Below are 71,233 nucleotides of genomic sequence, written 5' to 3'. Positions count from 1 at the left end.
CTCGCGAGCCGACGCCGGAGTGGGGCTCGTTGGTGGCGCACGACATTCTCGCCCCAACGACGTGGGACAAGGAGGAACACGATTCCTCCGTCTGGTCCGAGGATGACAAATCCTTGACCGACGGAGAGGGCGACCTTCAATTCCTCGTCGAAGGGGAAGAGGAGGTGGAGAGCGAGGACGACCGCTTCTCCTGGGACGATTTCACCTCCTCCGAGGAAGAGGCGGAGGAGGACGACGACGACTCCCTCGAAGGTTACCCACCAGCGAAGCGCCTCTGCACCTGGTGGGATGACGACAGCGATGACGATGATGAGGAAGATGAGGCACCCGTAGAAGGCTACGGGAGCTCCGATGAGGAGCCTGTCAGCAGCTGCGCCGGCGGCAGCGACGACGAGGGCAGCAACGGCCCTTAGATTAGGGACTAGTAGTAGTAGTCGGCTTTTGTCCTCTTCTTCTCTGAGCAATCGGCTCTTTCTTTGTAAGAAATCCCTCTATTAATGAAGAAAATATTCCTCAATTAATTTCGCTTCCTTGTCAACTTTGCCGATCGTCGAACGAAGTCGCCGTATAGAGAGCCGATAGCAGGACATCAGCTCGCATTATAAACGCGATCTGAGGCCAAGCCATTGCCTAATCACGCGGTCCAACAGGTCTAACTCACGTCCAAACCATCAGATTGAACTCCTCAGCAACCCACTAGGAGATTCATCCCAAATATCATGATTTCTGGTCTGAACCGATTCCGTTAACCTGCTAATTTGAGCTTATTCCTCTAGAGTCGATAGCAATGTATCGGCTTTATTATTCTGAAGTCGATGCCCGTGCATCGGCTGTACTCGCATACTATTGTCTCCGTATGTTTTCTCAAGTCGATGTCTGCGCATCGGCTGTGATTTGATTTTTTTTTACTGGCTGATTTAAAATCGGCCTCCATACCTTACTGCCCATCATCCCACATGCTTGGGAAATACTTCTTGAGGTGTTGACCATTGACGGCTACTGGGAACTTAACGCCGTCCAACTATTCCAGCATGTATGCATTACCCTTCAAGGCCTGGACGACTTTGTACGGACCGTGCCAATTAGGAGACCATTTGCCATATGCCTTGTCCCTAGTTCCTAACGGCAACACAGCTTCCCATACTAGATCACCAACTTGAAACTCCTTTGGTCTAACCTTCTTATTGTAGGCACGAGCTACCCTGGCTTTGTTCTCCTTAATCTTCTCCAACGACCAAAGCCTAAGTTCTGTTGCGTCCTCAATAGTGTCACTCATCAAAGCTGCATATTCTTCAGCTGTTAGATCATTCTGAAACGTGACACGTCTTGATCCAGCCATAATTTCCCACGGTAATACGGCTTCCTGTCCATAGACGAGCTGGTACGGCGAAGTTTTTATAGCTCCATGGCACGACATGCGGTAGGCCCACAAAGCTTCTGATAACTTTTCATGCCAATCCCTAGGGTTCTCGTCAATTTTTCTCTTGATCAGCTTGATCAAGCTCTGATTGGACGCTTCAGCTTGCCCATTGGCTTGAGCATAGTATGGAGATGATCGGATCAGCTTAATCCCCATGTCATCGCAGAACTTTCTGAATTCTTTAGAAATAAAGACCGAACCTCCATCGGTCGTGATAGTTTGGGGAATCCCGAACCTATGAATGACGTGTTCTTTCACAAACTTGATCACATCTTCTGATTTCACCTTCTTCATAGGGACGGCCTCCACCCACTTGGTGAAGTAATCTGTGATAACCAAAATCCATTCATGTTTTTTACTCGACGCCGGATGGATTTTGCCGATCATATCCATGCCCCACCCTCGAAACGGCCAAGGCTTGATGATAGGGTTCATTGCCGATGCGGGTACCATCTGAATCTTCCTGAACATCTGGCACGCTTGGCACCCCTTGTAGTACTTGAAGCAATCTTCAAGCATGGTGGGCCAATAAAACCCTGATCGCCTAATTAGCCACTTCATCTTATGAGCCGACTGATGAGTTCCACAGGCGCCTTCATGCACTTCATGTAAGAGCCGATTAGACTCAGTTGGTCCCAGGCACTTGAGTAGTAACCCTTCCAACGTCCTGTAGAACATGTCGTCTCCTATGAGGACATACTTCATGGCTTTGTATCTTATCCGTTTAGGTGCCCCCCGAGCCGAATCTTTTAAGTAATTGAAGATTTTGGCTCTCCAATCATCCTGTTCCAGGAACTGCACCTGAACTTCTGACCCGTAAGGTATGTCTATATAGCCTGACGCCATTTGTGCGAGATTGTTGGCCTCGGTGTTTTGGGATCTTGGGACCCAATTAAAGTTAATGTACCGAAACTGTGTCATCAACTCACGGCATTCCATCCAATATGGGAAAAGCGATTCACTCTCGCACTTATATTCATCCGTGAGCTGGTTAATCACCAACTTGGAGTCTCCAAAAAGCTCTACTGCTTCTGCCCCGGCTTCCAGTAACAACTCCATTCCCTTACGCACTGCCTCATATTCCGCGACATTGTTGGTGCAAGGGGTAGATAGTCTGATGGAAAAGGAGTACGCTGCCCCCCGAGGCAACACGAGCAGAATGCCGATGCCACAACCATCGTCGCAAGCCGATCCATCGAAGAACATAGCCCATGCACGTATAGACAGTGCTGCTATGTTGGTACTGATCCGTTCAGCTATAAGATCGGCCAACGCTTGCCCCTTGACTGCTTTCGCAGGCTGATACCGAAGATCGAACTCTGACAACACAAACATCCACTTACCAAGTCGGCCTTTCAAAACAGGGGCCGACAGCATGTGCTTGACAACGTCTGACTTGCATATGACGATGATCTCTGCCGTCAAAAGGATGTGATGAAGCTTGGTGCAGGTGAAGAACAGGCAGAGGCAAAGCTTCTCGACCTCAGGATACCTTGTCTCCGCGTCCAACATCCTTCTGCTGAGGTAGAAAACGACCTTTTCAACACCCTCGTAGAGTTGTACCACCACCGAAGCGATGGACGTGTCAGCTACTGACAAGTAGATGTAGAATGGCATGTCTTGTTGGGGCGGAACTAGCACAGGCGGCGTCGTTAGATACCTCTTAATCTCATCAAACGCCTGCTGCTGTTCTGCCCCCCAGTGAAACTCGTCGTCAGATTTAGTTTTCACCAGTGCCATGAACGGCTCGATTCGTCCTGACAGATTAGAGATGAATCGTCGGACAAAATTGATCTTGCCGATGAGACGTTGGAGTTCCTTCTTCGTGGTGGGCGGCTGCATGGTACGCACCGCCTCTTGACTTTTCAGGCCGATCTCAATTCCCCGTTCATGAACCAGAAAACCTAGGAACTGACCAGCCGTCACACCAAAAGCACACTTCTTCGGATTCATTCTCAGTCTGAACTTCCGAGTTCGGTCTAGGATGCGCCGTAAATCATCCAAGTGTCCCTCCATGGAGACAGATTTGACTACCACGTCGTCGATGTAGATTTCCACCAACTTGCCGATCAGATCGTGAAATATATAATTCATGGCTCGTTGGTACGTTGCACCAGCATTCTTCAACCCAAAGGTCATGACTACATATTCAAACAAGCTTACTGCCCCTGGTACTCTGAATGCGGTCTTGTGTATATCTTCTGGAGCCATGAAGATTTGGTTATAGCCGGCGTTGCCATCCATGAAGCTCAACACCTTGTGGCCAGCAGCTGCATTGATCAATGTTTCTGCCACAGGCATCGGATATTCATCTTTTGGAGTGGCTCTGTTGAGATCTCGGAAATCGATGGCCACACGCCATCGGCCGTCCTTCTTCTCTACAGGAACGATACTAGAGATCCACTCAGCATACCTGCATGGCCTGATGAACCCGGCGGCCAACATCTTCTCGATCTCTTTCTTGACTTCTTCTAGAATTTCGGCCCTCATCTGACGTGCTCGTTGTTGGAACGGCCGAAATCCTTTCTTAAGGGGGAGCCGATGTTCAATGATGCTCCTGTCTAACCCAGGCATCTCTGTGTAATCCCATGCAAAGCAATCTGGGTATTCTTTCAACAGAGCTATCATCTGGCCCCTGAGTTGTGGATCTAACTTCCTGCTGATAAAAGTTGGTCGTGGCTTATCCCCAGGACCGATGTCGACTTCCTCTAGCTCATCGGCCGATGTAAACCCATACCCTAACTTCCCGTCACCTGTGAGGTCGACACCAAATGCAGGGAGAGCGTGTGGCACAGATAGTACGGGCTGATTGCTGGAATCGGCCTTCCTCTTGATCGTAACAAGGATTTTTTGGAAGTGTCGGGACCGGTCGCGTGGAACGGCTTCCTCCTTGTCCTCGCTATGAGAGCAGCTGCCCTCGTCTCCGTCCTTACCAGGGTGACGCCCAAGTCCTACCATGTTGATGTTGAATGAGAATCTTGGCTGGTACCTCCCGGGGTATGTGCACTCCACCATGTCGACGGCGTATGCCGGCGAATCCGGCACTTCCGGTGTTGTCAATGGGAATGGTAGCGGTGGACGGGATTGGAGTGGCATCTCTCCTTGGTAAGCCCCGAGAACTAGTCCTGACGGAGAGTACTGATGCCTCATGATTTCCTGGATCATCCGAAAAGCGACACGCTCCAAAGTGTTCACCAGGCTCTCAGAGTGGCGGTGCAGGGAGTGAGCCACCATGTAGCTAATCTCTTGACGCAGGGACCTGGTGCGTTCTTCTGATGGGGCGGACAGGTCCACTCCATCGAGTGCGCCCTCAGGTGAGAACCCTTTCCACCTGACGCCATGGGAACGGGTTCTGTGAAAAGAGCCGATGAGGTCGGCTTCGAGGATCGCTTTGACCTCGTCATACTTCTTCTTGAGCTCCTCGGTCAGATCCTCGTACGTGACTGGAGTGCCGTCCGCCATCTCAGATGTAGATGGCGATGTGGTTGATGTCGAAGATTGTCCCACCGGGCGTGCCAGAATGTGTTGCGGTCAGAAACCCACCGGCGAGCAACGACGGGCAACACAGGAGAGCCGGGAGCAACTTAGGGCTGCGGCTGGCCCTGGTCCCTCCGAGCGACGGCCCGCAAAGACTCCGGCACGCACGTCCGATGCTGGTGCAAGGGCGTGCCACCTGACCTATACCTGGTCAGGAAGGTGATGGAGATGCCTCGCTTAGTTTCCTGCATGGCATACACGTAAACATTAAATACGAGCCTCGATCGGCTCTCAGGTTGTCCTGTGAATCGGCTCAAAGAGCCGATCCACCCATGATTCGCACGAGGTGTACGAATATATGGTGGTCCTGCTTGATCAAGATGAAGCTAAAACGACCTACGATGATTAAGGGTTTTCACCGCATAATCGGAACATCCTACTCGTGATTGGGCCTCGCGGCCGCGCACGGTGATCGTAAGCCGATCCTAGACAAGGCCTAAAAACCAACACGAGGTTGATCCTCGGAACATCCTGTCTAGGGCTAGCAAACTACACCCTACGCGCCGCTGGATCCTCCAACCCTTTGTAAGGCCTAACTATGCAGATATTAAACTAATCCTTGAAGAACAAGGAGCAATCATAACAGATCGGATCTACTAAATAATGATCAAGCGGGGTGCCGCCCCTACGCCTAAGATAGGCGTAAGGGCGGCTAGATGTCTAAGGGTTGCACTACGATAGCATATGATACGAAGAACAATGCTAACCCTAACACATCTAAGATAACTACGTTGCTCGCCATCAAAAAGGCTTCAGTACGAGCAACGCATGAACAGCGAATAAACTTGTACTGCCTAGATCGCAAGATGCGATCTAGGCAGCATGATGCTTACCCGGAAGAAACCCTCGAGACAAGGGAGTTGGCGATGCGCCTAGATTGGTTTGTGGTGAACGTGATTGTTGTTTATTTCATAAACCCTAGATACATATTTATAGTCCGTAGACTTTCTAACGTGGGAATAATCCCAACCGTGCACGAGGCAAACTCTAACTAACCGACACGTAATCTACTATATTATAGATACACGGGCAAACTAGCCCAAACTTTGCATATAAGGCCGATTCATGTATATTCTTCCAGGTATAATCTTCAAGCCCATCTTGATCGCGGCCCACCTCTGACTCGGTCAAATTCTGGTGATAACAGTGGTGCAAAATCTGCAGCAACAATCTGATTTTCACTCTTATGTTTCTCCTCATTTTTTACTCTACTAGCTCTAGCAAGATCATCTTTTAATAGTTGTTCAGGAGTCATCGGTTTGAGACCAATTTTCTTTCCATCATGCATAAGAGAATACTGATTAGTTTTACCATTATGAACAGATTCTCTATCAAATTGCCAAGGTCTACCAAGTAACAAAGAACAAGCTTGCATAGGCACAACATCACAATCAACAAAATCAGAATATGTACCAATAGTAAAATGCACACGTGTAGTTCTTGTTACCTTGAGCTTCCGAGAGCTCTAAAACCATTGAATGTAATATGGATGTGTGCGCTGTCTCGTAGGTAGAGAAAGCATCTCCACCATGTCAACGTTGGGCAGGTTATTGCAGCTCCCTCCATCAATGATGATCCTTATAGCTCGCTCTTTTACAACGCCTCTTGTTTGAAACAGATTGTGGCGTTGATCATGCTCAGAGTTGCTCAATTGCACGCTTAACACACGTTGTGCAACTAAGCTCCTGTACTGGTCAGCAGTGTCAGGTTCCATTACATCCATCTCTCTCTCTCAGAATCAGAATTGGCGCCATCACGTGCAGCAATAAAGGCCAATGTATCTTCATCAAAGTCACTTGCAGAATCATATTCGCCATCTTCACGCACCAACATCACATGCTTGGTTCCGCATTCTCTCTCTATGTGTCCAAATCCCAAGCATTTGCGACATTGAATGTCGTGCGTCTTCCCCGTGGAGACCATCGAAGATGAACTCTGAGGAGGACCAGCAGATGGTGGTGGAGTAGCAACCTTTGGTGCTCGTGATGCAGGCACGGTGTACTTGGAGGTAGTAGGCGCTGGAGCAGCCCCACGAGATGGTGGTGCTGATTGTCGTGGAGACCACGACGATGTACGACCTGTAGAAACATTAGCTCTTCTCCATGGTGGTTGACGATCCTGCACTTCACGTTCAGCTTTGCAAGCAAGATGAAACAAGCAAGTAATAGTGTTGTACTCCTTATAATCTAAAATATGCTGAATCTATTTATTCAAACCACCAAAGAAACGTGCAAGCATAGCGTCATTATCCTCTACAATACCACAGTGAATCATGCCAGTTTGCAATTCTTGATAATAGTCTTCTACATAATTTTTTCCCTGTTCTAAGCGAGACAATTTCTTAAGCAAATCACGGGGCTGATAATGTGGAGGAACAAAACGAGTACGCATAGCAAGTTTTAAACCAACCTAAGTAGTAGGAATATTAGCATGATGTGCTCTACAATGTTCAGACCACCAAATAGAAGCAAAATCTTTGAACTCACAAGTAGCAGCACTAACACACAAGTGATCAGGGTATTTTAAACATGCAAAGCGTTGTTCTACTTCCAATTCCCATGTACGATATGCATCAGGATTATATCTACCCTCAAATGGCAGAATATTCAGTTTCAGTTTAGTAACATGATCATCATCACATACCGGTCGTAGAGGTGGGCGAGCGTTGCGGTTCGGTTGTTGTGGACGACCCGGTGCAGGTTGTTTGACTTCCTCGCCGTCCACTATGTTCTCATCTACCCGCTCGTCGGTATCCCCTTCATAGTCTTTGTATCCTTCATCAGAAGGCGCGTCATGTGCGGCTGCTGCAGCAGGGGCGGTACCCGCAGGCACCTCCGCACAAGGAACGCGGCGCGCGTGTCGTCGCACGTTGTTGCGAGGTGGCGGCAACCGAGTCAAGAGCTCCTGGAAATTGGCATCGAGCTTGGAGGTGAAAGTTGTCTCGAGGCCATCCAGCTTGTCCAGCGCGTCGCTGAGTTTGGCGTCCACATCACCAATGTGTGCGTCGACGTCACGTGCATGCCCGCCCAAAAGGTGGGTGAAGTGAGCATGCAACTCCTCACTCGTCATCTTGGCCGCATCAACAGTGGCCGGTTTAGGTCCTGACATGGTTAGTACACAAAATGCACAAATGTATATGCCTACAAACTACGGAATATGGTGGTTCACGCGCAATTCGTCAAGCAAAATACAAATCTCTTACAAGTTCTTACCAAACAGGAGGAATGTGATACAGCAACGAACAAGGATCAGCGTCTCCAAAGATTGCCAAAGCGATTACCATATGTCGATATAGTGCACGTGGAGACAATATGTAGAACTGTAGGAAGGCTAATATGGTAGCAAAACAACAATTTTCAAAAGATCAATGCAATATTGAAAGTATGCTCAACAACGGTACTGTACTGGTCCTAGGCTAGACCGTACTAGAGACGCGAGCCTAGAACACTAATAAGGTCACGGCGCGGCACACAAGCAACTAGCAACGATGAGGTGGCGATGAGGTGGCGAAACGAGGTGCGAAAAATCACTATGATGGCAAGTGTCTCAAACTGATCCCCGAGGTCTAAAAACAGTATAGCCTCAGAAAAAAATTGTCGAAATTTCGGGAGTGCTCCGGAAAGCGCGCAAGTGCCAAAAAAAATGTCGCTATAATGCCAGTGGAAAAAAGTGATCGCCAAGGTGAAAAACCAATGTAGTTTTTTTCTCTCTCCTTCCAATTCTTTATTGGCGATCGAAACTTATCTCATGAAAAATTTTCTACAGCACAGGATGAAATTAGAAAGCAATAACTATTAAGGGAAAACAGGAAAACCTTAGTCTACACGGACTCTACCGCGGCAGAGGAACAACACCAATCTGTGTCATGGTAGGAAACAGGGTCTATGGCAGATGATATGACGGTGGTGAAAACAATATGGTAGGCGTATATGGAAGTGGCAGAAGTGTATAGGATGGAGTATATGGCGTTGGCGGAAGTATGTGGTAGGTGTATATGGCAGTGGCAGAAAAATATGGCAGGTGTATATGGCGATGACGGCGGTGATCTACGTATGGTGCGAGTGGCGGCAGCAGCGTGACTAATATGACCAGAACTCGAAACTCTAAAGGAACTAAACGCTAAGACCAGCAACTTGACACGAAGATGCATACACAAATTCAATTATGCAAAACTGAAAAGACAATGCAAGGCGTGGCAGGGATTTATGGGACGATGATCTAAAACCCTAACAATATTTTTGGCTTTTTCGTGGTTTATGGGTATGATGGCAGATGCAATCTACAGTAGGAAAACAGTATAATATCACCGATCAACCTGAAAGCTGATACCACTTGATAGGGCAAAGGAGGCCGATCTTTCGATGACAGTATGATAACGTCTATTTTTTGCTGGAGTTCGTGCTTGACGATCCGACTACACGTGCAAAGCTCGTGCGCCAATGCAATCGCTAGGAAAATCTCCAGGAGTTACTGATCTTGCGGATGCACGATCAGCCTGACCAGCGAGGGTCTTAATTCCTACCTGAAATCGAGAACAAGTAAGAACTAATGATGCAATCAGAATATTGCGGATATAGATGAAACTTTTATTGAAAAGGTGGGATTCCAAATAGTCGGTCTTGTTCTGGGTGTTGGCCTCAAAAGAAGTGCACGAGAGTTACAGCAATGGCTAACTTTTAGTCTAATCAAAATTTGAGTCTAAACGTGACGGCTATGGGGGTATTTAAAGGAGAAAAATGTGGGGTTTCGGCCAGCCATACGTATGGTGGCCGAACCAAACCCTAGAAGGCATTTTCCCCTTCAATACGGAATCTAAAAAGTGGGTGACTTAATTTCTGTGAAAATGACATGGGCCTAGCCCAAAACTAAAGGTGACGCAGCACCATATTATGCTATGGACGAAATTATGAAGTGTAATCTTGTATATTTCGTCCAAGTCTTCAATCATCATTATGGTGGCTTGAAAGTTCTGAAATCTCTACTTGGGGCGTCATCTTCAATCCTCAAATACTTGCTACCATCTCCTCCATGCGTGATCATGCTCCAATGCTTGTCCTCCTAATCCATGCTAGGTACATCATTCCTAAGAGTAACAAACATATCTGATTTAGGCAGCATCATATTCTCATGTATGTGACGAATAGTTCCAAGAAACGAAAGTACCTGATAGTTAAGTTTTTTGGCACGAGCTCGAGTGATTGGTCCTTATATTTGTGTGGCTGTATGTACAACGGTTGTATCAACAGATGAGATGTCCTCATCATCGTGTCTTCTCTCGCTCCCGGAACTTCCATCGTCGTCTTTCTCTAAACCCTAAGCCCCTCATGGTAGGCATTGATGAGGAACCACCTCGTCATCGCTTGTGGAGAGCCTGGATTTTAGGTATTGTCTTGGTGTGGTGGATGTACCGTTGTTGCTATGGCTAGAATACCGTAGCGAGACTTCTCTTTTCTTAGTTTTCTTTTTCTTTTTTTTAACTACGTGCAACCGTTCTACCATTAGGGTATTGCGTTGTTGCAGAGGCTGGGTGTAATTGATATCTTTCGATATTAGTATATTTCCTTTATCGAAAAAACTTGTAAACTCTTTTTGTTTTTCCAAACATAGTACAAACACATATGCTCATAAAAACATACACCGACTTCTATGAACGCACGCACACCATACCTCTATGATCACTTCTAAGAGACTGAGTTCAAGAAACTGATCCAGCAGGTCTTGAGATTGATAAAGTCACCACAATCATCTCGTCATCGATGGAAACGCCGCGTCACACTGGAGAATATTTCATCTTTATAAAACAGCAAAATATTAAACCTGAGATTTAAACTCTGGTAGGCTAGGGCTGTCACTTTCCTCCTAACAATTCAAGCACATGTTAGTTCTCGCCACTTGTAAACTTTGCATGGTAGTTTTCGTTAGTTATTGTAAAGCAAACATGCTTTATGGGACAACAGTTTACTTGCTAATCAGGGTGACGATTCCCCGATGTGTGGCTGTTTCCTCGCTAGCGAAGTATCCTAAATATATCTTGTGTGATAATTACCTGTTTTGGAGGTGACATGCTTCTATCATGTTTCGATCAAAAGCGAGGGTTCGACCATTTCCAGGCCAGCCAGCTAGCAAGCCGGCACTCAACATCCACTGAGGCCCAATTATTTTGTGTTTTAACTAATTTTCACACACACACTCTTCATGCACAAGTACATATAACCACGCACAGACGAGCTCACTTCCCATTTGTAATATGGTTTTTGATTTTGTTATGAACATCTAGAAGGCTAGCTAGGCTACTCCTATATTGGGGTAAGCTTGACACGGGGCTTCTAATCTAGACAGTGCAGAGTGACAATTTTGAGAAATAGAAGTGTCCAACACTAGGAAAACATAAGGGTGGATATTCTTAATACCAGAAGAGACATTTTAAGGTACACTTTTTACTACATATATATAGTAATATAGTACATAAACAAATTCTAGACCCTTATCATTTTGGACACTGAGCAACTTACCTTAATTATGATTATACTAAATTTTTGTACTTCTTTTATGATTTTTTATCTTGATGCGGTATAAACCGACGCATATTTTATATTACATAGTAATTAACATTCTTAACCACACTACAATGTTGTGAAACATTAACCATTATGTTTTTGTTATACATTTACAATATATATGGAGATATATATATAAGTTGGGTTAAGTTTAAGACACAGTTTGTAATACAACTTTCATTATTTTCTCTTCCTGAGACATTGCCTTTTAACAACATACTAAAGTAGAATCACCTTAAATATGAAAAAGGAAAAATATACTTATCTCTAAATTATTAATTTAACATTTGGTGAACTATACCCCCTCTGCTCACTATTATATGATGTTTTAAGTTTTCTCAAAAATTGCATGTATTTTGATGCGTTTCAGTGTGTATGTTCACTCATTTAAGTCTATATCTAGTTCATACTGAAATATCCAAAACATCTTATAATAGTAGATCACGTGGAGTATAATTTATATTTATATTTTGGTGTGAGTTGTCTTCTCTATTTTAATTTTATTAAAACTATTGATGGAGTTTCAATGCATACGCACCCAACAAATATCTTCATAGAGGTTTGTAGTATTATTTACTAGTTAAAAGCAAGATACTTCTTAAGTATAAATTAAAAGTTATTTTCTTTTGGACAAATGTGCTGCAATTTGGGGCATTTGGCCTTTGGCCCATGGCCCATTATCAAATTCTGAAACTCACATGGCCCATTCCAAAAATCAGTGGCAGCACTCATGGGGGCTGAAGTTTAGTCCCACATTGCTAGTTGGGAGAGAGTTGGAGTGGTATATAAGGTGGGTTGTTCTAGTCCTAGTAAGTGAGTGAGAAGATAGAGAGCCCTCGCGCACTCCTCCTCCTCCACCGCCCGCCTCGCCTCGTCACGACACTTCACGACGCGGGTTGCGGGAATCTCGCCGAGCCGAGCTTATCTTTTTGCTGGTTGGGAAATTAATTGTGTAATCAATTTTGAGTCATTAACGGACGCGTTACTCAGCCGTTTTGCCTTCCGGTTTTTATGGATCGTGGCTGTGCCGACTCGAACGTGGGCTGCACCCCACGACCTTCCCGAATCGCACTACATAAGACTCCGCGCAACCCTAGCCGCCGGGACGAGACGCATACGCGACTACCTGTTTCCAGTTCATTGCACCGCCGCCTTTGTCTTCCTCATTCCGTCCGTCGGCGTGCACCGACTGCCGGGACAGTAGGCCTCCGGAACCCTGCCTCTCGTGAACCTGTACGGGTAGGGGCAATCAGGTTTTTGGAGAGCGCTCCGGCGCGACTACTGGCATCACGACGTCGTCATCGGACGATGAGTTCCTCCACAACGACAACTTCTTCCCGGACCTCAGCGACTTCTTCGACAACCTCAACATGGGCGACAACGACGCTGTTGCGAAGTATGTGATCTTGTCGTTTCTCTTTCAGTCTCTATTAGAGTTTCTTCTTCTAGTTTCTATGGTAGATGCGATCGATTTGTTTTGTCTAAATGTGATCTGTTCATCTACCTTACTAGTCTACATGATTAGTTTATTTGTTATGTTTGTATTCATGATTTATCAATTACTCGTACGGATTATTTCATATGGATATTAGCTTATATTTCCAACAATCCAAAAACCTGATTATAGGCAAATCAATTCAAGCAGCGTTGCTGCCGCTACTCGACCTCCCCTCTTTGATGGTATGCATTACAAGAGGTGGCGCACAAAGGCAGTTCTATGGTTTACAAACCTAGGCTGTTTTAGCGCCACAGATGCTAGACCTGAGGGGCCTCTCTCTGCATAGGAGCTGGAAAAGTTTGAGAAGGTCGACGCCATGTTTAAGGCGGCCTTGTTCAGCATTCTTGGGGATAACATTGTTGAACCGTACATGGCTTTCAACCATGGTAAAGATGTGTGGGATGCGCTCGAGGCCAAATTTGGGGTCTCGGACGCTGGCACTGAACTGTATGTCATGGAGCAATTCTATGACTACAGGATGACTGATGAGCGCTCCGTGGTTGAGCAGGCTCATGAGATTTAGTCCCTTGCCAAAGAACTCGAGCAGTTTAAGTGTACCTTACCGGACAAATTTGTGGCCGGCGGCATTATTGCCAAGCTTCCTCCCTCGTGGAGGAACTTTGCTACTTCTCTGAAACATAAGAGACAAGAGTTTTCCGTTTCGGATCTCATTGGCTCGCTTCATGTGGAAGAGAAGGCGAGAGCAAAGGACACACGTGCTCGTAGTTTTGAGGGAGGTTCTAGTGCCAATATAGTACAGAAGAAGAACTTCCAATCTCACAAGTCTAACAATAAGAACAATGGAAAAGGCAAGTTTGACGTGAAGAACAAAGCCTCCAACTCAACCAACTTCAAGAGGAAGACTCCTTATAAGAAGAAAGGGAACTGTCATGTTTGTGGCACTCCTGGACATTGGGCTCCTGATTGCCCAGAACGCCATGATCGGCGTGAGAACAGCGGCAAGTCCGCAAATGTTGTTATTGGTGTTGATACTGAGATGAAGGACGTTGGGTATGGTACTTCTCCTACTGTCCTTTCAGTATGTAATTCTTCTGATTGGTGGATAGACACCGGAGCCAATACACATGTATGTTCTGATGTCTCTATGTTTTCTTCTTATCAGGTCGCAAGGACTTCTTCCGTGTTGATGGGAAACGGCTCACGTGCTTCTGTTCGTGGTGTTGGTACGGTGGATCTGAAGTTTACTTCGGGAAAGACCATCCAGCTGAAGAATGTGCAGCACGTTCCTTCCATTAATAAGAATCTCGTTAGCGGATCGCTTTTATGTCGAGATGGTTTTAAGTTGGTTTTTGAGTCCAATAAAGTTGTAATTTCCAAGTGTGGACAATTTGTTGGAAAGGGTTATGTGTGCGGAGGCTTGTTCCGCTTATCTTTGTCAGACTTATGTATTCAAATTATTAATCACGTTTGCAATGATAGTGAGTCCGATATTTGGCATTCACGACTTTGTCACATTAATTTTGGGTGCAGACGCGGCTAGCGAATATGAATATAATTCCGAAATTTGCTATTGTCAAGAAATCCAAGTGCCAAGTATGTGTGCAAGCTAAGCAACCACGTAAGTCTCACAAGACTGCGGAGGCAAGAGACTTGGCACCGCTGGAGCTTATACATTCAGATCTTTGTGAAATGAATGGTGAATTGACAAAAGGAGGAAAAAGATACTTCATGAATTTTATTGATGACTCTACTCGATATTGTTATGTGTACCTCCTGAAATCTAAAGATGAAGCTCTTAATCACTTCAAAATCTTTAAAGCTAAAGCAGAAAACCAACTTGATCGAAAGATCAAGCGGCTAAGGTCTGATCGTGGTGGAGAGTATTTTTCCAACGAGTTTGATTCTTTTTGTGCGGAGCATGGTATTATCCATGAGAGGACGCCTCCCTACTCACCTCAGTCAAATGGGGTGGCCGAAAGAAAGAACCGTACTCTAACTGATTTGGTTAACGCCATGTTAGATACATCGGGTCTCTCCAAGGCATGGTGGGGGGAGGCGATATTGACTGCATGTCATGTCCTAAACCGTGTCCCCACAAAGAATAAAACCATTACCCCGTTTGAGGAATGGGAAAGGAAAAGGCTGAAACTCTTTTACCTACGAACTTGGGGCTGTATGGCGAAAGTTAATGTGCCGATACCCAAGAAGCGCAAGCTTGGACCAAAAACAGTGGATTGTGTTCTTCTAGGATATGCATTTCATAGCATTGGCTACAGATTTTTGATAGTAAAATCTGAGGTATCCGACATGCATGTTGGTACAATTATGGAGTCGAATGATGCAACTTTCTTTGAGGACATCTTTCCTATGAAAGAAACGTCTAGCTCATCAATTCAGGAGATGCCTAGTTCATCTACTCAGAAATTAGGTCCTGAACCTACCATGGCTATAGAACACTTTGATAATCCTGTGGAGGATGACAATGAAGCTCCCAAAAGGAGCAAGAGACAGAGGACTGCAAAGTCCTTTGGTCATGATTTCATTGTGTACCTCGTGGATGATACTCCCACTTCTATTTCAGAAGCCTATGCATCTCAAGATGCTGACTACTGGAAGGAAGCTGTCCGTAGCGAGATGGATTCCATCTTAGCTAATGAAACTTGGGAGGTTACTGATCGTCCTTATGGGTGCAAACCTGTAGGATGCAAGTGGGTGTTCAAGAAAAAGCTTAGGCCCGATGGTACTATTGAAAAGTACAAGGCACGACTTGTGGCCAAGGGTTATACTCAGAAAGAAGGCGAAGACTTCTTTGATACATACTCACCTGTAGCTCGACTGACCACTATTCGAGTACTACTTTCCTTGGCTGCCTCACATGGTCTTCTCGTTCATCAAATGGATGTTAAGACTGCTTTCCTAAATGGAGAGCTTGAAAAGGAAATTTATATGGAGCAGCCTGATGGATTTGTAGTAGATGGTCAAGAAGGAAAGGTGTGTAAATTACCGAAGTCTTTGTATGGGCTTAAGCAAGCGCCTAAGCAATGGCATGAGAAGTTTGAAAGAACTTTAACCGCTGAAGGCTTTGTTGTAAACGAAGCTGACAAGTGTGTATACTATCGCCATGGTGGGGGCGAGGGAGTTATTCTTTGTCTCTATGTCGATGACATATTGATATTTGGGACCAACCTTACTGTGATTAAGGAGGTCAAGGAGTTCCTATCTCATTGTTTTGAGATGAAGGACTTGGGAGTAGCTGATGTGATCTTAAACATCAAGCTGCTGAAGGATGACGATGATGGGATTACATTGCTTCAGTCCCACTATGTGGAAAAGATCCTGAGTCGACTGCAAATCTTCTCCAACGCCTTATGATCCTAGCGTTATAATTCGTAAGAATAAAAGAATTGCTAGAGATCAATTGCGATATTCGCAAATCATTGGCTAGCTTATGTATTTAGCCAGCGCCACTAGGCCTGACATCTCCTTTGCTGTAAATAAACTCAGCCGTTTTGTGTCTAGACCTGGAGATGTTCATTGGCATGCTCTTGAGAGAGTTTTGCGCTATTTGAAAGGCACTGCGAGTTATGGAATTCACTATACTGGATATCCAAGGGTACTTGAGGGTTATAGTGATGCAAATTGGATATCTGATGCTGATGAGACTAAGGCCACAAGTGGTTATTTGTTTACACTTGGAGGTGGCGCTGTTTCCTGGAAGTCTTGCAAGCAGACCATCATTACGAGGTCAACTATGGAAGCAGAACTCACAGCATTAGACATAGCCACTATTGAAGCAGAGTGGCTTCGTGAGCTCTTGATGGACTTGCCTGTGGTTGAGAAACCAATACCCGCTATTCCTATGAACTGTGATAATCAAACTGTGACCGTCAAAGTAAACAGTTCTAAGGATAATATGAAGTCATCAAGGCATGTGAAGAGGAGACTGAAAACTGTCAGGAAAATGAGAAACTCCGGAGTTATAGCGTTGGATTATATCCATACGTCTAGAAACCTGGCAGACCCCTTCACAAAGGGACTATCACGAAATGTGATAGAAAATGCATCGAGGGAGATGGGGATGAGACCCACATTATGAGCTGCCCATGGTGGTAACCCACTCTATGTGATCGGAGATCCCGTGAATTAGAGCTGGGAGACAAGCTGTTGGTCAGCTGGGAGGAGAGTATATATCCCTATAGCAATTTTACCACTCCGTAAGATGCAATACTCTCCTAATCTGCATGGCAGGTTGATAATTATCTTAATGTGTTCTAAGTGGCTTATTTTAGCAAAGATGTTGTGCAGAACATCCTTTGAAGAACACACCTATATGAGTCTGATTGTTAAACGTCGCAATCTATGAGAGTTGGGTGCTCTCTAGTAAACTCATGAAAGGCCCTGGAGTATGACGTATAAGCTCCAAACCGCGAGGAAGCCTCACGGCAGCCTAGTATTGGTCTAGGCTTTGTATGAAGCTAGTGCGCAGAAAACTTGTAGTTCAAGGCATAGTCCACTATCCAAGTTGTAATCTAGTGTAATATGAAGCTTTAAGTGGAAGTTCAACTTAACAGTCCTCCACGACATAACGGTATATAAAACAATGTTCTGAAAACTTATTGATGAGATGTGCCAATGAGAGTTTGTGGGGGATTGCTGGAATTTGGGGCATTTGGCCTTTGGCCCATGGCCCATTATCGAATTGTGAAACTCACATGGCCCATTCCAAAAATCAGTGGCAGCACTAGTGGGGGCTAAAGTTTGGTCCCACATTGCTAGTTGGGAGAGAGTTGGAGTGGTATATAAGGTGGGTTGTTCTAGTCCTAGTAAGTGAGTGAGAAGAGAGAGAGCCCTCGCACACTCCTCCTCCTCCGCCGCCCGCCTCGTCTCGCCACGCCTCGCCTCGGCACGACACGTCACGACGCGCCGCGGGTTGCGGGAATCTCGCCGAGCCGAGCTTATCTTTTTGCTGTTTGGGAAATTAATTGTGTAATCAATTTTGAGTCATTAATGGACGCGTTACTCAGCCGTTTTGCCTTCCGGTTTTTCTGGATCGTGGCTGTGCCGACTCGAACGTGGGCTGCGCCCCACGACCTTCCCGAACCGCACTACATAAGACTTCGCGCAACCCTAGCTGCCGGGACGAGACGCATACGCGACTACCTGTTTCCAGTTCATTGCGCCGCCGCCTTTGTCTTCCTCATTCTGTCCGTCGGCGTGCACCGACTGCCGGGACAGTAGGCCTCCAGAACCCTGCCTTTCGTGAACCTGTACGGGTGAGGGGCAATCAGGTTTTTGGGGAGCGCTCCGGCGCGACTACTGGCATCACGACGTCGTCATCGGACGACGAGTTCCTCCACAACGACAACTTCTTCCCGGACCTCAGCGACTTCTTCGACAACATCAACATGGGCGACAACGACGCTGCTGCGAAGTATGTGATCTTGTCATTTCTCTTTCAGTCTCTGTTAGAGTTTCTTCTTCTAGTTTCTATGGTAGATGCGATCGATTTGTTTTGTCTAAATGTGATCTGTTCATCTACCTTACTAGTCTACATGATTAGTTTATTTGTTATGTTTGTATTCATGATTTATCAATTACTCGTACGGATTATTTCATATGGATATTTGCTTATATTTCCAACAAAATGTGTATGCACACTCATGCCTGTAAGCACAAATATATTTCTCATTACAAGTTAGATGATTCATTAATAAGTTGACAACATTTTAATTCTCTATATTTTTCTTTAAATAGAATCGCTTATAGTAAGCCCCTAGAACATATAAATATTATGGGTTCCTATAATTTTCTGTACATAAAATTGTTTGTTTCTTATGCTCCCCGAAATAGGCTATGTATAATGTGGTTTATACAAGAGCTCCAGCTAGTTTTGCATTGGTTGTGCCCAAAATTAAATATCAATATATATGTATATATCTAATTAAAAAACTTCTAATATATTATGTAATGCATTCACATGGCACACTAGAACTAGTACAAAAAAAAACATTCACACACGGCTGAAATCGCCTGTCACACACGGTAAATCTTACCGCACTATGCAAGGGTGGGCGGTGCTCCTCTAGAGTGCACAGGATTTAATAAACCGTATGCGATGGGGTCTCCGATCACACACGTTTTATTTTCGCAAATTGTTTGCGATGCGAAGGCCAATCACAAACGTTATTTCATAGCCTAGCATCTGCGTTTTTGCTGATCGCAAACAACGAATGAAGCCCGGTGACCAGGGGGTACGTGAGCATGCCCTAGCTGCTCAACACGTGTCTAACGGCGTTAGATTACCCGTGAGTGATAACACAACTGGTGGTCCTTATAAAAAAAAGATGTCTGTCTTGGTCCTTGCAAAAAAAAGCTGTCTGTCTTAGAAAAGGGAGTACAACCTCATCCTCTTCATTGTCCATCGATTCGACCTCCTCCTCCGCCGCCGCTCTTGGCGCTGCTGCACGTCCGGCGACCTTCCCCTACTCACGTGGAGCGACGCGGTCGCGTGCACCTCATCACCATCACCGGCGCCGGGGAGCACCGCCTGGGCCTTCCCCTCATCTCCGCCCTCCGCTCCACCGTGGCCCCCGTTCGTGCCTCACTAGGGGCCGGCGCCGGCGCCCTGGTCCTGGCCGCTGAGGGGCAAGTGCTTCTCCAACGGCTTCGACCACGCCTGGGCGCGCACGGTCCCGCGCCACCTGCACGCCTCCATGAGCGAGAGCTTCCGGGGCCTTCTCGCCGACCTCCTCGCGCTGCCCATGCCGACCGTCGCAGCCATCACGGGCCACGCCGCCACCGGGTGCGCGCAGGGCTGCTCGCTTCCCGCCGCCGCTGCAAGCCGCGCCGGCCACCTCCATCGCCGCTGCGGAGAAAGGGCGGGAGCCGCGGGAACCTCGACGCCCCCAACCTCCGGCTGCTCGAGCGCGATGTTCCATCGCCAGCAGTTAGAGGAGGCCGAGCAATTGCTAACGGTTCTTCCACAAATTTTTTTGGTACTAATTAATGTGTGATGAACTGGCTGATTTACTAATTCCCAAAAAAGTACTATGAAAATCGCCGGTCTGGAAATCGCCTTGGCTGCCCCGCGAGCAGCCGCCGTCGCGGGTATCGTCCGGGTCATGCTCGTGGTGGAGCTCGTCGGTCCACAGAGGGCGGTGTCGCAGGCCGGTCCTAGGAGAGAGAGAGGCATTGGGGGAGAGCGATGCAGTGGTCAAGGAAGATGATTTTTGGGGAAGGAGTGAAGGATGAGCGGAGTAAGAGGATAAGGCACGTGGTGGGGCAGCTTTTAGCAGCGTTTTCCGTGAGAGAAAGGTACTCACGCCGTATGGTGGCCATTTGTGAGAAAGTGAATCTCAACGTTGATCCAACGGCAGTTAGAGCGTGCTCACGTACCCCCTGAACACCAAATCCACTCTCTCGCAAACAATGTGTATTATTACGTCGTATGTTGGCACATGTTTTTTTTTGTTTAAAGTGGCAGTATGCCGATTGTTTATATATCATAATTTTTACCCGTAGAACCATGATACAACTAGATGTATACCCAACTGAATAATATATACAAATATAATAGAAAATCTGCATCATATTTGACTAGACATCTGATGCATCTATGTATACATACATTTGTGGCATAATTTCAGTTGGGAGCTATGAAAAAATAAAGCTACACAAAAGAAGAGAATATGTAGGTGTTTTGGAACATGGGAGCATATGCTCCCTCTATTTTGAAATTTGTCTTACACATATTTTGAATTTCAAAAAAGTTGAAACGAAAAATTTGCACGTACATCTTCACGTGCTACGCGCTCACAAAGTTGTTTCATAAAAAATGAACTTTTCATGTGACGTGTGTAAAAAAGACAAAATTCAGTGCTAAAAATAATACTTTTTACAAGATAAAATTTCTCTTTTTTACATAGACTACGAAAAATATTAATTTTTTTGTGAAACTTGATGAATGCACATATATTATGGAGATGTACAAGTAGAATTTTTTGTCAAAATTTTTTGACAACCCAAAATATATTTTTTTGGTATAGGGAGCATATGCACCTGGAGCCGAATTGAATTTCCGAGAATATGTAGATTTTCTTGGTCACGTCTTTGTCTTCTCTATGATATTAAATTTCTCCATCTATCTTTAAAAGGACATGACTCAAAATAAGTCACGTCTCCGACAGGATCTAGTCATGTCTTCGTAAGATTGGAGGTTTCTTCACTTGTTCTTGTGAATACATGACAGATAAAGGAAAGTCGTGATACAATTCAGCCCTCACTACAAGAGGAGAACCTCTTTATTTTGCGATGGTGAGGCATAAACTTGAACATCATGTAGCATACTATTCCTTCCCTTCATCTTATGAAGTGTTGCCTAAATCAGATCCCTATTCGTAGTATAGAATAAAGGGATTTCTATTTCCGTGCCCTCGGTTCCTTAGTTGTGTTCAGTTTTCCCCAGCTTTTTAGTTTTTCCTCAGTTTTCCCCAAGTCCTTGTTTGAAACCCGCAGAAACAGCTCAGACGGCAGGGTTCCCGTTTAGTTGTCCGTTCCTGGCTGACGTGTGGGGTTGCGTCGTGTGGGCCCATGTCGCGTGGAGCTGGTAGAAAGGGACCGCGTGGGACAGGACGAGATAGCGTTTGGTTGCACGTGAGCAGGAGCTGGGTTTTATCTCTCTCGGCCCAAATTGGCATTTTTAAGGGCACATTTTTCCGTCTTTCTCTCTCTGTCTTTTTCACCAAATTAGTATCAAATCTAGAGAAGCTTCTATTTCTGCATTTTGGCCCTCGTTTTTTGCCCAATATGGCAGCAAATCTAGAAGCTAGTATATGATAAATTCACAGCAGCATAATCAGAAAACTAAGTATAATACATAAACTGCATACAACAGCCAAAACAGCCAATAACGTTGTTAATGTTCACGACAAACTAAGCTGAAAAAAAATACAAGACGCACGCAATGTATGGCCAACAAGAAGATTCCTCATTGCTCATATATTTCTTCGTCGCCCCATTCGTGCATTATCCCAAGGAAATATTCATTGAACTCCTTCCGTCTGCAGTGTGCGGCCAATACATCCTCCAGACGGTATGGCCTGTGTTCATTTCTCAGACCGTCGTTTCCCATTCTATCCACATATCGTGGCCACTCATCCCAGGCCTTTGTATCATGAATGTACTCTCTGATATAACCCAAATCGGCGTAGTAGATGCAGCCAGGTCGAAGTGTCGGGTGCACTCTGGTGTCGACGGAGATACACCGGATATAATGCATGAAGAAGGCATGACTGCCAATGTTACTGACCGGATGGAGAGAGCGGCTCTGAGTGTCCACACGGTACACCAATGGTTGGTCCTCCAAAAGCATGTTGTCCAACAACACAAGCAGCAGATCACCATCCGACTTCACAAGATAGAACTTGTCATTTCCAAGTTGTGGAAATGAAATTAGTGTCTCCATCTTGACAGTGCTCGCGTGCTGCTGCAACTGTACATTGGTACACACTATTCTTCCGGACTCAAAATTGTCCACAATTATTGCATACAGTTCACCATTGAACGGGGTAATGCAACGCAAACCATGGTTCTCGATCGAAAAACTTCCATCTCCCCAATCTTCATATATATATCCTTAGTTGGAGTGCTCTCATCAACCCAACTAATTTCGTTCGGGTAATGTGAGCAAACGAAGACCATAGTCGGGTATTTGATTACATCGACTGAATCTAGAAAAACAGATGGCATCTGCGCCTCAAACATATTGTTCGATGCCTTTGTGAGTGGGTTCAGAAGCCGTATCTTGTGCGGCGGGTTCTTCTGGGCAAGCACGATGACGCCACGGCAAGAGCCGACGAAGTAGTATCTAAAATATATTGATGAAGATAACATTCAGCACTAAGATTGAAAATAAGAATAGATTGACCCTATAGATATGGAGAAATTTGGAGGAATTTGAACCTTGCACGGACTTCCATTAGATCTATGGTGACGTAGCGGGATGTGCCGAGTTGGAGGAAGGTGAACTCAGCGGCGCGTGGAAAGGCGTGGTCTACCATGATCCATTCGTGCAGGTGCACGTCGGGCTCAGGTAAACCTGAGCGCCAATTTCTGCAGACTTGCCACATAGCAGAGTAGGCGTCCACGTACTCCTCATCGCCATTAAGCATTCGTCGATCTTGTGAAGTGGTCCGTCACCCATGAGAGAGGCCCAGCTCACGGAGGCGCCGCGCTTGGATGCGCCGCCCTCGGAGGCGACGGGCTCGGCGGCGACGGGCTCGGAGGCGACGGGATCTGAGGCGACGGGCTCGGCGGCGACTGGCTCGGCGGCGACGGGCTCGGAGGCGACGGGCTCGGAGGCGATGGGCTTGGAGGCAACGGGCTCGGAGGCGACGGGCTCGGCGGCGATGGGCTTGGCGGTGATGGGCTCAGATGCGATGAGCTCGGAGGCGACGGGCTCGGAGGCGATGGCCGCCGGCGCATTCTTCTTCTCCATCGCCGGCAGGGCTCATACGGCGGTTGGTGTTTTTCTTTCGATTTGGAGAAGTTGATGGGACGTGAGAGGCGTGGTTTCGTGCGTGAGCGAGAATGAGACGTACTGTGTGCAGAGGGAGGGAGAGAGGGGCTTACGCGTCCTAAATGCGACCCGCGTCCTACGCGTCCACTAGTGCACGTTTGCACCGCGACACGCGTCAACAATGGCATGTCTTCCACTTCTGCACCGCAACACGCGTCCTCGAGTCTAACCCTGGAAATTTAGATATACTCAGGTATACCCTTGAGTCATATACTAGCATTTTTTGTGTGCTGAGTATTCCCCTTGAGTGCTAATACTGGCTAGTGCAATATACTCAATTTTACCCTCAAGTGACTGGTCAACAGAGAGTCAACAAATGAGATTAACCAGTTAAATGAGTTATTTAATGTGCAAAAAATTCCGAAAAAAGTGACACTTACTCATGGAGTCTTTATCACAAATTGCCACTTCTCAAATCATAGATAAATCAAGTTTCACCACGAATTGCCACTTCTCAAATCACCTAGTAGCTATGAAGGTGCATGGTTTTCTGATACGTCTCCGACGTATCGATAATTTCTTATGTTCCATGCCACATTATTGATGATATCTACATGTTTTATGCATACTTTATTCTCGGAAATTGGACGAAATCAACGCCCAGGGGCCTATTTTGCCACGAAGCTTCCAGAAGACCGAGGGAGAGACGAAGTGGGGCCACGGGGCGCCGCCACACTAGGGCGGCGCGGCCCAAGGGGGGCCCGCGCGGCCCTAGCGTGTGGGGCCCCCGTGATGCCTCCTGACCTGCCCTTCCGGCTACATATAGTCTTCGTCGCGAAACCCCCGGTACCGAGAGCCACGATACGGAAAACCTTCCAGAGACGCCGCCGCCGCCAATCCCATCTCGGGGGATTCAGGAGATCGCCTCTGGCACCCTGCCGGAGAGGGGAATCATCTCCCGGAGGACTCTTCACCGCCATGGTCGCCTCCGGAGTGATGAGTGAGTAGTTCACCCCTGGACTATGGGTCCATAGCAGTAGCTAGATGGTCGTCTTCTCCTCATTATGCTTCATTGTCGGGTCTTGTCAGCTGCCTAACATGATCAAGATCATCTATCTGTAATGCTATATGTTGTGTTTGTTGGGATCCGATGGATAGAGAATACTATGTTATGTTGATTATCAATCTATTACCTATGTGTTGTTTATGATCTTGCATGCTCTCCGTTATTAGTAGAGGCTCTGACCAAGTTTTTACTCTTAACTCCAAGAGGGAGTATTTATGCTCGATAGTGGGTTCATGCCTCCATTAAATCTGGGACAGTGACAGAAAGTTCTAAGGTTGTGGATGTGTTGTTGCCACTAGGGATAAAATATTGATGCTATGTCCGAGGATGTAGTTATTGATTACATTACGCACCATACTTAATGCAATTGTCTGTTGTTTGCAACTTAATACTGGAAGGGGTTCGGATGATAACCTGAAGGTGGACTTTTTAGGCATAGATGCATGCTGGATAGCGGTCTATGTACTTTGTCGTAATGCCCAATTAAATCTCACAATACTCATCATATCATGTATGTGCATTGTCATGCCCTCTCTATTTGTCAATTGGCCAACTGTAATTTGTTCACCCAACATGCTATTTATCTTATGGGAGAGACACCTCTAGTGAACTGTGGACCCCGGTCCATTCTTTTAATCGAATACAATCTACTGCAATACTTGTTCTACTGTTTTCTGCAAACAATCATCATCCACACTATACATCTAATCCTTTGTTACAGCAAGCCGGTGAGATTGACAACCTCACTGTTTCGTTGGGGCAAAGTACTTTGGTTGTGTTGTGCAGGTTCCACATTGGCGCCGGAATCCCTGGTGTTGCGCAGCACTACATCTCGCCGCCATCAACCTTCAACATGCTTCTTGGTTCCTACTGGTTCGATAAACCTTGGTTTCTTACTGAGGGAAAACTTGCCGCTATACGCATCACACCTTCCTCTTGGGGTTCCCAACGGACGCATGCTGTACGCGTATCAAGCTTTTTTTCTGGCGCCGTTGCCGGGGAGATCAAGACACGCTGCAAGGGGAGTCTCCACATCCCAATCTCTTTACTTTGTTTTTGTCTTGCTTTATTTTATTTACTACTTTGTTTGCTGCACTAAATCAAAATACAAAAAAATTAGTTGCTAGTTTTACTTTATTTATTATCTTGTTTGCTATATTAAAAACACAAAAAAATTAGTTACTTGCATTTACTTTACTTGCTTCATCATGTTTCCTCCTAAGTTTATTCTTAAGGATGTACCGGTAGGCCGAGGGTCTATCCTCGGGAAAGATAATATAGAAGATTTTTTCACTCATATTAGTACGGTTGAAGATTTTGAAGATAGACACCTGGTAGAACTTGCTCCTACTTATGAAATTGCTGCTGCTTCCTTAGTACACATGTTAGAAGCTAGATTTGTTAACCTCAACCCTGTAATGCAGCATATGTTCCTTACACTAAGTGATATGGAAGAAGGAGAAAAAAAAGATTTTGTCCTAGAAACCCTTCTTAAAGAATTTGGTGATGTAGCAAGAGAAGCTAGAAAGGTCTTTACTAAATATAATATGCTTGGCTCTTATACAAACTTTGCTAGCACCCTTGAAAAGATGGAAAAAGATAGACAAAAATACACTAATAAAGTTAATTATGAGGGGGATATTAAAACATCAATACCTTGCAAGCTCTTGGAAATGTGCGAGGCACTAGAAAAGAATTTTGATTGGATTGTTCCTGAAGATTTGTTTGATGAGAGTAGCAAGCCTAAGGGTAGTAGAAAGGGAGCCTCTGAAACTTACATAGATAAGATACAATGCATAGTTGAGAAAACTCCACACCCCGCTGTAGATGCACCATCTCTTGATAATACTTGATACACACTTTCTGCGCCTAGCTGAAAGGCGTTAAAGAAAAGCGCTTATGGGAGACAACTCATGTTTTTACTACAGTACCTTTATTTTATATTTGAGTCTTGGAAGTTGTTACTACTTTAGCAACCTCTCCTTATCTTAGTTTTGTGCATTGTTGTGCCAAGTAAAGTCGTTGATAGTAAGGTTCATACTAGATTTGGATTACTGTGCAGAAACAGATTTCTTTGCTGTTACGAATCTGGGTCTAATTCTCTGTAGGTAACTCAGAAAATTATGCCAATTTACGTGAGTGATCCTAAGATATGTACCCAACTTTCATTCAATTTGAGAATTTTCATTTGAGCAAGTCTGTTGCCTCAATAAAATTCGTCTTTACGAACTGTTCTGTTTTGACAGATTCTGCCTTTTATTTCGCATTGCCTGTTTTGCTATGCTTGATGGATTTTTCGATTCCATTAACTTTCAATAGCTTTGTGCAATGTCCAGAAGTGTTAAGAATGATTGTGTCACCTCTGAACATGTAAATTTTGATTGTGCACTAACCCTCTAATGAGTTGTTTTGAGTTTGGTGTGGAGGAAGTTTTCAAGGATCAAGAGAGGGAGATGATACAATATGATCAAGGAGAGTGAAAGCTCTAAGCTTGGGGATGCCCCGGTGGTTCACCCCTGCATATTTCAAGAAGACTCAAGTGTCTAAGCTTGGGGATGCCCAAGGCATCCCCTTCTTCATCGACAACATTATCAGGTTCCTCGAGTGAAACTATATTTTTATTCCATCACATCTTATGTACTTTGCTTGGAGCGTCTGTTTGTTTTTGTTTTTGTTTTGTTTGAATAAAATGGATCCTAGCATTCATTGTGTGGGAGAGAGACACGCTCCGCTGTTGCATATGGACAAATATGACCTTAGGCTTTACTCATAATATTCATGGCGAAGGTTGAATTTTCTTCGTTAAATTGTTATATGGTTGGAAACGGAAAATGATACATGTAGTAATTGATAAAATGTCTTGGATAATTTGATACTTGGCAATTTTTGTGCTCATGTTTTAGCTCTTGCATCATATACTTTGCACCTATTAATGAAGAAATACATAGAGCTTGCTAAAAATTGGTTTGCATAATTGGTCTCTCTAAGGTCTAGATAATTTCTAGTATTGAGTTTGAACAACAAGGAAGACGGTGTAGAGTCTTATAATTTTTACAATATGTCTTTTATGTGAGTTTTGCTGCACCGCTTCATCCTTGTGTTTGTTTCAAATAAACCTTGCTAGCCTAAGCCTTGTATCGAGATGGAATACTTCTCATGCATCCAAAATACTTGAGCCAACCACTATGCCATTTGTGTCCACCATACCTATCTACTACATGGTATTTCTCTGCCATTCCAAAGTAAATTGCTTGAGTGCTACCTTTAAATTTATATCCTCTACCTTTGCAATATATAGCTCATGGTACAAATAGCCTAAAAACTATTGTGGTATTGAATATGTACTTATGCACTTTATCTCTTATTAAGTTGCTTGTTGTGCGATAACCATGTTCCTGGGGACGCCATCAACTACTCTTTGTTGAATATCATGTGTGTTGCTATGCATGTCCGTCTTGTCTGAAGTAAGGGAGATTTACCGCTAGAATGGTTAGAGCATGCATAATGTTAGAGAAGAACATTGGGCCGCTAACTAAAGCCATGATCCATGGTGGAAGTTTCAGTTTTGGACAAATATCCTCAATCTCATATGAGAAAATTAATAATTGTTGAATGCTTATGCATAAAAGAGGAGTCCATTATCTGTTGTCTATGTTATCCCGGTATGGATGTCTAAGTTGAGAATAATCAATAGCGAGAAATCTGATGCGAGCTTTCTCCTTAGACCTTTGTACATGCGGCATAGAGGTACCCCTTTGTGACACTTGGTTAAAACATATGCATTGCGATGATAATCCAGGTAATCCGAGATAATTAGGACAAGGTGCGGGCACTATTAGTATACTATACATGAGGCTTGTAACTTGTAGGATATAATCTACATAACACATATGCTTTATTACTACCATTGACAAAATTGTTTCTTGTTTTAAAAACCAAATCTCTAGCACAAATATAGCAATCAATGCTTCCCTCTGCGAAGGGCCTTTCTTTTACTTTTATTGTTGAGTCAGTTCACCTATTTCTCTCCACCTCAAGAAGCAAACACTTGTGTGAACTGTGCATTGATTTCTACATATTTGCATATTGCACTTGTTATATTACTTTGCATTGACAACTATCCATGAGATATACATGTTACAAGTTGAAAGCAACCGCTGAAACTTAATCTTCCTTTGTGTTGCCTCAATACCTCTACTATGAATTTATTGCTTTATGAGTTAACTCTTATGCAAGACTTATTGATGCTTGTCTTGAAATATTATTCATGAAAAGTCTTTGCTATATGATTCATTTGTTTACTCATGTCATTTACATTGTTTGGATCGCTGCATTCATTACATATGCCTACAATAGTATGATCAAGGTTATGATGGCATGTCACTCCAGAAATTATCTTTGTTATCGTTTACCTGCTCGGGACGAGCAGAAACTAAGCTTGGGGATGCTGATACGTCTCCGACGTATCGATAATTTCTTATGTTCCATGCCACATTATTGATGATATCTACATGTTTTATGCATACTTTATGTCATATTTATGCATTTTCCGGCACTAACCTATTAACGAGATGCCGAAGAGCCAGTTGCTGTTTTCTGCTGTTTTTGGTTTCAGAAATCCTAGTAAGGAAATATTCTCGGAATTGGACGAAATCAACACCCAGGGGCCTATTTTGCCACGAAGCTTCCAGAAGACCGAGGGAGAGACGAAGTGGGGCCACGGGGCACCGCCACACTAGGGCGGCGCGGCCCTAGCGTGTGGGGCCCCCGTGACGCCTCCTGACCCGCCCTTCCGCCTACATATAGTCTTCGTCGTGAAACCCCCAGTACCGAGAGCCACGATACGGAAAACCTTCCAGAGACGCCACCGCCGCCAATCCCATCTCGGGGGATTCAGGAGATCGCCTCCGGCACCCTGCCGGAGAGGGGAATCATCTCCCGGAGGACTCTTCACCGCCATGGTCGCCTCCGGAGTGATGAGTGAGTAGTTCACCCCTGGACTATGGGTCCATAGCAGTAGCTAGATGGTCGTCTTCTCCTCATTATGCTTCATTGTCGGGTCTTGTGAGCTGCCTAACATGATCAAGATCATCTATCTGTAATGCTATATGTTGTGTTTGTTGGGATCCGATGGATAGAGAATACTATGTTATGTTGATTATCAATCTATTACCTATGTGTTGTTTATGATCTTGCATGCTCTCCGTTATTAGTAGAGGCTCTGGCCAAGTTTTTACTCTTAACTCCAAGAGGGAGTATTTATGCTCGATAGTGGGTTCATGTCTCCATTAAATCTGGGACAGTGACAGAAAGTTCTAAGGTTGTGGATGTGCTGTTGCCACTAGGGATAAAATATTGATGCTATCTCCGAGGATGTAGTTATTGATTACATTATGCACCATACTTAATGCAATTGTCTATTGTTTGCAACTTAATACTAGAAGGGGTTCGGATGATAACCTGAAGGTGGACTTTTTAGGCATAGATGCATGCTGGATAGCGGTCTATGTACTTTGTCGTAATGCCCAATTAAATCTCACAATACTCATCATATCATGTATGTGCATTGTCATGCCCTCTCTATTTGTCAATTGCCCAACTGTAATTTGTTCACCCAACATGCTATTTATCATATGGGAGAGACACCTCTAGTGAACTGTGGACCCCGGTCCATTCTTTTAATCGAATACAATCTACTGCAATACTTGTTCTACTGTTTTCTGCAAACAATCATCATCCACACTATACATCTAATCCTTTGTTACAGCAAGCCGGTGAGATTGACAACCTCACTGTTTCGTTGGGGCAAAGTACTTTGGTTGTGTTGTGCAGGTTCCACGTTGGCGCCGGAATCCCTGGTGTTGCGCCGCACTACATCTCGCTGCCATCAACCTTCAACGTGCTTCTTGGCTCCTACTGGTTCGATAAACCTTGGTTTCTTACTGAGGGAAAACTTGCCGCTGTACGCATCACACCTTCCTCTTGGGGTTCCCAACGGACGCGTGTTGTACGCGTATCATTTTCCACAATAAGACCTACCCAAAACAGTTTTCCCCAAAACATACTTTGTCTGAATGAGGCCATAATTTTCACACTCATGTATATTTGTATTGCAAATAGTTTGAGGTAGGCCAAGATGGGTTTCATTGTACAAAACACGCATTTTTCAATTTTTAAATCTCATATTTGAATCCCTTAGTCTGTTTACTACTCACTTGCCCTTGGTTTCTTGATACTACTCAGTTTTGCCCTCTTCCTTCACAAATTCTCACAGACGCCCAACATTGCCCTGATTGGTCTAGCCCATGTCACGCGGATCGTGCCCGCTTACCGTTGATCGTATGATTTAACGGGCAGGATAACCCCTATCTCTCTCTGGTCGGGGCCACCACCCTCTCTCTCTATCGGCGGTTAGCTTCCACTCTCTATGTTTGCTAAAGGGCGGTTACCCAGTATGCTAAAGTTTGGTTTTCCGCATTATTTTTCACGAGCTAAATTATAAACTCTTTTAGGCATTATTTTTCACGCAAAAAATGATAAACCATCACCGATTTGTACTTTTCACGCAAAAAATGATACACCATCACCCATTTATTGTAGCCACTATTTTTCACGCAAAAAATGATACACCATCACCAATTTGTTGTAGCCATTACTTTCCACGCAAAAAATGATACACCATCATCCATTTCTTGTAGCCATTACTTTCCACGCAAAAAATGATGAACAATCACCGATTTCTTGTAGCCATTACGGTAAAATGATAAACTATCATAAATTACCATTTCTTTTAGGCATTACTTTTCACGGTAAAATGATAAACTATATCACAAAGTTCCATTTCTGTCAAGATAGTCCGCATTACTTTTTTGTTGAGATATACTCCCTCCGTCCACAAATAAGTGTACTTTTAGCTTTTGTACTAAGTCAAATATTTTAAGTTTTGACCAATCGTAAATAAAAAAGTAGCAACATATATGATGAGATTTTGGTATAATTTGAAACTACATTTCAAAACGAATCTCGGGATGAGTACCCCCACAATGGTCATGTCCTCCTTAATTTATTGTGTAAACCCCCACAACGGCCACCTCCTCCTTAATTTATTGTGTAAACCCCTACGACGGTCATCTCTCCCTTATAAACACCCACAACGGCCACCTTGTGTCAATAGGTTCTGCCTCTCTCTTCTTCGTTCAAATACACTTGATCCATTGTCATGGCTTCCACGTCTCGGACGCGGACCGGAAGGGGAAGGGGAAGGGGCGGCTGGGGTGGTGGATCATCATCATTGCCACCACCACCGTCAACACTGTCATTGATCATAGAGGAGTTCTTCATCGTCGTCTATGAAGACCCTTTAGTCAAGAAGGTACGTAAGCGTTCCCACATATATGATGCATGTGATTAATTATGGGCATGTTCTAAAAAACCTTTAATTTCAAACGATCGGCGCTCGATCTCTTTGCAGGCACTCCCGAAAAAGTTTGCGGATTATCTTGACAGCCAGGAGCCAGCTAAGGTGTATCTGCGAGCAGCTGACTGTGGTCCTCGTCTCTGGACCGTGGAGGTCCTATTTGACGGTCAAGGCCGGATGTACCTCGACAAGGGCTGGGAGAATTTCGCCATCGCGCACGGTGTGGATTTTGGCTGCTTCGTACACTTCAAATATGTAGGCGATGATGTGCTCACAGTGAAGGTGTTCGACGGAACAATGTGCAGGAAGTACTACTACTCGGACGACGAAGATACTGACGATGAAAGCGACGACGACGTGAAGCCATGCATCCATCCCCTTTAGATAAGGGGATTATGACAAAGAATATATATATAGCTTCATATGCATCGATTTAGAGATCTAGCTATTTTCCTATATATTATGCATTTAAAAAATTATATCGCAATTTTCACCATGATTCGAGCACCACAGCCTCCAAACGATGCCGATATCGGTATAGTCAGAACGGCTATGCTCGCCGCCACTGCTAGGTCACCGTCGGGAAGCACCATGTTTAGCATAAGACTCACTTTAGATTAAGCTGCGAAAATAGTCACCTGCCATTGGCTGAGGCGGCCCCACAGAGCGGCTCTATATGATATTCTCTAAATAAATAGACGACCCCAGCGGTCATTGGCTGCAGAGGCCCCACAGAGCGGGAATATATGATTTTCTCTAAATAAATAGAAGACCCCACTGGTCATTGGCTGCGGCAGCCCCACAGATCAGCAATATATGTTTTTTCCTGAAAAATAGACGACCCCACTGGTCATTGGCTACGGCAGCCCCACAGAGCGGTTATATATGTCTTTTCCTGAAAAATAGACGACCCCACTGGTCATTGGCTGCGGCAGCCCTATAGAGCGGCCCCATTTATCATTGGCAGCACCGCGTATACAATCAGGAAATAAAACGGCCCACGCGTCAGTGACAGATGGATGGCTACCCGTCAGCACGAGACGGTTAGAGAGGAACTGCCCTCTGTGCAGCCCCACCCGTCAGATTAACGGTAACGGTAAGGCCTCTGACCTGACGGCAACCCTCCCGTCCGAGCGTCTACGAGGGAGGGAGGAGAAAACTGAGGAAAAATTAAGAGGCTGGAGAAAACTGAGCACAACTAACGAACCAGGGCACGAAAATAGAAATCCCTAGAATAAAAAGCATTAGTAGACATGGAGTTAAATATGCTTACACATCAGATCTTGCCACATACTGTAATATATACACAATACTATATAGATCAAGCTAGCTAAAAGTTCTTACACAACAGATTGATCTTGACACACACAAATAACATATATGCAATAATATATAGATGAAACTAGCTATAATACAAAAATAACATATACACAATACTATGTAGTAGAAGCTTGAGCTAACTATGCTAACAAAGCAGACCTAGTCATACACAAATAACATATATACAATAATTATACACAAATAACATGTATACAATAATGTATAGATCTTGTCATACACGACAAGTTATCCAATGTTGCCACCAAAAACATTGGCCTCATCAACATTTATATTACTAGAGCGTTCTCAAGGATGTAACAAGCGAATAGAGTAAAACATGCATCGGGGCTATAAAGAGAAGGTAAACATGCAAAAGCTAACAATGTAAACCCGTATAAGGGCGAGGGTGCATCTCGCACCGTCGTGGACATGGTGGTGACCATAGATGGGTCGGCTTGAACGAAGGTACATCGGTAGATCTGGCCTCCAAACGCGTGGATCGGGGCGACTCCACGATCAACATGCCGCATGGGATTTCATCATCATTCCAATGAGGAAGATCTCCGGCCAGAAGCTTGTCACAGTGGTTTTGAAGAATGGGCGGTTGTGGTGTGTGGAGTGAAGTGAGACTGAATAGGGAAGATGGTGGTCATTATTTATGCAAGATAGTGGCAAGGGTTTTGACTGTCCAACAATAAAGCACACTTTGAGGGAGAAGTCAATGTTTGCGTTGTAGGATGATTGCACATGAAGAAGGAATCAGAAATCGTGTGCGAAATATGTTACAGAATAAATCTTTTTAGCTATCTCTCTTCCAGTGGAAGCTTCTTATAGCTACCTGGCTTCGCGAGCGTGTACTCGCAATCCAGCCCAACACATTTGGTCAGAGCGACGTCGAGGTACTGCTCCTTCACCCGACGGATCCACCTCTCCAGCTTCGCTGCATGGAGGCTCACGTAGAAGGTCATGCCTTGCTCGTAGAAATTGTACTCCCTGGAGGGGGTGGCACGAACGCCATTGGAACCGAGGCCTGGTGTGTTCTTGGATTTTCGTGCGCATGGAATTGTAGAAGAGATCGATCGATCAAGAGGAGAGAGAGGTTGAGAGGCTCATCTTACCGTAATCTTAGGATTTTATAGTAGGATCCAATGTGAAAATAATTACATTTAAACAGTGTGATCGAAGGAAAAGAGGTTCCACGAACGCGTCAATGGAATACTAGGAGGCAACCTCGGAAAAATTCTACAAATTTATTACCGTTAGGGATGGTTGGAAGAAAACAAACATGTACATTAAAAGAACTGTCGCAAAAAGTTTATACACGGTGGACCATCGTCCAACCGTTTGTGACAGTGGACGTATACGCTGACGCTTTATCCCAAATTCATCGTGTACGAATATAATGCAACAATGCATAAAGCATTTTCCTATGCGCTGTACCCACGCAGAAAGCTACCCGAACAATGCTCAGATGGTTCAATATATTAGGCGTAAGTGTTGTTCTACCACACACGCAAAATACCTTCCGTGTACCATGGTGGCTTTAAAGAGGCCAGATCTATCGAAGTGTAGCAGCAAAACTAAACTTGCCACCACATATCTAATTGTTTACTACACACTATTGGTCCAGTCATGTGTAATTGTTTCTGTAAATCGATGCCGCTTTTTTTTCCTAGATAATCAGGCTTATACGTGACGAGTAATAGTACTCCCTCCGTCTCAGTTTACTAGTCTTCCCCGTATCCCTAGATCGTCAATTTAACCTATATATTTTAAATTATATAATGCAAAAATTATATCATGAGAAAATAGAACATTTAATTTTTTTAATGATATAGTTTTTATGACATGTAACTAACACTAATTTGATCAAATTTACGACCTAAAGGTACGCGCACGGCTAATAAATTGTGAGAGAGGGAGTACATGGGTTACTGCTATACTAAGGCCGTCCTCCTCTCCTCTTGATTGTTTGGGGAAGGTCGCATGTTTGCCCGAGCTATGGACCAGCTCTGCTCGAATTATAACATTCCAATGTGTAGCCACGAACTAGATGGCACCGGGATTATCCTACCCGATATAAAGATGGCGTGAATTTGTTTTGTTTTGATAATATGCAGGGATGTAACTATTCATTCACTAAGAGACTACATATGCAAAAAAGAAATGCAGAAAAAAAAGATCCAGGCAAGAGAGACCTTAATCGGGTGGGCGACATAGTAGGGCTCGTAATTATGGTTTATGTAGGTTTCTTAAGATGAAACCGGCGTAGTTCATCCTCAAGTTAGACCATTTAGTGACATCGGTTTGCAACCTCGAAATGGTAGAATGACATGACTCTCCGAGACTCCAACCACGCCTCCCCTCGACCCCACGCACACCGAGAGGCCACGCCAGCCATATAAATAAATTTAAATTGCTGAATTTACTACCATAAATATTTTGTTTATTCTAATTAACTTAGCTTTATCTAGATGGGCACTAAAATTGAGTCAATTATTTAGGAGGAAGGAAATAATATCAATGCCATTTTCCATGGTCCATTTAGGCGTGCGGGGCGCTGGGAGCATCGGTGAACCCTAGGCGGCCGCTAGTAAAAGAAACCTTTGCGCGCCTCCAAATTTTACTACTCGTACGGCGCGTGTACGAGTCCCGATCGGAAAATTTTCTCCGGGACGACGGTGCCGAAGAACGTCACCCTCGTGGCAATGAAACCACCGCGCCCGCAACGGCCAGTCCACGCGGCCACACGTCACGCGTCTCTCCTCCCGGATTCCGCCCCCACCCCACGCGGCGTCCCTATCCACCACCACTTCCTCTTCCTCTGCTCCATTATAAATTCCCGGCCACCTCCTTCATTTCACCAACTCACAGCTCAACAGCCCTCAACCCCTCTTCATCTCTCTTTCACCTAGCCCGAAGCAACCCCTCAGAGCGAAGCAAGCGGCCGAGCAAATCAATGGCGATGACTTCATCAGCTGCAGCAGCCGTCTCCTTCTCCGCCCGCCCGTCAGTGGCAACCACGACATTCCGGCCGCGCGCCACCGTCCTGGCATCCGCCTCCGCGGGCGCCAAGCGTCTGCGCACGAAAGCCCCCAAGGGAGGCAAGTGGTGGGCGCCGCTGGTCGGATGGTCCGGGCGAGCAGACTACATCGAGACCGCGGCGCCGGTGGTGGAGGAGGAAGAGGAGAAGGCGGCGAGGCCGTTCGCCGGCGGCCTGACGGAGGAGAAGGCGCGGCAGCTGCGCGCGCGGATGGCGGAGATGGACAGCTTCCACGACGCCATGTATCACTCCGCTATCGCATCCCGCCTCGCGCGCACAGCCTAGGAACGCCGGCCGCCATGAGCGCGCGCAGAAAACCTACTAGCCAACTCGCCGGCACTACCGCGCGCTTACTCGTCGTTGGTGTGCCCGTGCGTCTGTGCATAGCTGTTTCTTCTTCTTCTTCTTGTAAATTACAAAGCTCCCCCGCTTCGTGTGCGTCCTCATGGAGGAGAGGTTGAAGATGAAGAAGGGAGGGATCTGGTTTATTTGGGTTGATCCCCCTCCCCCTTCGTCCACAACGCGACGCTCCCCGATCTGTATAGTTTAATTTTCTCTTTTTTCTTTTTGTAAATTATTACAAAGCTCAGATGTATGTATAAATGAATCAATTACAAGCTCGGATCTTTCGACTTCATTCTACTCTTTGCTGCAACATTGTCGAGATGTCTACTTATCATTCCGCTCAAATTGAGGTCACAGCTGGTACAGTCGATTGATTAACTAATTAATTTGGTGCACCGACCTCTTCTCTGATAAGCATATCGTCAGAATTTTAAAAACGAAGCATGCAAAAAATGTAAGTGTGTGTTCAAGGAATAGAACCATTTCGCACCCAAGCCAACTCTTGTGTTCGGTTGTGGAATGGAACACCTAGAGCCAATTCTTGTGTTTGGTTATTGAATGAAACGAAGCCAACTCTTGTGTTCGGTTGTGGAATGGAACACCCAGAGCCAATTCTTGTGTTTGCTTATTGAATGAAACGAAACCGAGTGGTTTCTCAAAAGGAATATTCTTCCTATATGCAAAATGTATCCATTCCACCGATTCGATGGAATGTAGTGAAACGGTTGTTAATTAGCCGATGTTAATCTAGTCAAAAAATAATTACCCGTTGTTAATTATGATTTTGAGACTAAAAAGGCTATTAGTCAATGTTAATTGCGATTTTGAGATAAAAGATAAAAGTTTAAGGAGGCGGCGTTTTGGCTCGTACGCCCAGATGATCATACTATCTGGTCCGTCCGTTTGTGCCTCGCGATTTGTGCTGTGGGGAAATTTGACTGATAGGAAATGGTGAATACGCGGGTGGTGCGCGTACTGTTCTGGTGTACTGAACGGCATTTATTGGTGGTCCAGCTAGTGTCCGTCGGCTAGATGACGGCGAAATTCTTGAGCCGCCCGACCTGGAAAGTTGATGAAATCTTGGGCTGCCGGTCCAAGATTTTTTCTCCATCGCAACAGATACGATTAGCACCAGGTTGACCATCTAGCGACGATCCCGGGCTGGCAACCTACTGGAGACGACGGCGCACCTAGTGAGATCTGGGCGGCCTAGGAGGCGGCGCCGCTGGCGAAGAAACTCCGGCGAAATCTGCAGTCGCGCGCAGACATGGAGTTCCCTGTAGGACAGGTCGACAGGTAAGGACGTCGATTCTCCCTTGCCCCTAGCCTGTTTGGTCTGTGCTTTCTGGATCTGGCGGTTTCTGTAAATCTGTCTGATCCGCCGGAGTCTTGTGTCTCTGTGCAGGTTGTTTTTCGGCGACTCGTCGGAGCTTGCTGGCATCATGGGGCCGGCGTACGGCGTGCGCATTGAGGAAGAAGGGGCAGTCAGCGTGGTGGCGGAGGCGCACGATACCGGCCGAGACGACGAAGCAGACAGCGTTGCAGCAGTGAGGCGAATACATGTACAGGGGCCGCAGCCTGAAGAGAGCGCCGGTGAAGTCGGGGAAGAAACTAGAGCGGCAGCGTCAATGCATTCAGGGGGCGCCATGAATGGGAAGAGGAAGATTGTTGGTGGTGTTGGGCCATCAGAATCAGAGCAGTCTACTCTGAAGGTGAATCCAGAAGCGCCGGGTTGGATCAAAAGGTGAGGGCACTAGTCTGTTTCCTCCTTAACTCATCTTTTCGTGCCAAATTGAGCTGTGACTCAACGATATATGTAGATTCTTAGCTTTTTGTCAGAACCTAAGAACCCCTTTGGCATCAGCAATATAGACCTTTCTCTTAATTTATTTTTACTGCTGGTAACTTTAATTTGATGTGCTATTGGTATGGCGCTGATTAGGCCTGTTTGTTAAGTATAGGCGCCTAAGATTCAAAGTCATTTAAAATGTATAAGGTGGTATGCGAATCAATTACCTATGGAGTTGTCACTGCATCATTTTTTTTTTAATTGCTAGCGAGTACTGAGAATCGGTTTCGAATTGTAGATTTTCTAACAAACCTTGGGGACATGGCTTGTAGGGTGCGAGTTGGAGGACATGCAACTGAACGAAGTCCTTGCCCAAACCGGGTTGGTACGTTAGAGAAGATGATCAGAAGTTACCCTGAGAGACGAGGAGATTATGTCCTTGAGCCATCACTGGGCATGACATTTGATTCGCTCGGCGAGGCATATGACTTCTACAACCTATATTCGTGGGAACACGGTTTTGGCGTTAGATATGGGAAGAGCCGGCTGAACCCACAGCGGACGAAGACAATGCAAGAAATAGTCTGCGGCTGTTCTGTAAGCAAGTATAGCAATTTTTTTCTTCCAGTCAGTAAAGAGAACGCTCGATTGGAGCTCTAAAATTATGCAGTACACGCTCAAAAAAATTCCTTTCTTTCCAGGGGAAGCCTGCAGGTGAGAACACACGATCCTGCCGCTGTGAGTGCCCAGCGCTCATACGCTTGCTTCGGACAGAAGATAAAGGCTGGTACATAACCGAGCAGCGAGCGACTCACAACCACTCTCTTTCCAAAACTTGCGCAGAAAAAGTTTACTGGCCATCGCATAAGCACATAGATGTGTACACAAAGGATTTGGTGAAACAGCTAAGGGAGAACAACGTAAACATAGGCAAAGTGTACAGCATAATAGGGAGTTTCTTTGGGGGTGTTGGCAATGTGCCGTTCACCAAGCGGACATTGAAGAATCTGTGTGGACGGATAAGCAAGGAGCAAGCAGATGACGATGTGAGGAAGACAATGGAGGTTTTTGCAGAGATAGGATCAAAGGATCCTGAGTTCACATACAGAGTGCTAGCTGATTCGGACAGCCGGATTAAGAATTTGATGTGGGCAAACGGATCAAGCCGTATGCAATACAAATATTTCGGCGATGTAATTACATTTGACACAACATACAGGACAAATTTATATGATATGCCGTTTGGGTTATTTGTTGGGGTGAACAACCACTTCCAAAGTATCATTCTTGGGGGAGTGTTGCTGCGGGATGAGCAGACAGAAAGCTTTGAATGGGTGTTCGAGGAATTTGTCCGGATGATGGGTGGTGTGCCACCAAAGACAATCCTGACAGGTATGAGTTCCGATTGTTCATGCTTTTTGCTTAAAAATAAACCGGTGTTATGTGCGACGGTCTACTGACAATCTTTTTGTGTGGAAAAAATATGGCAGACCAGTGCAGAGCAATGGAGGTGGCCATAAGCAAAGTGCTGCCAGGAACAGTTCACAGGTGGTGCAAATGGCACGTGCTGAAGAAGGCGAAGGAATGCTTGGGTCCTCTATACAGTAAGAAGAGCGAGTTCAGGTCAGAGTTCCACAAAGTTGTGAACCATATGCTGACAGAAGAAGAGTTCGAGACAGCTTGGGCAATGCTGCTAGAGAAATACAGTCTGAAGACACACCCGTTCCTGACGCAGATTTATGAGGTCAGGCACAAGTGGGCGAAGCCATATTTTCGGGGTGTTTTTTGTGCGAAGATGACTAGCACACAGCGGAGCGAGAGCGCAAACATGATGTTGAAGAGCTACGTGCCGCCTGGATGTGCAATGAATTTGTTTGTGAGGCACTACATGCGTCTCCAGCATGACCGCGAGAAGGACGAGGGTTATCAGGAGAAACGAACAAAAGTGGTGAGTCGGAAGTGCTCTGGTTACTATTGTCTTGCATAACTTCAAAAAAAATAACCATTTGCACGGATAGAGCAAGTCTCAGGACAAAAACTTGTTTTTTTGCATTGCTGATTGGAGGCTTTGATCTGAAAAACTGTTTTGTTGTCTTGTTCATGCCAGGCAAGTGCTGTACTTCATGCTAACTTGTCAATAGAGGAACATGCTAGCAAGGTGTACACTAGAGCAATGTTCGAGCAGTTCGGGCATAACCTATACATGGCTGGGGCTTACCGTATTGAGGAGGTTGAGAAATACAAATTGTACTTGGCGAAGCACACGAAGGCCCACAAGAGAGAGAAATGGAGCCGGGTCGAATTTCAGGTGAAGGTTGCTGATGGCGGTGAATTTTTTGAGTGTGAGTGTGGCCTGTTTGAGCACATGGGAATTGTCTGCAGCCATACTATAAAGGTAAAGGTCGGAAAGAATGATTTTATGTACTTTGCTGTTTTTTGCACTTGTGTCTGTGTGGAGATTCGAATTTGGCCCCATTTGTCATGACTCCTTCTTTTTTGCAAAGGTTATGGACTACCTGGGTGTGGAGGAAATACCGAAGCGGCACATCCTGAAGCGGTGGACAAGGGATGCAAGGGATGTGCTGCCAGTGCACCTTGAGGTATACCAGAACGACCACGCCTCTAGCAGGTCTTTCACGTACAGACATTCTTTGCTGTATAGGAAAGCGCTTGAGCTGGTCAGGCTGGGTGATGCAAGTGCGGAGGCATACGAGAAGCTTGATAGCTTGTTCGATAGCAACCTATCGATAATGACACCGTACGATAGTATGAGGGATGGGCTTGGGCTAGAGGACAGGCCGGCGGATCAACCATATGAAGTGGAAGCAGAGAGAGTGGTGGTGGACGACGGATTGATTATGGCCGAGGAGCCGAATCCTCTACTAGGGTTGGGAGCCCCAATAAAAAATCGCGGGGCTGGGAGGCCAACCACGAGCAGAGACAGGGCTCCTTACGAGGGGACCGGTGGACTGAGCAAGCGCACGCGTTTCTGCACAATTTGCAGGTGTAGCGGGCACAAGAGGACGACATGCCCACAGCGGGGAGACGCACCGAAACAGCCACGAAAAGTGGCGAAGTGCACGAGGTGTGGGTTGCCTGGGCATCGTAGGACGACCTGCACAAAGCAATGTGCTGCATTGCTTTCCTGAATGCGATATGATTACAGAGGCAAAAAGAATCCCATCCATCCCTACCCAATCTAACAAGATGATGGTTGTAGGAGCTGTCTCATTTGTAAACGAATTATTCATTTTGTATTTGAAGGATGTTCCTGGAGATTATTTGGTTTATATTTGTTAAAGATGTTTAATGATAATATTGGGTGCAACTGTTTGGCACATAGTAGTTCAGTTCTACCTGATGTAGTTCTGCGGGCTTGACTGAATTTATCCACCTTTACTTGTTGTTCTTGATTCATTTGTCTTAGGCCCCGCATTTTACTGGTAATCAAGTGAGGTAATGAAAATATGTGTTTTGGTAGTGGTAGAGAACTAGACAGAATCTAATATTCCTGGGTTTTTTGGAGAACCAGTGAATGTGTATTTTTACTTTGAGCCATTTTCAGAACAGTTTTTGAGGCAGTTTAGTGGTGCTGGAAAATATATAGCTGAAAAATGCATTGAATGCCTGTGTGGTGGTGGGCCGTGGACTGTTGACAATGGATCAGGTACTGGAATTCAAATTTTGAATTTGAAATCCACTGGAGGGAAAGTGGAGCTGGAGACAGCTATATATATGGGAGCTTGGGACTTATAGTTCATAGACACAGCAAGTTCAGAATCGAGGAAAGCTAGGTTCCCACTGATCCTCGCCGTAGGTAGAAGAAGGCATGGCAGCAACCCTTGGCAGCAGCACCTTTGCGATGCTGGGTTCCTTCAGCCATTGGACTGCAGGTGAAGCCTGGGATGGAGAGGTACTTCTTGTAGTTTGTTTTATCAAATCTGTGGTGATATGTTGCGTTTTTCCAACTCCTGGTTGATCCTAAGCAACTGTGGTTGATACAATTTTTCAGTTTACTGAACCGAAAAGCCGGAGCGTGGAGGTGGCGTCGGATGAGGCAGGTGGTAAGCGGAAGCTGATGTGCCTGGATGACTCCAAAGCAGCACCGGCATCCGGGTCACACCCCCATGGTGGTGACTGTGGTGAGGTGAGACAGCATCGCGAATACAGAACCAGAGCTTGTTTTTTTTGCCTCCAATGGTGGACACTAATTACCTTTGAATATCCAACTGCAGAAGGGCAACGTCGTGTGCAAGTTGGAGGTGGAGGCCGAAGCCGGTGACGGAGAGGAGGAACAGGTCGGGGATTACGATCCGCTCGGTCCTGCCATTGTCGGCGGAGCTGTGGACGCTCAGCTTGAGGAGGGAGAGAGCTCCGGCATATGGACTGAACCGATTTGGTACTACGAGGAGGATGACGAGGTCTCCAGCGCCAAGCGCGTCCGCCTGGACTAGATTAGGACCCTGCATGGCCTGATTAATGCCACTAGGGCTGCGTGTGTTGGTAATGATAGTTTTACCAGTTGGTTAATTAGTGGTTACCATGAGTCCACCAGTAGGCACTGTATCCCGCAGTCCGCTGTTTTATGCGAATAAATCTGTGCCAGTCGCTGATAATCAAGCGGAGAAGATCTTTGTTTATGTCTAAACGCGCTGGCGTGGTCTTTTTAAACAGCAAAATCCATGTGGTCCACCTCCCGTTGAATGCAGCGCTAAACACAGGGAGAAACATCCACTGGCCTTGTTTTCTAGCTGCTTTCCATCTCTTTGGTTGCAGTGCTCGAACTGTACCAGGTGTGCTCAGATGTACCGATGTGCTGGGCCAAAACAAGGAAAAAGAGGGCTGTTACTGTAGCTTCCTGGAGCATCCAAAAAGATTTGTTTCTACCCCTATCAGTGGTCGCCGGTGGGGCCCATAAAATGTGGGGTCGCCGAGATCATGTGGGCACTGGAAGCCATTGTTGACGCCGAAGAAAAATGGTGTGAGCATATGCCCCTGGTCACCGTTTTAATTTGGTGGCACACTGGGTTTTAATTCTGGAGAAACTTCTTAATTGGGAAAATTGTGGTGGGTTAGCGTTGGGCGGGAGAATTCCCGCCATAGCGGTGCAAAAATCTGTGGTGGGTAGCTACAGGGGATGCTATATTTACTGTCTAAGAGATATGGAAAATCTACTTAGATGCCACGTGTGACGGTGGAGGAAGGGAGGTGGTCTCTTTAAGTCAAGGAATGGGCGTCTCCCACTGCGGGCTCGTGGAACAGTGGTTCACTACCTAGGTACCTGAGCTCGAGAGAGAGAAAGAAAGAACCCAGGAAGAAAATCCAGGAGACGAAGTAGCTGGTGAGTGCGTCAATGGCCTTCACATCCGGGCATTTTTACCTCAAAGAACAGCTGATATATCTTTGCTACGTGCCGAAAAGGTAGATTTCTTAGCCTTTTTTGCATGCAGGATTCGTCGGATTGAGGCCGATGGACCAAACGGCTGCGACGCCGAAGGGGAGAAGGAAGAAGGGGAGGAGTCCGGATGAGTTGCAGGCGTCGACTTCGACCAGATCTACGCGGGCATGGGGCGCATCGACACCAATGCTAGCTGCCGCTTCATCTGCAAGGGAGAAGAAGCCGCCGACCACCCGCACCGGCTTCTCCGTCGCACCTGTCCTAGGGGTAGGTCCGATCTACTATCCAGTTGTGAAAGAAACTGGTTTGGCTAGCCTGTTGGCCACCAGGTTGGTAGGGCTTGTAGATAGGAGGTTCTACGTCTCTTGCCTCAGTAATCTTGACCCTGAAACTATGGATATGAGTTTCAAGGACGGCGAGGTGCGGCGTGTAACTAAGGAAGAAATAGTTAGGGTTCTAGGTGTACGGTCTGGGGGAAGGACCATACACGGTCGTAAGTCTAGGCTTAGCTCGAAGATGCGGGGTGCCCAGATCGAGAAAATCCAGGCGCTGCTGCAGATGAAAGTTGACAGATCTGCTGGTATAAGCATGGATGATCTGAAGAAGGTTTTCCAGAGCTGCGACGTGGCCTGCTTGACTCCAAGCCAGGTCGTCGCTGCTCAGGTTGCCTACACATTGCTGGTGTGCAGCACATACATCGCACCGCGACAGGCAGTCCCGACAATACCTGAAGAGATTCTTGGGATTGTGATTTCGCCGGAGAAGCTGCATGAGTACGACTGGGCTGGCTATGTGCTGAGGCAGATGCAGACGGCTGCATCGCGGCTGAAGATGGACAAGGATACACATTCACCCATATACGTCCTAGGTGCATGCCCACTAGCAGCTGCGGTGAGTTCTGTCCCCTTTTTTTGTTTGTATTTGTCTTGGATCTGCAGCCACTCCTTTTTTTGCATGGATGGTGAGCTTTTCTGATTGATTAAAGTACATTTGCCTTTTGCTGAACAGTTGTTCTGCATCGAATGGATTGATTTTGGTGATGCTGGGCTTGACACAACCATGGCGCCGAAAATCGCAGTTTACACAACGGAGAAGCTGAAAGAACTGATTAATCTGGTGATGGAGGACGGTGTCGGTGGTGAAGTGAAATACAAGGTTTGACAGCGATTTTATGTTGTCGCATTTACTTATAGCTGGGCAAAGTGGTAGTGTTACGTGTAGCTCTTATAATTCATTGTTAGTGCAGAAGTGTCTGATGCTAAGTCTAACCAAAAACATGGTCTGTACATATACACTGTTGCAGACTAAGCCGATTACTGCCAGGCAGGGAGAAGTACTGCGAATGCACCCTCTTATTGAAAATGGAGGGATAGGTGTGAGGAAAGAGGATGAGAAAACCTTCAGAAATCTGAATAAGGAAGAGGTGGGTAATTTGTTTTGTGTGAGTACGGCTGCAGGTTTTTTAGCTGTGTGCGTCTGTACTGCTGAAATTATTGATTTTTTTTTGGATTATCAATTTCAGGGCGTTGCGAAGGTACGATCACTGGTTGACGGCTCAGTAATTCCTCTCATCCGAAATGCTGTTGCGCGGGTTGCATCTGAGCTTGCAATCCCTGGAGAGATGAATCACGTGTTGGTAGACGAGATATTCAGAGGTGTGGAGAGTGCCAGGGATGCACTAGCTACTATATTTGCAGATGCCCTCTTCGAGGGAGAAGAGTCGGTTGGAGCAGGTACTTGTAGAAAGAAGCGAATGGTCATTTTTTTTATTCCATTTGGTTTAAAAATTGTTTAACTGAATTGTGTGGAACTTAATTATTTGTCAAACATGTAGGAGTGTTTGATGGGCGGGCAGCTGCTACATCGGGTGATTTGCAAAGTGGAGCAGAAACACATCCTAAGATGGTCAGAGGTTAGAAAATTGTCCTGCCGCGCTAGCGTACTGTAGAAAAACCGGTGAACTTTAGATGTTCGCGCAATCTATTAGTCATTTCTGGTAACTAAGTTTTTTCCGAAAAAAATTATGTAACACAGGTGATGATGTTGACGAACAATGGGGGAAAGGGTGTATGGTCATGGTGGTATGTAATGATCCAGGTAAGTGGGATCTGAATAAAAGGGAATGTGTGGTAATGCTGCCTGTTTTTGTCGTTAATCAGGCATGATCGAACAAGGGTTACTGAAAAATAATTGGTGCTGTGATGTCTATCTTGCTATGCAGTTGACATGTCCGAACCAATGGTGCCGTCGGACGACGAGGTGATGGGGGAGGAAAATGATTTACCCCGTGCTAGCACACCGTTAGTGGCAGAAGATACCGGAGACAGCTGGAGATATGGAGAAGGTTTGACGTCTGCAACTCGCCGTGCGTCCACCGAAGACCGTGGGAAGGGACCTATGGTGTTTGAGAGCAGCGAAAACATCATATGCCTCGGTGGCGTCAGAAATATGAATGATCGGTGTAGAGGAGACGAGGAGCTAGCAAGACAGCTACAGAAGGAACTTGATGGAGAAGGTAAATTACATCTGGATTATGGCACAAATGGTAGTAAGTTATGTGTAGTTGGAAAGATTTAGATTCCTGAATGTATAAGTTGGTGATAGCTACATTATTTTTGCAGCTGATGCTTGCATGCGCCGTGATGAAAATCTTGCGAGGATGATATCTGAGATGGAGGCGAATAATGGTATGCTTCTTTCTGCCGATTACCTTTTGTCATGCGTTGATTGGACAGAAAGATTCAAGGTTTTGCCATACAGAACTAAAAGAGGAAAAAAATGCATTTTCGACAGAGAAAATAACCGAAGAAATAATTAGTTCGTTAATTGGTGACACGGCATCCGGTCAGCATGACAAGACGATGGATGTTCAACCAGTGGAAGCAGGTTTGTGCTCTGTTCTTAACACCATGCCGCAGGCTTTGAGGGGTGTTTTTTTCAGTTAGAAAATGTGTGGTGATTTGGTAAGTGGTGTCGCGCACTGATTTAGCTTCTAAATTTAGCAGGTACTGATGCACGTGACCGTGTGGAGCATGTAAACATGGTTGACTTGACACCAAGTGCTTCAGGTAAAAAAAATAGAATTCGAGATTTCTGAAGTACCATCGGTTCTGCGAGTACAAATCGTATTACTGAGGTTTAAAAGATTTAAAGCAAACCATTTCTGATATAACTGAATCTCTGTCTTCCAGCGATTGACGGAGCGCCAGTGTGTGCGGCAGGGGACCCAAATGCTGGTGCAGGAGTTCTCCCCCAGCTTGTTCCGGTTCAGCACTATGTGCGCAGGCGCAGGAAGCAAAAGGCAAACCGTGTGATGCCGCCGAAAAAGAGGGTTCGCTTCGAAGAAGGGTTGAACATATGGCATGATCCATCCAGGGATTGTAAGTGCTGATATTCAATTTTTGTTTTTTTTTTTTGGAAGTGCTGCACCTTGTGTGGGAAAAATCGCAGAACCCTGTGCGTGATGTGTGTTGGTTCACTTCTTTTTTTGCAGCGGATGATTCTGACGCAGAGTACCCAGCTGGATTGGAAGGTGTCATATCTTTAAACCCTGTACCAAGATCGCATGCTTGGATGTTACGTGCCGGTGGCATCTAGCAGCATACATTGTCTCTTACATGTCTCTTGTGCTTTCTATTTTGTCTGGCTGCAGCAGGGGATGCCGGCGGTGCGGTGGTCGGTAGTTCTTCTGCTTGTGCGGAAGCTGTTGCAGGAGGCAGTGAGGAAGCTGTTTTGCCAGCGGGTAATTGAAAGAATCCATTATGATTTCTTTCCGAGATTATGATAGGCTGTTGAAGCTAATTTGCTGGCTGTATGAAAATTCATGGAAGAAATGACAGGTGGAAGGGGTGCCAGACCGGCTAGCGCATCACCTGAGGGGCCTGAAGTCGTCGAGAGAGCGGAGGATGGTGCTGCTGATGGACAACCTGCGGGTTGCGGCAATGTAGGACTACCAGATGGTGGAATTTCAGGTCAGAAGGCAACGATTATTCAGTATCCCCTGCTTTGTGTTTTTTTTGCATATTAAGAAGTAGATCCTGTGGCAAAGGGAGAAGAAAATTGTGTTGCAGTCAATAAAAGTAAAATTGCTGCTGCAGGTCAGGACGCAAGCGAGCATTTCCCAGCTGGTGTTGCAATTGAGAATTTTGGACCTACAGCTGCAGATGTTGAAGAAACACCGGGTAAGGGACTATTTGTGACCAACTGAAATTATGAATGCAACAGGGGGGCACAGGGTTGCGTAATAGTGGCCCCTATTTGTTACAGTTTTGTGTGTGTGCTTAGGCTGTCCATGTTTTACAACCAGGTGTTGTCGGTGGGCGGGGTGCGGTTCGCAGCGGTGACACTAGGCCGGTATTTGTCGACTTGGGTGGCAGTGGTTCATCCGCTCGGGGTGGAGCATCGCGCTACAGCGTTGGGGGGCCATCAGTTTCTGTTACAGGATTTGAATTCGCGGTTCCTGATGGAGTTCGTGTAAAGACTGAAATTGGAGAGAACTTTCCTGCAACATATGGGCTGAGTCACGAGGAGCCACTTGGAAGCCTAGTCCTGAAGTTTGTTGACAATATGATGTCGTGCAGTGAAAGGGAGCTAGACAGGTAACAAAACATGATTCCCTTAGATGGAGAGTTAAATTCTGCTTGAATGAGAACTAGAAATAAGCTGAAATTAGTTGGATTTAGGAAAAAGTGGCAAATTTTACTCATTCTAGCCTTAAAAACTGAGTGCTGATTGTTTCAGGAAATGGTTCAAACACCGTGTACCTACAACGATCCATCTGACAGGCTGGGACTTCAAGATTGATTTTGGCCCAGGTGGCAAGATTACATTTGTTGGGTGGTCAGCGGTGCACAGGCTTCTGAAGGTGCTGGAATTCAAGGTGTATGGATATTCTGCAGCTCGCTGGCGCCACATCTTCGACCCGAGATTTGCGGTGAGTATATGCAAGCTAAGTCTGGCATGCAGTTTGTGTTTTGAGGCCCAAAAATGTTGGCCAAAAAAAAATGATTTTGCTCACAACTCCTTGGTAACAACTTTCAGAAACATCTGATGGGGGTTGATACAAGGTATATAGACTACGCATTCATGAGGAGCATGATGACGTCTGATGAAATAGGATACAAATTAGAGAATGTGAAGAAGGTGAATCCTCGGCTGGATATAAATGTACTTATCGAAATTTAGTAATGTAAAAAACCTGGTGCATGTGGTTTGAACAAATTTTTTGTTTGTGCTTTCAATGAATATGTGCAGCTGATGATGCCGCTGGAAGTGCTTCAGAGCTGGTCGCTGTATGTGTTTGATCCAGAAAGCAAGCACATGTTGGTGATGGATCCTACGACGACATTCTATGGAGAAGAGGTGATGCGTGAGAAGCACGAGGCAATAGCAAAAAAAACACTTTTCGGGCTGGTTCGTTGCATCAACGAGAACATACCAGATTGGGAGGTAAATGCAAGCAACTGGCAAATCAAGTACCATGCAGGCGCACACTTCAACTGCAGCAGGTGCGTGAGAAAATGCATGATTTTTTTCAAAATTTGGTGTTATGAGGGGAATGGTTAAGATATCCTGTGTGATTGATTAGGAACTAACCAATTCTGCCACCGAAAACAGTGAACAAAGCGGAGTGTACATCGTACACTACATTCGAGAGTTCAACGGGCTGTATCTGAGGTCAATCCTAAGTGATGTAAGCAAGTTTTCTTTCGAATCATACATGCACAATAAATATAGAGAGAAAAACGTTTTCGGTTTTATGGCTAACAAGGCGAATTATGTGAACCTTTGGTGCAGGAGCGGATAGAGTACCTTCGCAAGACCATGGCATACCAGCTTGCCACTATGAAGGGGAATGCTGGAGACCTTCCTGACTTCATGATCCAGATTGTCATCTAGTCGATCCGGATGACCTTAGCTATTGCCTTCAGGCCTATGTGAAGTTAAATTATGTCAGTGTTAGACTAAGAACTTAATCGGTTTGTAAGCACACTAAGCCGAAGTTGCATATCGGGGGTTGCGGGCGGGTTCGCTTTGTGGGATGGCATTGAGGGTCCCCGGACTAGGATCACATTTTGGTTTGTTCGGGGGTCCGGTTCCACGGCGTTTAGGAGTAGCCAGGTTTGGTTAGCTGATAAGGAAGATGCCATGTGTATGCGGCAGGGCTTGGGTAGTTCCCGTGTGGAGCTACATTTTGGTGTTTTGGTTGATGTCAGTCATGTGGCCAACAACGAAAAGAAATGTTTGTGGACATTCGGGTTTAATCTTGTTTTTTCGATGATGTAAACCAACTTTGCTGCTCCCAATGAACGGAGCCCTTATTGTTGATGATGGCGCCTGGATTAGTTGATTGTCCGAAGCTGCTGTCGGAAGCTTTTCGAGTTTGTGTATTGTTGAGATTGAACTGACAAACACAAGAATAGAGTAGTTGTTGAAAAAAAAGATGGACAAATATCGGTGCTAGGGAGCTGCCATGTAGACATAAAAAATAGAGTTGAAAAAAGTAACCTATATCGGTGCGGTGGATTAAGGATGAGCTTCCCGTTGTAAGGGGAAATTCGGATAATATAGTAGCATTACCGTCGAATTCGACATAACTTAGAACAAAGCTCGCGAGCTCCTTACATGTGATGCAACATAAAAACTTTGCTGCATAGATAGTTCATTCCAGGATAGGACATTTGTAGTCAGTGGTGGTTGATGTAGTTTATTACAGAAAGGTCTGGTTTAAATCCAAAACCAGGCGTCCTAAAAGATAGATGGCACTAGAATTCGAGATTACAGGATGAAGCATACAAGCGTACATCAGCAATAGACAGGGGCCATGGGTTTTCAAGTGTCCACTTCATTCATGAAATCACCGAAGCTGAACTGGCTAGGAGCTAACACAGCCCAGAGTGCATCACCAGCTAGGGGCGATCTGTTTTCACGGAGTTTCATAAGCTCGTGTAGGGAAGCAAGCCTTGTTTTATGAAGGTTCCTCTGCAAAAGATATAAACGATGCAATTTGAGTGTTGAAAAAGTTTGGTCATGTTCTCCGGGAGTAGATTATGAGTGAATCTTGTTGTACAAGTAGATGAAACATAGTTACCTTGGTTATAGGTGATAAAAGTTTCTCGCCGTCGTAGTATCTCAGAAGGTGCAGAATGGCGAGGCCGGACTCGTACCTAGTGGAAAAATGGATGTGGCACTCGTATTATGGAAGGATATTTTGGGGGGCATCGAGCCGGAGTATGTACGGGAGAAAAGTTAGTGGTTGCGACCGGACCTTGTGAAGGTGGTGTCTACAATCTTAGGATAAATTTTCCCCCAGTTGTCCTTCGCCGTAGGCCATCCTGCAAAGAATTCAGCAAAACACTCGAACAGGGCATCGTGCAGCCTTGACGATACCCACTCATGCATTTCTTTCCTTTCGCTGGATGGACCTCTGGCACCGGCCAATGGATCTAACACATGGGTAACTTTGGCGACCATGTCCCACATGTATAACACCCATCCATCCTCGAGAATAGCTGGTGCAAAGTACTAGAGTAGACAAAACATGGGGGAACGGGGTGAGGATGAAGTAATAATATTTCGGAATTGCCCGGTATAGAATGGCAGGTGAGATTACATAATTAAGAAGAGAGTTTCGTGTTAGTGACCAAAATCAGGACGGGTGCTTACATATTGAGAACAAGCAATGGAATGCCGGATGTGCTTCCCAAAGAACTGATTCTGCACACAGATTGCTCGCAGGTAATCTTTTCCAGACAGGACTGTGGTCTGAAAAAAAGGCCATTGTGAATGATACAGCAGCAAGAAAAAGGTAGGACAAAAAAAGGTTGAAGTGGTATAGGGTAAGGCTGTGGTTATGGCTGACGAACCGCAAAATCTGTCTCCAGGATGTGCCTCCAGTTAAGGTAAGGGCAATCGTCATTGTACTCGAAGTCAATCTGATTGTACCTCCTGAGTAATGCACATGACAACTCATGCTCGAGTGTGTGTTCACCGGCCAGCTGCTGGAGGACATCATTCCCACTCACACATACAAGGCGGGGTGTGTCATGGACAAACCAGAATCTGGTTGACAGGTGAATGCATTCAGTGAATAAAAAAGGAAACTATATGGTTACGAGATACGAAAACGGTTGGTGCGTTGTGGAAGTACCGTTCCAGCTCTGCGGGAGAAGTGGTCTTGATTGAAGCCTCCAGATCAGTAGCGACATCGCCCGGTTGTTGCGGAGGGATCCGGCCAGCTCTCCAGGGATTTTTCGCGAAACTTCCACTTAGCACAGACCGCCTTTTAGGTAGATCATGGCTGAGCTGGCCGAATACAGCAGCTTGTTGAGGATCCTGGTCGGCCGCGTTGTAGAGCGATTCGGTCTTGGTGTAAATAAGCAGGCATTGATCCTTGATGGTGTCCCGTTGCAGGAAACCGGCTTTACTCTTCTTGGTGCTGACAACACATTCAGGAGGGATAGGAGGTCGCTTTGATGATCCCGCGGAACCTCTAGTAGTGCTATCTGCGAACAGAAGAAAAATGTACGAAGAGTTGTAAAAAAACGTATCGAAGAAGGTTCTGCGGGAGCAAAAGGAATTAAGGAAGCAAAAAGGGTTGAGTGCAGCTAAAAAAATCGGAAGTACCTTCCGCGTCGGAAAGGTCCAGCCTCACTCCACTCAACTTTTGGTTGACTGGCGTGCGCAGCGAATCGGCTGGGGGTGCTGACATGAACGGGATGAAACAAATTAGTTGGCGAGCTGGAAAAAAAATTGATTGTCTATGGGAATGCGAGCATTGGCAAAAATATATATGTTCGCTGTGAAAAAAAACTGACCGGATTCACCCTCAGTTGGTACGAGGGGGCAGTCGGTGAAACCCCTTGCCTGGCAGCAAACACACCTCTGGCTTAGGTGTGCCATCAACTTGTCCGTGAACTTGAACATGTCGTTGAGTATGTTCGACCTAGCGGTGTGCAGATGTGAGAAGGCCTTCGCGTTGTGTTCTTTCAGCATTAGGGTGAGTGGGTCAGCCATCTGAGGGGGGTTACACAAGAAAAAGAGCGGTGCGTTAGTTGAATTTCAGATGGTTGAGTTACGAAACAGCGAGGAGAGTTCATTGAGCTGAGGAAGGTTCAAATCGGAAAAAGGTATATCATATAACAAAAGTGTAAAACTTACCAATTTCGGGTACTGTCGCTTCAAGTAGTTCGAATAGTCAATGGGTCCAATGTTAAGGGACTGTGTCGGATGGATGGGTGTACTGTCTGCAGCAACATATAATGGCCTCGGCGTGACGGCGCGGAGTGACTCGTGGGGTCGAAGCTCTGGAACGGCGAGGGGAACATTATCCAGGGTAGATGTTCCGATTGCAGTCTCTATTCTGTCAGGTGCAACTTCTGTGGTGCGAACCGAGGCGCGGGTGTAGCAGACTGACTCCGCCGACCTTAGCTGCACGGTTACCCACCATTTAGCAAAAACTTTGTTGTCATATTTGTGTGAACCAGGCATGGTTGAGTATAGGTATGCATGAACTATAACCAATAAAAATTTAAAGCAGCAGAATTTTGCAGTGGATATAAAAAAATCTGTGTGTGGTGTAATACCGGCGCTGAAGTGTAAGAATTTGGTCCTTTCCCTAAGTCACTTGCCATGGTGATAGTTCTCCTCAGCCAGTCTTGGTCGAATACCTTAATCCGTGGTAGGTCGTCGTGTTTCTTGTTGAAAATTCCGAGATCCAGATTGTCGAGAAGGAATACCTATTGTCATCATACGGGGCATGTCCATTATGGAGTACATGAAAAAATAAATACGTACAGATAAAAAGTATATAGGAATGAAAAACAAGAAACCTGCAGCCAAAGGTGACACCCGAACAGGTTGATGGTTTGTGCCTGGTTCCTAACATCTCTCTTGTACTTGTCCACAGCGTCAAGTAGGGACTGGATGATGTACTCGCCCCAGTTGAACTGGGCTATGTTCTCAGTGTTAGCAAGGGCTCCCCAGAAATCAATGGTGGCATAATCGTATTTACTTGACGGTGCCAATATGTGGCCCATGACAAAGATAACAAATGCAATCTGAAAACAATCTTTCTCAATCTTGCTAGAGTCCTCTGTGATCTCCCTGGTAAGGAAATTTTCTGCAGCTTTAAGACTATGGGCTCCTGCCTGGTTCATGCCTAGCGTGGTCTTGATGAACTCAATGGCGTCGGGCCTGATGGTAGCATCCCTGCCAATAACATTTCGGGGGCCGTGTGGGATACCAAAAACCTTGGACACATCCTGGGGCCAGAACTTAAGTATCTTCTTGTCTGTGATTACAATGGATCTGTTGTGTACATCTACACGGCTCATTATCCAGGCGCTGAATTTGAGATTAAGCTTCTGCAGAAATGGTACATCTAACATGCCGGCCCATCCTATCTCACTAACTAACCACCTCTTGAAGTCTGAGAACCGTTGAATAACCTCGAACGCATGCTTGACTGAGCAACGAGAGGTGAAATTGGGGGTTTTGTCTTGCCTGTACTGGTCGCCTGCGGATCTGGTTGCACGGGCGGCAGATGGAGTACGAACTCTGCTGGTGTCATCGTCGCAGCTTCCGGATTCAGACATTGCTGCAAAAAAATGAAGAAAAACGATGGGGAGTTGGATGGCAGAAGAAGTGAGTGAGGACGATGTAGTTAAAAATGAAGGGAAAATGCAGAGCAATCGATGACATGCATAGATGGGGGCGTGGATCGAACGTACCTGCACCGGCAAGGATCGGCGGCGCCAGCCGCCGGCGCAGTCGTGTGTGCTTGGAGAGGGAGCAGTGGTGTGTGGTTGGAGGTGGACTCAGTTATGAGTGTTTGGAGAGGGAGCCTGTGAGAAAATGGTGGATGGTGCCCAACCCTACAGTGCAATGAATGCAGCGCGCCAACCACCTCTGCCCGTGGGAGCTTCTGGAACGCGTGTGAACATAAGATTACGATGAGACGCGGCGACCGTGTCCATGTAAACAAATTAGTGGAACAGAACAAATTGCTGGGCGGAAATTAAGTCGATGACAACTGATTAGGCGGCAACCAGCTGGAATAAGCACGGTACTTGAAAAATTAAAGGCAAGGTCTTACAGAAACTTCATTCAGAGATACGCCCTAAAACACGGTACTGCATAACTAAACCTGGCATATTCTGCCTTAATACATTCTACCTAACCAGTGGGTACAGTAAACGGCAGCCGAAAAACAGCTACTCGAAATACAGTTTGACCATGACTGCGAGCAGAACTGCTAGCACTAAAACTGAGACCATCAGGTTAGCCACTCCGAGCATGATGTTGGCGAGTGGAAGATGAACTGCGTACGAGCCTGCAGGAGCTACTGCGTCCTGGTTGCGCGGAGTCGAATCATGGCTCCAAGTTGGATGGGGCTTGTCATCGTCGACGGCGGGAGGCGCGGCCTGGACTGTTGCGGCTGCGGCGCCTTGAACAGGAGCGGCGTGCGCCGCGATGGCTGCAGTGACTTCCTTCCTGGCGGCATAGACGGGCTGCCACTCGTAGAAATCGCAATCTCCCTCCTGCGAGGTCGAACAGAAGAACAAGATCTATGAGCCATTGGTGCCTCCCCGGTACTTGATCTGGAAAAGAAAGGGGATGATTCAGCAGAGAAGGTACTTACCTCGTGGTGGCAGCACTTGTAGAACCTCGTTCCTGGATGCTGGCCGCGTCTAGCAACATAGCTGATGATTTTGTCTCCGCAGTGTGGGCAGGGTATGAGAGGGAGGAGCAAGGACGGGGGGACGGTGGTAGATGAGAACGAGGATGATGCCATGGACTTGGAGATGGGTGGCGCGTGAGATGGGTGGTGCGAGTGATTTGTGAATTTGTGCTAGGGTTACTGTCTGAGAGAAGGAATGGGGATTGTGATCCAGATTGCGATGAAGAGGAGGACGGGGAAGGAACTTTAAGTGTGTAAGGGACGTGTCTGTGCAGTCGGTCCAATTCGGTCCAAGATTTCGTGGCACGGACCATGATTCAGGGGAAAATCTTGTTCCATTTGGTCGATGCCGTGAGCGTGGTCCAAGACCGTTCGGCCCGGGAGTGGGCCCTCACCTGTTGAATATATCAATTACAAGGAGAATACGGGCTGCTATACCTAGACATGCGTTGATCCCTAGGAAGCTGGACGGTCCAGATAGTGTGATCATCTGGTCGTACGACCCGAAACTGATTTCCGAAAGTTTAACCTCATTTCATTTTGCTCTCAAATTCCCCAACCGAACAAAAACAATGTTAGTTATGATTTTGATTTAAAAGGTCATTAGACACTATTAATTATGATTTTAATATTAAAAAGGTCATTTGCTATTGTTAATTATGATTTTGAGATAAAAGATTAGCTTAACCTCATTCCGTTCTCCTCTCTAATTCCCCCAACCGAACAAAAAAAGGGTACGATTCCGTTCCTTTTTTTTTATCCAAACCGAACACGTTTGTTGGAATCATTCCATTCCTCTAGAACGGAACCATTCAATTCCATTCTATTCCAGAACCGAACGCATGCAATTGGTTGTGTCGTGGGAAAAAAACAAGAAATTCTTCCAAAGGACTAGACTTAACTTCTATCTAGATACAGTTGCATCTAGATGTGATTTTAGTGTTTAGATATATATGTATCTGTAAAAGGTGGAATCACTTAGTTTTGGATAGGGGGATTATATCGTAGTTTCAGCAACGAAAAATGAAAGAGTCAATGAGAATTTCTTTTAGAATTGCATATAAAGCAAACCGAAGAAAAGTACATATGATTCTTAATCCTACGAACCAACTAGCTCCGGAGAAAAAAAATTAATTTCAATGGACTATAGATCTTCAATACTCCTATAAAAAATTGAATCAAAGAGGCACTTCATAGAAAGTGTTTTCCTGTTCGATCACACAAACACCTTAGAGAGGCTCTTTTGTTTTTCTAACATGCAATCAAATAATATTCGCCCTGTAAAATCATTTTTCTAGTTCATTTTTTTTCGAAATGGGGAATGAAACCCCGGCTTCTGCATCATGATGATGCACACGGCCTTGTATTAAACGTTTATGAGTACAAAGTTATAACATCTCAGGCATCGCCCAGAGTTGATACAAAAATCAACCAGCGAAATAAAACAAAAAAAAGAAAGAGTACACATCATAGTATCCGTCTATTGTGCCGTCAGCCAGCCTCGCACAGGATATCCTGAGCGACCATCTGGAGCCGTGTGCATCCAGTAGCCATAGCATCCCGCTGTCCCTCTGGTGACAGGAGAGCCCACAACTGGACCCAATGTGCCACCATATGGATAACCTGCAAAAAGTGGAAAGAATGTTTTTTGTTAAATATAATATCATTCCTCACCCTCCATATAGACCAACATAAGGCAGAAACCCCAATACGGATGAATGTCTTAGATTGTCTATCAACTCCATTTAGCCAATTACCAAACATATTTGTAATATTGGTTGGAGGTTGGAGAGCGAAAGTAAAATTAATCGTACGCCAAAGTATCTTAGCTAACGGACAGGTGATGAACAAATGCTCAATAGTCTCTTGTTCACCACAGAAAACACACTTTGTACATCCCGGCCATCTTCTTTTAGCTAAATTGTCTTTAGTAAGCAACACCTTATTGCTCAAGAACCACATAAATATTTTTATCTTTAGGGGAACTTTAACTTTCCAAAGATATTTTCGCAAAAAGGGGTATGGTCATTCAAAAGATCTTCATACATAGATTTTACTGTAAACAAACCGTTTGTTGACAAATTCCAAACAAACCGATCATTTTCATCAGATAAATTAAACCTCATAAGCTTTCGGCATAATTGTAATCATAGAGTCCATTTGTTCCCCACTAACAGTCTTCTGAAACTGATATTTAGAGGCATTTGAGATAACACATGAGCTACCGTTACATTCTTGTGATTCACAATATTGTATAAAGAAGGATATTGTTGGGCTAAAGGTAGCTTACCTAACCAGGTATCTTCCCAAAACCGGGTACTTGCTCCATTACCCACCTGGAAAAATCATCTACTAAAAAAATCGTCCTTAACCCTCATCAATCCCTTCCAAAAGGGAGAGTCTGTTGGTTTAGCTTGTACCTCGGATAAGGTCTTTTGTCTTAGGTATTTATTCTGCAGCAACTCCTGCCACACCCCTTGTTCGTTAAGAAGTTTAAAAAGCCACTTACTTAATAAACATCGATTTTTTAGTTCAAGGACCTCAATACCAAGACCCCCTTGATCCTTGGGTCTGCAAACGATATTCCATTTGGTAAGTCTATATTTCCTTTTATTTTCCTCAGATTGCCAAAAAAATCTAGATATATAAAAATCCAATCTTTTCCTTACCCCAACAGGTATCTCTAGAAAAGATAACATAAACATAGGTAAGCTTGTTGATGAGGTCTAAGACCCCGTGTGTGGCCCGATCTCGCAGTTTGACCCCGAAAAGCCAAGGGAAGAGGTGGGAGAACGCGAGGAACACGAAGAACACGAAGAACGCCGAGACTCACGCACGCACACCAACCCGATACACCCGATGCTTACCCCCGTGGCTCGATGGACCACGCCAATAGAATCTCCGAGGAAGAGGCACGCGGCAGAATTCCCGGAGAGAGATTGGGGTTGGAGAAGAAGAGCTTGATGAGGGAGAGAGAGTAACTTGTACTAGAATCTCACTCAACAAGATCCAAATCAACAACCAAGGTGCCTTGATTACAGAGGGATGATAACCCTAGGGAGACTAAGCTCAAAGGTAGGTTTGAGTTCAAAACAAGTCTAAAGGGTAAAGGAGGGGTCCATGCTACTTATATAGGCACACATGGCCAGCAAGGGCGAACAGGTACGCGAAGGGATAACTTAAGGCAGTTTGGTGGGTCATTCCCGTCAGACCCGGTTTGGATCCGGTCTGACCGGGCCTGTGACCGGGTGGTCCGGTCCTGGGTCCGGTCGACCGGGCACCAACCGGGATTCTGCGAGGTTTCCGGTCTTCGTCCGGTACGAGGGGGCTGCGCCGGTTGGCGCCCGGTTGACTGGGCCTGGGACCGGGTCGTCCGGTCGTGGGGCCGGTCTGACCGGGTTCTGGACCGGCCAGCGTCCTTCTCTTCCTTGGAGCGCTTCGATCGACGTCGGGTTCGGCTTCGTGATCATCTCCATGTCCAGCTGCTCCTCTCCTTCCCTTGGCCATGGCATGTCCTCCTCTCCGGGGTCTTGATGCGCCTTGTACCTAATGACACATAACACATCGGCATGAGGTAGCATTCCGTCCAAAGGGGTACCAAGATCAAGGGTGGTGAGGAGCGAGTTCACCTCATCATGTAGAGCTTTAACTCGGGCTCGTGTCATCGGTCCACTTGGGGGATTTGTTGGTCTTGGTGTAGCGGCGTCGGTGAGCGGGGCTACATCACTTGTTAAAACTGAATTGATAAGAACAAGTCTATCCCCATAGGACAGTAATTTTCCTTTCCATCATCCCAATTTGCTTTCAAATCGGGTCTTCACTAGGTACCAATCAGAATTTCGAAGCTTTCTAAAATGAATATGAATGCCTAAGTATTTAAAAGGTAAAAAGCCAGCATCACATCCAAAGATCTGTTTATATAGGTCCACCTCATCATTTGCCTTACCAAAACAAAAAATCTCACTCTTGTGGAAATTAATTTTAAGCCCTGATAGTTCTTCAAAAAGACATAGAATTAGTTTCATATTCACAGCTTTCTGTAGGTCATGTTCCAAGAAAAGGATAATATCGTCATCATATTGTAAAATAGAGATTCCCCCCTCAACAAGATGAGGGATAAGTCCCCCTACTTGATCATCATTTTTTGCTCTCTCAATTATGATGGCAAGCATATCCACCACAATATTAAAAATAATCGGACACAGCGGATCACCTTGTCTCAAACCTTTTTTTGTTTGGAAATAATGACCAATGTCATCATTTACCTTGACTCCAACACTTTCCCCTTGGACATATTGTTGGATCATCCTACACCATTCAGGAGCAAACCCCTTCATTCGCAAAGTCTGTTGTAAGAATGGCCATTTCACTTTATCATATGCCTTTTCAAAATCTATCTTAAATAAAACCCCATCCATCTTCTTATTATGTAACTCATGAATAGTTTCATGAAGAATGACCACCCCTTCTAAAATATTCCTTCCGGGCATAAAGGCTGATTGAGTTGGTTTTATAACTCTTGGGCAATCCCTGTTTACGATTTGTACCGGCCTTGGTAAATATTTTAAAGCAAACATTTAGTAAACAAATTGGTCTATATTGTTGTATTTGCACCGCATCCTCTTTCTTTGGTAATAATGTAATGACGCCAAAATTCAATTTGTAAAGAGGCAACTCCCCACTACTGAACTGATTAAATAGCGCCATCAAGTCATCTTTTATTACCACCCAAAATTTTTGGTAAAACTCGGCCGGGAAACCATCAGGCCCCGGCGCTTTATTACGTTTCATTTGAAATCTATTAGGGGAATTAAACTGCTTGAAGAAGAACGGATTTTAACTATTAATCTTCTTCCAGCAGTTTAATTCGAATTACATAAGAGGATAAATATAAACTACTCATAACTAATATTATCTCACAAGGTCCAATCGGCACGCCACCTGCCGAGCACTACACGGACCAGCGAGTTCACAGTCATGCGCCGCAAACGAGCCCCTCCGCCCCCACACCGTGTCCTCGATCTCATGGCCAATCGCTGCAACTGAGGGCCTCCGCCATGCGCCCCGTGCTAGCACCCCCATGCTCCACCAGCCTATCATCGGCGGTGACCGGCGCTGCACTGGATCCTGGTCGGCCTCCTCGTCCTTACGACAGGGTGGTGAACGCAGTCACGCCAGAACCTAGTCGGCAACCGACCGGCCAATTGGGTCTGGTCGGCAGCCGCTGCGCTGATTGGGCCTAGTCGGTAGCTGAACTGCCGATTGGGCATGGTCGGTTGCAGGCCGGCCGATCGGGTCCTAGATACAAAAGAATAAATCAAATTCATGTACTATTTGTGAAAATATTTTTAAATCGTATTATTTTTAAAAAGCACAAAATCAGGGTATTTCAGTAGACTAAGGATCATTGTTCTGGACCACATATCTATATCTATACCTAATAATAAAGGGAGGATTGTTTCCGTCGTCCAACACTTTTTTGGACCGTTTTACCCTCCCACCAAAATATGTCCGGATCGATATCTATACCTAATAATAAAGAGAGAACCGTTTCCGTGGTTTCGTCCGTATGTTTCCGTTGTCACACTGGTGGAAAAAGGGCCTTTGGTCGCGGTTCGCAACTGCCATTAGTCGCGGTTGCGCAACCGCGACCAAAGTATCGCGACTAAAGGCCCCCCCCCCCTTTAGTCGCGGTTCCTTACGAACCGCGACTAAAGGCCCGTCCACGTGGGCGCCAGGCGGCCGTCCGGGCGGAGGACCTTTAGTCGCGGTTCTTCTAGCCAACCGCGACTAAAGGCCGCCGCAGGTTTAGGGTTTCCGGCCCCCCCCCAAACCTGCCCCCCCCCCCCTAAACATATTTTGTGTTTAATTTGTATATTGTTTTATTTCTTTTGTGCTTTATTGTAATTTTGAAGGAGTTTCACATATTCTACGGTACTACATATATACATGCATATGAATGTACAATTTCAAACAAATTTGAAATTATAACCAAAAAGAATTCAAGAGGAATATACAATATATATTCAATATCATCGGATGACCATATACAAGTTTGAACAAGTTTCCATACATAATTTAATGCATGTATAGTTCTACGTCGTCGCAATGGTGTTCTCCTTTAGGATGGAGGACTTCCCTCCTGAACCATCCAGCTAGTTCCTCTTGGAGTGGTCGGAAGCGAGCTTCTGGACTAAGCATCGACCGGAGGTGATTCCTCTGAGCATTGAGATCACTCGGAACGCGCTCAGAGGTGTATCTCCGGATCATCTCACAGACATAGTATCCACACAGATTGGTTCCCGGTGGCTGCATATCGCTACCATTCTTAGCCTTTGACCGCATGAAATTTAGCTCTTTCTTGAATTCACCGACCTTTGTATCTGAGAACCGTCTCCAAACCCTACGAGGTAAAGAAAATTAAATGAACAAGAGAGTTATTAGTTCATTACTTGAAGCTTAATTAGGAAATGAACGAAATAGGCCGATCGATATAGAGCGCAAATGAATGAAAACAATTACTTTTGAAGCATTTGTCTCATGTCGGCCCACTCCGCCTTATCCATATCCGTGAGTCGTGGATGAGACATTCGATTTGTCAATTTTAATCACTAGCAGAATCCAGTGGAACCTGCGAACACGATACATGCACAGTACGTCATGCATAACTCATCGATTAGCCGGCCACATACCATGCATGGAGTAAACAAAAGAAAATGTGCTCAAGACATAAACACTCACCCAAAATGGTAAGGAAATAGAATATCACTTTTGAGTTCCTGCTTATCAAGAAACCGCCACAGGTCTTTCTCCACGTCGGCGGGGTGATGCTTTAACGTATATCCATTAACGATGTGTGGGTCAATGAACCCAACATCATGGATGCTCCTTACTCTGCATTCCTTAATCTTCAATCTGCATGTATAATAGCGGACACAACAATATAGTTAGGACATATATATATAGTGTGCAATATGAACGAGATGGGGTAGAAATAAATCACTTACGTAACGTAGCAACTGATGATAGATTTGTCGAGCTCGCGCAGATTGAAAAGCTGGAACAATTCACTCAGATGAATTTGTACACAGTATTGTTTGAAGTGATGCTCATATCCAACTTCCGCATAAATATAATCTTTGGCGTTTTTATGTTTTATGTAACCCTTGTACCAGTTCAGCAGACCTTTCATTTGTGGAGGTAGATCCTCTTCTCGCAGCTCGACGAGAGGCCCATTCTTCACATATGTAAGTACTACCTCCTTCACCGGCGCCTCATCAAGGCCTAACAGTTCACGAAGAGTAATACCTAAGTTGGCCGCTTGTTCTCTCGGCACTCGTTACGGTCAATCCTGTCTTTGCCGCAGCTTCTATGATTTCGGGGGCATCCGGACCGGAAGCTGTCACTATAAGCGGGGCAATCGATTGTTTACTTTGTTCCCCGAGCTAGGCAACAACTCGTTTCCCGCTTTGTGCACTTTGTAATTCCGCTTTATCGGCCTCCTCATTCTTCTCCTTGAATATGCGTGCCTGATTCTTTAGTTCACGTGCATAGTCGTCGACGTATTCTTCGCGGCTTGGGACGGTGTGTTCAAAAATGACTTAGCCCACTTCTTTTGATCATCAGAAAATACTGGCTTGGGCTCGGGCTCTCTTTTCTTCTTGCAGGCCGCCTTCCATTTCTCTAAATCAGCAGCCGCGTGTGCGTCGACTTCCTCGGCACTACGTTCCCAAGGCCTCGTGGGGAGAGGCTTCAGTGATGGCTCTGGTATCTTTGTGGTTCTAGGTACATAAGGGTCCGGGTTAATAACCCAGGACTACTTCTGCTTCTTCGCCGGAGGTGGATTGGGGGGCGGTACCGGTGTCTGATCACCCGCCGGACGAGGATCAGGGGCGGCGTCGGCTGACGTGAATGAGGTGTATTAGGTGAAGCACCACCACCACCACCACCGCCACCGTCACCGCCACCGCCACCGTCACCGCCACCGCCACCGCCACCGCCACCACCACCACCGTAGGGGGGTGGACTTGTTGGTGCCTCGCCTGGAAACTTGATAAACTTCTTCTGCCATAGAATGAACTGGCGCTTGACATCTCCAAGTCTTTTCACCCCTTCAGGTGTAGCAATGTCAATGTCCAGGTCCTCAAACCCTTGGACTATCTCCTCCACCGTGACACGAGCATAGCCATCTTGAATGGGGTTGTTGTGGTGGAGTGCTCCAGGTGGCAAAGCACTGCCGATGGCTACCTTCATGGACATGTTCCCGATAGGATAATACAGATGACATTCTTTCATCTCCTTTATATCGTCCACGGGGTAGCGAGGAGGCTCCGGTGCAGTAATTTCGACCACCAGAGGCTCCGGTGCAGTAATTTCTATCGTCGGTGCACCAGCCGGTGAGGCCTCCGTGGAAGCCACGCTGCTTCTTCTCCGCTGCTGGCTTCCGAGATCCATTGGATGATCTTCATGCTGCGCCCGAGCTGCATCTCTTTCGGCTACTAGTACACTCACAGTTTTCTTCATCACATCCATTTCCGTTACCAACTTCGCCACAACATCTGCATCCCGATCCATCTTTCTCTTACGGCTTCTGTAACCGTATGGGTCATCGTTCTGGGGGAACCCTACTTTCCACGGAATGGGCCCCATGCCTCGTACACGTCCTCCGTGTTCAGGATTCCCGAGGGCTTTTGTCAGGGCGTCGTTCTCTCTGTTGAACTTGATCCTCCCCTCTTGAGCATCCCTCATTGCCTCAATAAGCTTTTGGGTGGGTGTAATTATTTTGCCTTGATAAACACACTCCCCTATCTCCGGGTTCAGCGATCCCCCATGCCCGTACCACCAGCTTTTGGCCGTTGGGTCCCATCCCTCCGTACCTGGATGGATTCCTCGCGCCCTCAGCTCGTTCTCCATCTTCTCCCACTTAGGCTGCCAAAAGCGATACCCTCCTGGCCCCATAATATGATTGTACTCTTCTTGGCCGCATTCTCCTTATTTTTTTCGATATTTCAAGGAACTGCTCCGATTTCTTTTGCTTCACAAATTCTGGCCAATCATGTTGCAGTTTCTCATATTGTCCTGTGAAATCCGGAGTCTTGCCCTGCTTGACAAAGTCATGGGCTAGATTTTGCTTGTATTTCCGGAATGCGTTGGCCATCTTAGAAAGAGCGAACTGTTTGACTAGCTTGCACCTCTCCTTGTTTTCCTGAATCTTGTTACCCGCCTCATCGTATCTGCGGTATTCCGGAGGTAGAACGAAATGTTCCATAAGCTTCTTGAAGCAATCTTTTTTTGTTCTCTTATCGACAAAAGTGAAACCAAGACGTGCCTTCTTTGGCTCATTCCACTCCTGGACGGTGATCGAGACGTTGTCTCTAACAACGGCTCCGCATTGGCTGACAAACTTGGTGGCGTTCTTGCTGGGCTCCAGCGGCCTGCCGGTTTCTTCATCGACAACCTCGATGGTGCATGTTTCGTTTGGTTTCATCGTCTTGGTTGCGCCACGCTTTGACGACGTACTCGATTTTTTCGATGATCCGGCCGAGGGCTAAAATAAGAAAGAGAGTCGCGCACGTTAGTACACACACATTTATTCAAATCAGTTAGTTTGTATCACCAGACGCTCAATATGTATATATATATACCTCGGCGCCGGAGGTGGTTGCTACTTCCAATTGAAGATCGTCGTTTATCGACGTTTCTTCGGCATCATCTTGCTGACGGCGCCCTTCATCTTCACCCTCAAGGTTCAGATAAGAAGAGATATCATCTTCTTCTTCTCCGGTCGGCACATATAGAATATCGCCTTTTATGATGCCGAACATATGGTCTTCAGCGTCCGGATCATAGTTGTCCAGAATCGGGTCAGCTCTATCGTCCGCCATATGTCAGTCCTGAAAACATGTAGTAAAAACAAATTAATTAAGTGAAGAAGGGGGGCGGTGGCGGTGGCGAAAGGGCGGTGGCAAAAGGAGGGGGCGAGGAAGGGGTGCGCGCGGAGTCGGAGTCGGTGACGAAAGGGCGGTGGCGAAAGGGCGGCGGTGGCGAAAGGGCGGCGGTGGCAAAAAGGCAGTGGTGGTGTGATACGTCTCCGACGTATCGATAATTTCTTATGTTCCATGCCACATTATTGATGTTATCTACATGTTTTATGCACACTTTATGTCATATTCGTGCATTTTCTGGAACTAACCTATTAACAAGATGCCGAAGTGCCAGTTGCTGTTTTCTGCTGTTTTTGGTTTCAGAAATCCTAGTAAGGAAATATTCTCGGAATTGGACGAAATCAACGCCCAGGGGCCTATTTTTCCACGAAGCTTCCAGAAGTCCGAAGACGAAACGAAGTGGGGCCACGAGGTGCCCAGACTACAGGGCGGCGCGGCCTAGGGTTGGGCCGCGCGGCCCTGTCATCTGGAGCCCTCGTGTGCCCTCTCGACTTGCCCTTCCGTCTACAAATAGCCTCCGTGACGAAAACCCCAGTACCGAGAACCACGATACGGAAAACCTTCCAGAGACGCCGCCGCCGCCGATCCCATCTCGGGGGATCCAGGAGATCGCCTCCGGCACCCTGCCGGAGAGGGGAATCATCTCCCGGAGGACTCTACGCCGCCATGGTCGCCTCCGGTGTGATGTGTGAGTAGTCTACCCCTGGACTATGGGTCCATAGCAGTAGCTAGATGGTTGTCTTCTCCCCATTGTGCTATCATTGTCGGATCTTGTGAGCTGCCTAACATGATCAAGATCATCTATCTGTAATTCTATATGTTGCGTTTGTTGGGATCCGATGAATAGAGAATACTTGTTATGTTGATTATCAAAGTTATGCTTATGTGTTGTTTATGATCTTGCATGCTCTCCGTTACTAGTAGATGCTCTGGCCAAGTAGATGCTTGTAACTCCAAGAGGGAGTACTTATGCTCGATAGTGGGTTCATGCCTGCATTGACACCGGGACAAGGATGAAAGTTCTAAGGTTGTGTTGTGCTGTTGCCACTAGGGATAAAACATTGATGCTATGTCTAAGGATGTAGTTGTTGATTACATTACGCACCATACTTAATGCAATTGTCTGTTGCTTTGCAACTTAATACTGGAGGGGGTTCGGATGATAACCTGAAGGTGGACTTTTTAGGCATAGATGCAGTTGGATGGCGGTCTATGTACTTTGTCGTAATGCCCAATTAAATCTCACTATACTCATCATGATATGTATGTGCATGGTCATGCTCTCTTTATTTGTCAATTGCCCAACTGTAATTTGTTCACCCAACATGCTGTTCGTCTTATGGGAGAGACACCTCTAGTGAACTGTGGACCCCGGTCCAATTCTCTTTACTGAAATACAATCTACTGCAATACTTGTTCTACTGTTTTCTGCAAACAATCATCTTCCACACAATACGGTTAACTCTTTGTTACAGCAAGCCGGTGAGATTGACAACCTCACTGTTTCGTTGGGGCAAAGTATCTTGGTTGTGTTGTGCAGGTTCCACGTTGGCGCCGGAATCACTGGTGTTGCGCCGCACTACATCTCGCCGCCATCAACCTTCAACGTGCTTCTTGGCTCCTCCTGGTTCGATAAACCTTGGTTTCTTTCTGAGGGAAAACTTGCTGCTGTGCGCATCATACCTTCCTCTTGGGGTTGCCCAACGAACGTGTGAAATACACGCCATCAAGCTCTTTTTCTGGCGCCGCTGCCGGGGAGATCAAGACACGCTGCAAGGGGAGTCTCCACTTCTCAATCTCTTTACTTTGTTTTTGTCTTGCTTAGTTTTATTTACTACTTTGTTTGCTGCACTAAATCAAAATACAAAAAATTAGTTGCTAGTTTTACTTTATTTGCTATCTTGTTTGCTATATCGAAAACACAAAAAAATTAGTTTACTTGCATTTACTTTATCTAGTTTGTTTATTTACTGTTGCTAAAATGGCCAACGCTGAAAATACTAAGTTGTGTGACTTCACAACCACAAATAATAATGATTTCTTATGCACACCTATTGCTCCACCTGCTACTACAGCAGAATTCTTTGAAATTAAACCTGCTTTACTGAATCTTGTCATGAAAGATCAATTTTCTGGAATTAGTTCTGATGATGCTGCTGCACATCTTAATAATTTTGTTGAACTATGTGAAATGCAAAAATATAAAGATGTAGATGGTGATATTATTAAACTAAAATTGTTCCCTTTCTCATTAAGAGGAAGAGCTAAAGATTGGTTGCTATCTCTGCCTAAGAATAGTATTGATTCATGGACTAAATGCAAGGATGCTTTTATTGGTAGATATTATCCCCCTGCTAAAATTATATCTTTGAGGAGTAGCATAATGAATTTTAAACAATTAGATACTGAACATGTTGCTCAAGCTTGGGAAAGAATGAAATCTCTGGTTAAAAATTGCCCAACCCATGGACTGACTACTTGGATGATCATCCAAACCTTCTATGCAGGACTAAATTTTTCTTCACGGAATTTATTGGATTCAGCTGCTGGAGGTACCTTTATGTCCATCACTCTTGGTGAAGCAACAAAGCTTCTTGATAATATGATGATCAATTACTCTGAATGGCACACGGAAAGAGCTCCACAAGGTAAGAAGGTAAATTCTGTCGAAGAAACCTCTTCCTTGAGTGATAAGATTGATGCTATTATGTCTATGCTTGTGAATGATAGGACTAATATTGATCCTAATAATGTTCCATTAGCTTCATTGGTTGCACAAGAAGAACATGTTGATGTAAACTTCATTAAAAATAATAATTTCAACAACAATGCTTACCGAAACAATTCTAGTAACAACTATAGGCCATATCCTTATAATAATGGCAACGGCTATGGTAATTCTTATGGGAATTCTTACAACAATAATAGGAGTTCACCCCCTGGACTTGAAGCCATGCTTAAAGAATTTATTAGTACACAAACTGCTTTTAACAAATCTGTTGAAGAAAAGCTTGGGAAAATTGATATGCTTGCTTCTAAAGTCGATAGTCTTGCTGCTGATGTTGATCTTTTGAAATCGAAAGTTTTGCCTAATGAGAATCATCATAATAAAATTGTTACTACAGCAAATGCCATTCAAGTTAGAATTAATGAGAATATAAGATTAATGGCTGAACTGCGTGCTAGGTGGGATAGAGAAGAAAATGAAAAACTAGCTAAAGAGAAGAATATAGCTAAAGTTTGGACTATTACCACCACTAGTAATGCTAATGCTACACATGTTGCTGCACCTCCTACTCATACTAATAAAAGAATAGGTGTTAGCAATGTTTCCACTTCGAATGCAAAGCGCGAAAAATTGCCTGAAACTGCTAAAACTGCTGAAATTGCCTGTGATAAAGCTGCTGAAATTTTTTCCAACATTGGGGATGATGATCCCATTGCTTTAGATTATAATGGTTTGAATTTTGATGATTGCCACATCTCTGAAGTTATAAAGTTCTTGCAAAAACTTGCTAAAAGTCCTAATGCTAGTGCTATAAATTTGGCTTTCACGCATCATATTACAAATGCTCTCATAAAAGCTAGAGAAGAGAAACTAGAGCGTGAAGCCTCTATTCCTAAAAAGTTAGAGGATGGTTGGGAACCCATCATTAAGATGAAGGTTAAAGATTTTGATTGTAATGCTTTATGTGATCTTGGTGCAAGTATTTCTGTTATGCCTAAGAAAATTTATAATATGCTTGACTTGCCACCGCTGAAAAATTGTTATTTGGATGTTAATCTTGCTGATCATTCTACAAAGAAACCTTTGGGTAAAGTTGATAATGTTCGCATTACCGTTAACAATAACCTGGTTCCCGTTGATTTTGTTGTCTTGGATATTGAATACAATGCATCTTGTCCCATTATATTGGGAAGACCTTTTCTTCGAACTGTTGGTGCTATTATTGATATGAAGGAAGGTAATATAAAATATAAATTTCCTCTCAAGAAAGGTATGGAACACTTCCCTAGAAAGAGAATGAAGGTACCTTTTGATTCTATTATGAGAACAAATTATGATGTTGACACTTCATCTCTCGATAATACTTGATACACACTTTCTGCGCCTAGCTGAAAGGCGTTAAAGAAAAGCGCTTATGGGAGACAACCCATGTTTTTACCTACAGTACTTTGTTTTTATTTTGTGTCTTGCAAGTTATTTACTACTGTAGCAACCTCTCCTTATCTTAGTTTTGTGTTTTGTTGTGCCAAGTTAAGCCGTTGATAGAAAAGTAAGTACTAGATTTGGATTACTGCACAGTTCCAGATTTCTTTTCTGTCACGAATCTGGGTCCACCTCCCTGTAGGTAACTCAGAAAATTAAGCCAATTTACGTGTGTGATCCTCAGATATGTACGCAACTTTCATTAAATTTGATCATTTTCATCTGAGCAAGTCTGGTGCCATTTTAAAATTCGTCAATACGAACTGTTCTGTTTTGACAGATTCTGCCTTTTATTTCGCATTGCCTCTTTCGCTATGTTGGATGAATTTCTTTGATCCATTAATGTCCAGTAGCATTATGCAATGTCCAGAAGTGTTAAGAATGATTGTGTCACCTCTGAATATGTCAATTTATAATGTGCACTAACCCTCTAATGAGTTGTTTCGAGTTTGGTGTGGAGGAAGTTTTCAAGGATCAAGAGAGGAGTATGATGCAACATGATCAAGGAGAGTGAAAGCTCTAAGCTTGGGGATGCACCCGGTGGTTCACCCCTGCATATATTAAGAAGACTCAAGCGTCTAAGCTTGGGGATGCCCAAGGCATCCCCTTCTTCATCAACAACATTATCAGGTTCCTCCCCTGAAACTATATTTTTATTCCATCACATCTTATGTGCTTTTTCTTGGAGCGTCGGTTTGTTTTTGTTTTTTGTTTTGTTTGAATAAAATGGATCCTAGCATTCACTTTATGGGAGAGAGACACGCTCCGCTGTAGCATATGGACAAGTATGTCCTTGGTTTCTACTCATAGTATTCATGGCGAAGTTTCTCCTTCGTTAAATTGTTATATGGTTGGAATTGGAAAATGATACATGTAGTAATTGCTATAAATGTTTTGGGTAATGTGATACTTGGCAATTGTTGTGCTCATGATTAAGCTCTTGCATCATATACTTTGCACCCATTAATGAAGAAATACATAGAGCATGCTAAAATTTGGTTTGCATATTTTGTTTCTCTAAGGTCTAGATAATTTCTAGTATTGAGTTTGAACAACAAGGAAGATGGTGTAGAGTCTTATAATGTTTTCAATATGTCTTTTATGTGAGTTTTGCTGCACCGGTTCATCCTTGTGTTTGTTTCAAATAAGCCTTGCTAGCCTAAACCTTGTATCGAGAGGGAATACTTCTCATGCATCCAAAATACTTGAGCCAACCACTATGCCATTTGTGTCCACCATACCTACCTATGCTACATGGTATTTTCCGCCATTCCAAAGTAAATTGCTTGAGTGCTACCTTTAAAATTCCATCATTCACCTTTGCAATATATAGCTCATGGGACAAATAGCTTAAAAACTATTGTGGTATTGAATATGTAATTATGCACTTTATCTCTTATTAAGTTGCTTGTTGTGCGATAACCATGTTTATCGGGGAACGCCATCAACTCATTGTTGAATTTCATGTGAGTTGCTATGCATGTTCGTCTTGTCTGAAGTAAGGGCGATCTACTCTGAGTTGAATGGTTTGA

The 71,233-nt window shown here is 45.2% G+C and overlaps 4 protein-coding genes across 7 annotated transcripts; 3 read left to right on the top strand and 1 right to left on the bottom strand.

The window, feature by feature from the left end:
* The first annotated feature begins 36,235 nt into the window (after positions 1–36,235).
* On the top strand, positions 36,236–36,972 carry LOC127340354 (uncharacterized). Its single transcript, XM_051366140.2, has one exon. It carries the CDS (start codon positions 36,252–36,254, stop codon positions 36,618–36,620), a length of 369 nt encoding a protein of 122 aa, XP_051222100.1. The 5' UTR covers positions 36,236–36,251; the 3' UTR covers positions 36,621–36,972.
* Positions 36,973–37,534: 562 nt separating this feature from the next.
* On the top strand, positions 37,535–41,886 carry LOC127293369 (protein FAR1-RELATED SEQUENCE 5). Its single transcript, XM_051322967.1, has 7 exons — positions 37,535–37,976; positions 38,086–38,424; positions 38,802–39,066; positions 39,171–39,861; positions 39,960–40,417; positions 40,577–40,864; positions 40,974–41,886. The coding sequence occupies exons 1-7, from the start codon at positions 37,948–37,950 to the stop codon at positions 41,616–41,618; spliced, it is 2,715 nt and encodes a 904-aa protein (XP_051178927.1). The 5' UTR covers positions 37,535–37,947; the 3' UTR covers positions 41,619–41,886.
* Positions 41,887–42,007: 121 nt separating this feature from the next.
* Positions 42,008–50,211, top strand: LOC127293337 (uncharacterized). Of its 4 annotated transcripts, none has more exons than XM_051322951.1 (22): positions 42,008–43,810; positions 43,920–44,758; positions 44,876–45,022; positions 45,171–45,290; positions 45,390–45,600; positions 45,702–45,779; positions 45,902–45,964; positions 46,089–46,382; positions 46,489–46,554; positions 46,661–46,753; positions 46,873–46,935; positions 47,059–47,247; positions 47,361–47,399; positions 47,520–47,609; positions 47,698–47,838; positions 47,965–48,048; positions 48,174–48,465; positions 48,608–48,800; positions 48,908–49,009; positions 49,121–49,374; positions 49,484–49,559; positions 49,664–50,211. In XM_051322951.1, exons 2-22 carry the CDS (start codon positions 43,940–43,942, stop codon positions 49,763–49,765), a joined length of 3,516 nt encoding a protein of 1,171 aa, XP_051178911.1. In that variant the 5' UTR covers positions 42,008–43,810; positions 43,920–43,939; the 3' UTR covers positions 49,766–50,211. The 4 variants fall into 4 exon arrangements, with proteins under 4 accessions (XP_051178911.1, XP_051178918.1, XP_051178891.1 ...); XM_051322958.1 differs by having other exon boundaries at positions 46,870–46,935; positions 47,707–47,838; XM_051322931.1 differs by having other exon boundaries at positions 46,870–46,935.
* Positions 50,212–50,492: 281 nt separating this feature from the next.
* Positions 50,493–54,723, bottom strand: LOC127293331 (uncharacterized). The gene is made up of 12 exons (XM_051322919.2): positions 54,598–54,723; positions 53,698–54,464; positions 53,452–53,604; positions 53,027–53,296; positions 52,684–52,882; positions 52,493–52,570; positions 52,017–52,371; positions 51,733–51,928; positions 51,533–51,631; positions 51,135–51,391; positions 50,958–51,033; positions 50,493–50,848 (listed from the first exon to the last, which is right to left on the bottom strand). The coding sequence occupies exons 2-12, from the start codon at positions 54,460–54,462 to the stop codon at positions 50,699–50,701; spliced, it is 2,598 nt and encodes an 865-aa protein (XP_051178879.1). The 5' UTR covers positions 54,463–54,464; positions 54,598–54,723; the 3' UTR covers positions 50,493–50,698.
* Positions 54,724–71,233: the final 16,510 nt, after the last annotated feature.

The sequence above is a fragment of the Lolium perenne genome, chromosome 1 (genome assembly GCF_019359855.2).
Source record: "Lolium perenne isolate Kyuss_39 chromosome 1, Kyuss_2.0, whole genome shotgun sequence".
Taxonomy (NCBI): domain Eukaryota; kingdom Viridiplantae; phylum Streptophyta; class Magnoliopsida; order Poales; family Poaceae; genus Lolium; species Lolium perenne.
This window is presented reverse-complemented; position numbering and strand designations above follow the sequence as displayed.

Coding starts and splice junctions, on each gene's coding strand:
- LOC127340354 (XM_051366140.2), top strand. CDS start 36,252: ATGGCGATGACTTCATCAGCTGCAGCAGCCGTCTCCTTCTCCGCCCGC.
- LOC127293369 (XM_051322967.1), top strand. CDS start 37,948: ATGGAGTTCCCTGTAGGACAGGTCGACAG. Junction 39,067..39,170: donor AAATAGTCTGCGGCTGTTCT/GTAAGCAAGTAT, acceptor CTTTCTTTCCAG/GGGAAGCCTGCAGGTGAGAA. Junction 40,865..40,973: donor TCTGCAGCCATACTATAAAG/GTAAAGGTCGGA, acceptor TTTTTTGCAAAG/GTTATGGACTACCTGGGTGT.
- LOC127293337 (XM_051322931.1), top strand. CDS start 43,940: ATGGACCAAACGGCTGCGACGCCGAAGGGGAGAAGGAAGAAGGGGAGG. Junction 47,610..47,697: donor GGAAGCTGTTTTGCCAGCGG/GTAATTGAAAGA, acceptor AATTCATGGAAG/AAATGACAGGTGGAAGGGGT. Junction 49,010..49,120: donor AATTAGAGAATGTGAAGAAG/GTGAATCCTCGG, acceptor GAATATGTGCAG/CTGATGATGCCGCTGGAAGT.
- LOC127293331 (XM_051322919.2), bottom strand. CDS start 54,462: ATGTCTGAATCCGGAAGCTGCGACGATGACACCAGCAGAGTTCGTACT. Junction 53,297..53,451: donor ATTCTTACACTTCAGCGCCG/GTATTACACCAC, acceptor GTAACCGTGCAG/CTAAGGTCGGCGGAGTCAGT. Junction 51,392..51,532: donor CCATTGCTTGTTCTCAATAT/GTAAGCACCCGT, acceptor TGTCTACTCTAG/TACTTTGCACCAGCTATTCT.